Below are 72,089 nucleotides of genomic sequence, written 5' to 3'. Positions count from 1 at the left end.
CAACCTGCTCTGCAGGGAACTGCTCCTGAGGCTAAGTCCTCATGCCGTGCTACTGGGCATGCCCGCAACTTGACCTCTCACTGGAGAGCAGGGGTCACATGCTCAGGTCCTACGTCGGATCTGATTGGTCCTTCCCAAGCTAATGGAAGGTCCCGGAAGCGCATCGCTATAAAAAGCCCGCATGGCGGCTCGGCGATGCGCTAGTGTGGCATATTATTCTTTGTGTGTATGGTGACGGATGTGTGGACTGGTGACTGACGCATTATGAAACCCCTTCCCTCGGATATTACGAATGGTGACAGAGAGTTGAATAGTCAGTCTCAGCTTGTGGCAAGTTACACGCCACGTGATCCGCGCCTACACAAGCGTCCGTCGGCGCCAGTGTCTCAGCGCCGACGTCTGCGGCTTTACCTGCCGCTGCGCTGCACTAACCGCAGCTACTCTTGGTCGCTGTTGCGATGCCACACGCAGGTCTCTGTGACACTAACAGAGTCGCGTCTCGGCATCACATTGCCTCTTGCGGCTCTGTGCCAGAACAGAGCCGTCCTTAGCGTTCGGGTGACATTAACCCGAGCGCAGTACCTCATTGATTAGGTGCATCTGCCATTGTTCAGCAGCGGTCTTGTCACCAACCGCACGGTGGACTCCGGGCGGCGAACGCACCTCCTGTTATTTTATATTTGGTGCATTCCGCCGTCCTAACATTACACTAGCGCCAGGGTCTGGCTGACAATGGCAGACGTGCAGCAGCTGCAGCGCTACATTCGGCAGCTGGAGAGCAGGTTGGCGGCTATCGAGAGCACCAACTCAGCTGCGAATGCTGCGCTAGCTGCCGCCCAGACGGTCGCTGAAGCCGTCTCACGTGTGCCCACACTTTTGCCCTTGACAACAATCTCTTCCCTCCCGCTCCCCGATAAGTTTTCGGGTGAGAGCACCACCTGTAGGGGATTCGTCAGTCAGTGCTCCATTCACCTGGAGTTGCTGGCTGCATGGTTTCCTACAGAGCGGGCCAAGGTGGGCTTTATTGTCTCCTTGTTAGCTGGCTGGGCATTGCAGTGGGCCACACCGTTGTGGGAACGTGATGATCCCGTGGTTCAGGGGCCTGCTCAGTTCCTCGCGGCGCTGAAGCAGGTCTTGGGACCACGGGTCACACACGATACGGCTCTCCAACTGTTAGCATTAACACAAGGGTCACTCTCGGTTAGCCATTATGCTGTCCGGTTTCGGACATTGGCTTCCGAACTGGAGTGGCCGGACAAAGTTTTAGTCCCAGTGTTCTGGAGAAGCCTAGCTGAGCACGTCAAGGATGCTCTAGCCACCCGAGATATTCCCACAACTCTGGAGGAATTGATCTCCGTCTCCACCCGTATTGATCTCCGATTCACGGAGCGCGGGCTGGAGAGGACTCAATCCAGACGTAAGATTAACCTGGCTCCCACCTTTACCGAACCGCTGAGCCATTCCGCTCAGGAGCCTCCCTCCATCGAGCCCATGGAGGTATCTCGCACCGGTACTAAGCCACGTCAGGTGCGGGGCACTGTGCGCTGTTATCACTGCCGACACTTTGGCCACTCGGCTGGCACATGTCCTCAGCGGCCAAAGGGACGACCCCTTTCCATGGTTGTAGGTGGTGGCCAGTCCCAGATGGAGCCCTTTTCGCCTAAGCCGGTATTCCGGGGTACTCTGGATAATGGTTCCTCCACCTGGGAGGCAGAGGTTACTCTGGATTCCGGGGCCGAGGGGAACTTTATGTCCTCGAGTTTTGCCCAGAGTCACTCTATTCCCCTGGTATTACTCCCACAACCTCTGACCATCAGGGTGGTGGATGGGGCACCATTGCCGTCTCAAGTGACCCATCAGACGGTCCCACTCAGTCTCGCCATGTCCCCCTCACATCGGGAGACCCTGTCCTTGCTTATTATGCCTCATGGCATCGATCAGGTACTTCTCGGGGTTCCCTGGCTTCGTTGTCACTCCCCTCACATTGATTGGGCGTCGGGGAGAATACTGGGCTGGAGCAAGGACTGCGAGGAAAGGTGTCTAAGGGACAGTCTTCAGGTAGCATCTACAGAGCTGCCTACAGATCTCTCCACGCTTCCTGAACCTTACCATCAGTATGCGGACTTCTTCTCTAAGAAGTCTGCGGAGACACTCCCGCCGCACCGTCCCAATGATTGCCCGATTGACCTCCTGCCGGGCACAGAACCTCCTCGAGGTTGTGTCTACCCATTGTCTCTTCCGGAGACAGAGGCAATGTCCCAATATATCCGGGAGAACTTGGCGCAGGGCTTTATCAGGAAGTCGGTGTCACCGGCTGGGGCAGGCTTCTTCTTCGTTCAGAAGAAGAGCGGAGAGTTACGCCCCTGTATTGACTACCGGGGTCTCAATGCCATCACGGTAAAGAATAAGTACCCTCTCCCGTTGATCTCCGAGTTGTTCGACAGGTTGCGTGGGGCGCGGCTATTCACAAAGCTAGACCTACGAGGGGCATACAACCTGATCCGCATTCGCGAGGGAGACGAATGGAAGACAGCTTTTAATACCCGGGATGGCCATTATGAATATCTGGTCATGCCCTTCGGCCTTTGTAATGCGCCCGCTGTCTTCCAGGACTTCGTCAACGACGTCTTCCGTGACATGCTTTCTACCTCGTCTATCTGGACGACATCCCCATCTTTTCGCCAGATTTGCCCACCCACCGGAAAGATGTCTGCAGGGTATTCGACCGCCTGCGGGCGAATTCCCTGTTCGCCAAGCTGGAGAAGTGTCAGTTTGAGCAGGAGTCCTTGCCATTTCTGGGCTACGTCATCTCGGCCCAGGGGTTGGCTATGGACCCGGCCAAACTGCAAGCGGTTATGGACTGGCAGGAACCCCATTCTCTTAAAGCGGTGCAGAGCTTTTTGGGGTTCGATAATTATTACCGCCAGTTTATACCCCACTTCTCCACTCTGGTAGCTCCTTTGGTTGCTCTCACGAAAAAAGGAGCTAATCCTAAGGCGTGGACCGTACAGGTTTCTAAGGCTTTTTCCTCCATAAAGTCCCACTTTGCAGGCGCTCCCATTTTACACCATCCCGATGTGGATAAGCCGTTTATCCTTGAGGTAGACGCTTCTTCCGTCGGTGCAGGAGCAGTCCTTTACCAAAAGGATGCTCAAGGTCGGAAGCATCCCTGCTTCTTCTATTCTAAGATCTTTTCACCGGCGGAGAAAAATTACTCCATCGGCGACAGGGAGCTGCTGGCCATGAAATTGGCTTTCTCTGAGTGGAGACATCTCCTGGAGGGAGCCCGGTTCCCCTTTCATGTGTTCACGGACCACAAAAACCTGGTCTATCTTCAGACGGCCCAACGCCTGAATTCCCGTCAGGCCAGGTGGTCGCTCTTCTTCTCTCGCTTCCGCTTCACCCTGCACTATCTCTCCGGGGAGAAGAACATCCGAGCAGATGCCCTCTCGCGCTCGGTGGTCTCAGCGGAAGAAGGAGAAGCTGAGCCCCGGTTAATTCTCCCTCCGGAGAGTTTTTTACGACCGTGGCTCCTATCGCTCTTGAGTCGGTACCGCCAGGCAAGACCTTGGTGCCCCCTCGGCTACGGCCGGAGGTTCTTGCCTGGGCACATGCCTCCAGGCTAGGTGGCCATTTTGGTAATAAACGGACCACCGAACTCCTGGCAAGGTCATATTGGTGGCCACATATGGCTCGAGACGTCAAGGCATACGTGAAAGCATGCGTCTCGTGTGCCCGGAACAGGCCCTCTAGACAGAGGCCGGTGGGGCTCTTGTTTCCCCTGCCAGTAGCGGATAGACCATGGGAAATGGTGGGCATGGACTTTATAGTTGGCCTGCCCAAGTCAAGTGGCAGTACGGTCATCTGGGTGGTTACCAACCATTTCTGCAAAATGGTACATCTGGTGCCACTCGCACGCCTACCTTCCGCCCGAGGTCTGGCCGTCCTGTTCATTAAGCATGTATTTCGTTTACATGATATGCCGGACAAAATTGTAAGTGACGAGGTCCCCAGTTTGCGTCTCGTTTTTGGAGGGAGCTCTGCAGCTTACTCAGCATCGAGTTAAATCTGTCCTCCGCCTACCATCCCGAGACGAATGGCTTGGTCGAAAGGGCCAATCAGACCTTGGTCACCTATCTACGACATTTTGTCTCTGCCAGGCAGGATGACTGGGCATCCTTGCTGCCTTGGGCTGAATTTGCCCTAAACAATGCGGTGGCCGATTCCACTGGTCAGACGCCTTTTCTCCTAAATTATGGTCAACACCCACGCGTCCCTGTCCCAATGACGGTGTCCTCCACTGACTCCAGGGTGGCAGACTGGGCAGTGGAGGCCCGGGACATTTGGGATCACACTCAGGATGCCATCCGGGCATCTAAAGAAATGATGAGGGCGTCCGCCGACACGCACCGGCGACCCGCGCCAAGCTTCTCCCATGGCGACATGGTGTGGCTCTCCACCCGGAACATTAAATTGCGGGTCGAGTCTCCCAAGTTCGCACCACGATACATTGGCCCGTTCAAGGTCCTCGAGCGACTTAGCTCAGTGGTCTACCGCCTGGCTCTTCCTCCACATTTGGCCATATCGGACGTGTTTCATGTGTCCCTCCTCAAACCAGTTCACATGGTCCGGTTTTCTGAGCCATCCACCGGGTCATGACTTATCGTCTGACGAGTATGAGGTTAACGCCATCGTGGGGCGCAGGTTTGTCCGTGGCAAAAAGTTCTATTTGGTGGACTGGAAGGGTCATGGTCCCGAGGCTCAGACCTGGGAGCCGGTGGAGAATATTCATGCACCGCTCCTGGTCACAGCTTTTGAGCACAGTGAGGCTCGGAGGGGAGGGGACCCTAGGGGGGGGGGGGGGGTAATGTTAGGCATCGGACTCCTGGCACTGCACAGCGGGAATCCAGAGCCAGACATCCTGCGGTCTCCCATTCTTCCTCGACAGCTCCAGGTGTTGCTCAGCAAACACAGCGAGCCAGGCTTGCTGCTCAGACTCGCTCTGACAGCCTGGATGTTGCTGCCACCTCTGGTGCAGCAATAGCAGCGAAACCTGCTCTGCAGGGAACTGCTCCTGAGGCTAAGTCCTCATGCCGTGCTACTGGGCATGCCCGCAACTTGACCGCTCACTGGAGAGCAGGGGTCACATGCTCAGGTCCTACGTCGGATCTGATTGGTCCTTCCCAAGCTAATGGAAGGTCCCGGAAGCGCATCGCTATAAAAAGCCCGCATGGCGGCTTGGCGATGCGCAAGTGTAGCATATTATGCTGTGTGTGTATGGTGACGGATGTGTGGACTGGTGACTGACGCATTATGAAACCCCTTCCCTCGGATATTACGAATGGTGACAGAGAATAGGATAGTCAGTCTCAGCTTGTGGCAAGTTACACGCCACGTGATCCGCGCCTACACTAGCGTCCGTCGGCGCCTGTGTCTCAGCGCCGACGTCTGCGGCTTTACCTGCCGCTGCGCTGCACTAACCGCAGCTACTCTTGGTCGCTGTTGCGACGCCACACGCAGGTCTCTGTGAGACTAACAGAGCCGCGTCTCGGCATCACATTGCCTCTTGCGGCTCTGTACCAGAACAGAGCCGTCCTTAGCGTTCGGGTGACGTTAACCCGAGCGCAGTACCTCATTGATTAGGTGCATCTGCCATTGTTCAGCAGCGGTCTTGTCACCTACCGCACGGTGGACTCCGGGCGGCGAACGCACCTCCTGTTATTTTATATTTGGTGCGTTCCGCCGTCCTAACACCCCGTGTCTGTTATCCCGCATGACTCCTGGAGCGGTGTGCACGTGCAATGAATTCTCATGCCCATTATGTCTCGTGCTGCAAGATGCCTGGAGCAGTGTGCATGCGCGCCTTACCTCATGGCTGCACGCCGTTGCTAGGTAACCATCCGTCTTTGCTCTGACTCTGCAATCCTCTATGTATTCCTGGAGCCCCTGATCATGTGACCTTTCCTATGTTCCAGCACTGTCTGATTCTGCAATACTCTATGTATTCCTGGAGCCCCTGATCATGTGACCTTCTCTATGGTTCAGCCCAGTCTGATCTAGCAACGCTCTCTATGATCCTGGAGGATCTGAACCGGAAGTCCTTCCCTGATCCTGACCCGGAACTGCAGGTGCTATGGTGCTATATCAGACCGCCCCTTCCTATGGTCGGGGCCTGAGTATTGTGTTGCTTCCCTGCATGGCTGCTTGGTCTGCTCGGTCGCTCTCTGTATTCTGTGCCGCTGCACTCTGCTCTGTAGTGCGTCTTTGCACACGCTGTGTGCTTGTACTCTGTCTCTTGTCTCGTGCCATATCTTGTGTTGTCTCTCGTGCCATGTTTCTCCCTGCCTTGCTCTGTCTTGTAGTACTTCCACTGTTCTCTGCCCGAGCCTGTTTCGCTATGTCTTGCATAAGCTCTTCCTTGCCTTGTTGTTCGTCCTATGTTCCGTGTCTAGACTCAAGGCTCTGCCTTGACCAGGCTCTGGGCTTCGGCATACGCTCCGCTGCTAGACTCTGTCCTATCGTGCTCTCTTGCACATTTCTACGCTAGTCTCAAGGTTCTCCCTTGACCCAGCTCTGGGCTTCGCCCTACGCTCCGCTACTAGCTCTGTTCTCGCTCCGACCTGACTCTGTGTTTCTGCCTACGTTCCGCTCATTGTTCCGTACCCTGCCTATCTTTGCCTTGTTTCTTGCTTTGCCTTGCCTTGTTTATTCGTGTGCCCTTTGCATGCGACTGGCCTTCCTAGCCTCCTGCTTGTGCCTCAGCCGTGCCCGCCCTAGCCGTGCCCGCCTGCTTGTGCCTCAGCCGTGCTCGTGAGTCAGTGACAGCTGTGTCACCTGCTATGCCCCAGTCGGGTTCGCTGGAGTCTTGCCCGCCTGTTTGTGTTGCTGCCCGTCCAGCTAGCCAGTGCCCCAGCCGTGCTCTCTGTGCTTCCTTGCACTCACGCTGTCTCTGCACTGTGCTTTGCTTGCTTCTATTAGCACATGCAGGCCCTCGCCTGCCCTGTGGCATACCTCCTCGTGCTTCTGTAAAAGTACGCGCAGGTCTAGCCATGTACCCTGTCGTGCCCTCTAGCACGTACAGGTCCTAGTCTGTACCCTGACCCTGGCGTGCCTCTCTGCACGCGCAGGACTTTGCCTTGAACCCTGACCCTGGCGTGCCCGCTGCATGCGCAGGACTCTGCCTCTGACCCTGGCGTGCCTCTCTGCACGCGCAGGACTCTGCCTTGAACTCTGACCCTGGCGTGCCCTCTCCATGCGCAGGACTCTGCCTCTGACCCTGGTGTGCCCTCTCCATGCGCAGGACTCTGCCTCTGACCCTGGTGTGCCCTCTGCACGCGCAGGACTCTGCCTTGAACCTTGACCCTGGCGTGTCCCTCTGCACGCGCAGGACTCCGCCTTGAACCTTGACCCTGGCGTGTCCCTCTGCACGCGCAGGACTCTGCCTTGAACCTGGCGTGCCCCTCTGCACGCGCAGGACTCTGCCTTGTACCCTGACTCTGGTGTGCTCCTCTGCACGCGCAGGACTCTGCCTTGAACCTGACCCTGGCGTGTCCCTCTACATGCGCAGGACTCTGCCTTGAGCCTGACCCTGGCGTGCCCCTTGGCACGCGCAGGACTCTGCCTTGTACCTTGTGCCTTGGCGTGTCTCTATACACGCACCGTCTTGTATGTTGAACTTTGAACCCTGGGATGTCCCCTACACACGCACCTTGCTTTGAACCCTGGTGTGTCCCCTACACACGCACCTTGCCTTGCACCTTGCTCTGGACCCTGGTGTGCCCCTAGCACGCACCCTGCCTGGAATCTTGCCTTGGACCTCGGCGTGTTCCCTAACACGCACCATGTCTAGAGATCCGTCGAGCCTCCTTGCCTGAACCCTGGTTTGCCTGCCGGATGCCCAGAACCTGCCGATTGCTGACAGAGATTGTAAGCCTGATGACTGCGGCCTGATGTCCGGAGCTGATGTCCGCAGCCGGATGCCCTGTTCCTGTCGATCGTTGCCAGTTGTCCGGAGTCCGATGCCATTGAGCCCTTGCCTGTACCCAGGCGTGCCACCTGGCACGTACCATGCTATGGACCTTGGCGTGCCCTCGCACGCACCTTGCTTGTTTTGCTTATCATGTTTTTGCACTGAATGTTATCCTGAAATTGCCTTAATGAAAATACCTTGAACTTACGTCTTGTCTTGTCCTGTTTCCTGCACTCATACCTAGTGCCTGGTGCCAGCAGTCGTGGTGGCTCACCCCCTTGGTCTTGCCCCTGACACTCCCTGTATAGGGGGTGGTTCCTCACAAGGTCAGCTCGCCGTAGGTGGGTGGGTGCCACGACCCAGAGGGTCCACTCTAAAGAAAAAGTCGACTCAGCGTAAGCTGACCTCGTCATACTGTGTGCTCAGATCCAGCCAAATGCAGCCAAACTGATTGGTCGTCGTTTCATACTACAGATGGAAAATGACCCAAAACATAAAGCCAAAGCAACCCCGGAGTTTATTAAAGCAAAGAAGTGGAAAATTCTTGAATGGCCAAGTCAGTCACCTGATATCAACCCAATTGAGCATGCATTTCACTTGTTAAAGACTAAACTTCAGCCAGAAAGACCCACAAACAAACAGCAACTGAAAACCACCGCAGTGAAGGCCTGGCAGAGCATCAAAAAGGAAGAAACACAGCGTCTGGTGATGTCCATGAGTTCAAGACTTCAGGCAGTCATTGCCAACAAAGGGTTTTCAACCAAGTACTAGAAATGAACATTTTATTTACAATTATTTAATCTGTCCAATTACATTTGGTCCCTTTAAAAACAGGGTGGCACATGTTAAGGAGCTGAAACCAGAACTGTGCTGGCTTTTTTAGATTTTTTTTTAGCAAAGTCCAGTCTAGCCTTTTTATTCTTGATGCGTATGAGTGGCTTGCACCGTGCAGTGAACCCTCTGTATTTACTTTCATGCAGTCTTCTCTTTATGGTAGATTTGGATATTGATACGCCTACCTCCTGGAGGGTGTTGTTCCCTTGGTTGGCTGTTGTGAAGGGGTTTCTCTTCACCATGGAGATTATTCTGCGATCATCCACCACTGTTGTCTTCTGTGGGCGCCCAGGTCTTTTTGCATTGATGAGTTCACCAGTGCTTTCTTTCTCAGGATGTACCAAACTGTAGATTTTGCCACTCCTAATGTAGCAATTTCTCAGATGGGTTTTTTTTCTGTTTTTGCAGCTTAAGGATGGCTTGTTTCAACTGCATGGAGAGCTCCTTTGACCGCATGTTTCCTTCACAGCAAAACCTTCCAAATGCAAGCACCACACCTCAAATCAACTCCAGGCCTTTTATCTGCTTAACTGAGAATGACATAACGAAGGGATTGCCCACACCTGTCCATGAAATAGCCTTGGAGTCAATTGTCCAATTACTTTTGGTCCCTTTAAAAACAGGGTGGCACATGTTAAGGAGCTGAAACTCCTAAACCCTTCATCCAATTTTAATGTGGATCCCCTCAAATGAAAGCTGAAAGTCTGAACTTCAACTGCATCTGAATTGTTTTGTTTAAAATTCATTGTGGTAATGTCTAGAACCAAAATTAGAAAAATGTTGTCTCAGTCCAAATATATATGGACCTAACTGTATATATGGTACAGCACGCAGAGCCGCATATCTAATTCCGTGATATATGGTACAGCCCGCAGAGCCGGGTATCTATTCCCATTATATATGGTACCGCCGGCAGTGCCGGGTATCTAATCCCATTGTATATGGTACCACCCGCAGAGCCACGTATCTAATCCCATTATATATGGTACAGCCCGCAGAGCCGGGTATCTAATTCCATTATATATGGTACAGCCCGCAGAGCCGGATATCTAATCCCATTATATATGGTACCGCCCGCAGAGCTGTGTATCTAATCCCATTATATATGGTACAGTCCGCAGATCCGGGTATCTAATCCCATTATATATGGTACCGCCCGCAGAGCTGTGTATCTAATCCCATTATATATGGTAAAGTTCGCAGAGCCGCGTATCTAATCCCATTGTATATGGTAGCGCCCGCAGAGCCACGTATCTAATCCCATTATATATGGTACCGCCCGCAGAGCTGTGTATCTAATCCCATTATATATGGTAAAGTCCGCAGAGCCGCGTATCTAATCCCATTGTATATGGTAGCGCCCGCAGAGCCACGTATCTAATCCCATTATATATGGTACCGCCCGCAGAGCTGTGTATCTAATCCCATTATATATGGTAAAGTCCGCAGAGCCGCGTATCTAATCCCATTGTATATGGTAGCGCCCGCAGAGCCACGTATCTAATCCCATTATATATGGTACAGTCCGCAGAGCCGGGTATCTAATCCCATGATATATGGTATAGCCCGCAGAGCCGGGTATCTAATCCCATTATATATGGTACCGCCGCAGAGCTGTGTATCTAATCCCATTATATATGGTACAGTCCGCAGATCCGGGTATCTAATCCCATTATATATGGTACAGCCTGCAGAGCCGGGTATCTAATCCCATTATATATGGTACAGCCTGCAGAGCCGGGTATCTAATCCCATTATATATGGTACAGTCCACAGAGCCGGGTATCTAATCCCATTATATATGGTACAGCCCGCAGAGCGGCGTATCTAATCCCATTATACAGTATATGGTACAGCCTGCAGAGCCAGGTATCTAATCCCATTATATGGTACAGCCTGCAGAGCCGGGTATCTAATCCCATTATATATGGTACAGCCTGCAGAGCGGCGTATCTAATCCCATTATATATGGTACAGCCCGCAGAGCGGCATATCTAATCCCATTATATATGGTACAGCCTGTAGAGCGGCGTATCTAATCCCATTATATATGGTACAGCCCGCAGAGCAGCGTATTTTAATCCCGTTATATATGGTACAGTCCGCAGAGCCGGGTATCTAATCCCATTATATATGGTACCGCCCGCAGAGCCGCATATCTAATCCCATTATATATGGTACTGCCCGCAGAGCTGTGTATCTAATTCCATTATATATGATACAGTCCGCAGAGCCGGTTATCTAATCCCATTATATATGGTACAGTCCGCAGAGCCGGGTATCTAATCCCATGATATATGGTACAGCCCATAGAGCGGTGTATCTAATTCCGTTATATATGGTACAGCCTGCAGAGTGGCATATCTAATCCCATTATATATGGTACAGTCCGCAGAGCCGGGTATCTAATCCCATTATATATGGTACAGTCCACAGAGCCGTGTATCTAATCCCATTATATATGGTACAGCCCGCAGAGCGGCGTATCTAATCCCATTATATATGGTACAGCCTGCAGAGCCAGGTATCTAATCCCATTATATATGGTACAGCCTGCAGAGCCGGGTATCTAATCCCATTATATATGGTACAGCCTGCAGAGCGGCGTATCTAATCCCATTATATATGGTACAGCCCGCAGAGCGGCATATCTAATCCCATTATATATGGTACAGCCCGTAGAGCGGCGTATCTAATCCCATTATATATGGTACAGTCCGCAGAGCGGCGTATCTAATCCCGTTATATATGGTACCTCCCGCAGAGCCAGGTATCTAATCCCGTTATATATAATACCGCCCGCAGAGCGGCGTACCTAATCCCATTATATATGGTACAGCCCGCAGAGCGGCGTATCTAATCCCGTTATATATGGTACAGTCCGCAGAGCTGTGTATCTAATCCCGTTATATATGATACTGCCCCCAGAGCCGCGTACCTAATCCCATTATATATGGTACAGTCTGCAGAGCGGCGTATCTAATCCCATTATATATGGTACAGCCTGCAGAGTGGCGTATCTAATCCCATTATATATGGTTCAGCCTGCAGAGCCGGGTATCTAATCCCATTATATATGGTACCACCCGCAGAGCCACGTATCTAATCACATTATATATGGTTCAGCCTGCAGAGCCGGGTATCTAATCCCATTATATATGGTACAGCCTGCAGAGCCGGGTATCTAATCCCATTATATTTGGTACAGCCTGCAGAACCGGGTATCTAATCCCATTATATATGGTATATCCTGCAGAGCCGGGTATCTAATCCCATTATATATGGTACAGTCTGCAGAGCGGCGTATCTAATCCCATTATATATGGTACAGCCTGCAGAGCGGCGTATCTAATCCCATTATATATGGTTCAGCCTGCAGAGCCGGGTATCTAATCCCATTATATATGGTACCACCCGCAGAGCCACGTATCTAATCACATTATATATGGTTCAGCCTGCAGAGCCGGGTATCTAATCCCATTATATATGGTACAGCCTGCAGAGCCGGGTATCTAATCCCATTATATATGGTACAGCCTGCAGAGCCGGGTATCTAATCCCATTATATATGGTACAGCCTGCAGAGCCGGGTATCTAATCCCATTATATTTGGTACAGCCTGCAGAGCCGGGTATCTAATCCCATTATATATGGTACAGTCTGCAGAGCGGCGTATCTAATCCCATTATATATGGTACAGCCTGCAGAGCGGCGTATCTAATCCCATTATATATGGTTCAGCCTGCAGAGCCGGGTATCTAATCCCATTATATATGGTACAGCCTGCAGAGCCGGGTATCTAATCCCATTATATATGGTTCAGCCTGCAGAGCCGGGTATCTAATCCCATTATATATGGTACAGCCTGCAGAGCCGGGTATCTAATCCCATTATATATGGTACAGCCTGCAGAGCCGGGTATCTAATCCCATTATATTTGGTACAGCCTGCAGAGCCGGGTATCTAATCCCATTATATATGGTAGTCTGCAGAGCGGCGTATCTAATCCCATTATATATGGTACAGCCTGCAGAGCGGCGTATCTAATCCCATTATATATGGTTCAGCCTGCAGAGCCGGGTATCTAATCCCATTATATATGGTACCACCCGCAGAGCCACGTATCTAATCCCATTATATATGGTACAGCCTGCAGAGCCGGGTATCTAATCACATTATATATGGTACAGCCTGCAGAGCCGGGTATCTAATCCCATTATATATGGTACAGCCTGCAGAGCCGGGTATCTAATCCCATTATATATGGTACAGCCTGCAGAGCCGGGTATCTAATCCCATTATATATGGTACAGCCTGCAGAGCCGGGTATCTAATCCCATTATATATGGTACAGCCTGCAGAGCCGGGTATCTAATCACATTATATATGGTACAGCCTGCAGAGCGCCGTATCTAATCCAAGGATGCGATACGCCTCACGTATCCAACCCCAGCGTGATACAGTAAGCAGCCCCAACCAACACCATCAGCGATGGCAGCCGGTCTCGTGACACTGTCCAAGTCCCCACTTTGCAGTCACAGACAAGATGGCTGCGCACTTCATCCTCATCTTTTTGCAACTACCTTACCACCTAGAAGGGGAGGAGAGGAGTGACTACCACAAGAGCAGACCCCGCCCACATTTACTGCAGTCGTAATCTGAGCTAGTTGTACATTAGGTTTCATGGCAACTTTCAGCAGCTGCGCCCCCTAATGTTTAAAAGTGGAAAATATCATAACGATATTTTATACCAATGAAAAAGTATATTTTTAAAATATTAAAACATACAGTAATGTTTATTTTTTGTGCCACATTCCCTTTAAAAGTCTGTATCCCACAGCTGCGGTGTAGTACTGGCACACTGCCCTCACTAATCATGGCGGACCGCACGCTTCTGAGCGTTACGTGATTGCATCAGACAGGGCAGTACCTACCCGGCGCTAGTCGCTGACTCGCTGCAGTCGGAGGCCAGGATGGCTGCTCGTTGTGTTCCGTGGCTGCTACTGGTGAGCGGCGTCTTGGCTGCTGTACTGAACGCGGCCTCGGCGGACGGGAACGGTCTCCCGAGCAAGAAGCTGAGGATGCAGTACACGGCGGGGCCGCTGCTCAAGTTCCAGATCTGGTGAGTAGACATGGCGGCTGTGCACATAGCGCCCGCTCCCAGCACCGTCCAGCTGGGTCACCTTGTCCCCGGGAGTAAGCAGCGGCCCGGCCTGACCCAGCACGGGAGCGGCGGGAAGAGCTGTGCCCCTGAGTAATGGCTGCACCGAGAGGCGGGAGGCCCGGCCTGTGCTGCAGTGTGCGAGGGAGGGCGCTGTGACTACAGCAGGCTGCGCAGCGGCCCGGGCTCCAGGGTCAGCACAGCAGCGGCCACCGTTGTCCTTACCCAGACTGACGTCTGCTATGGGCTCCTCAGCAAGCTCTATGGCAGCCTGGAAGGGCATAAAGGGCCCGCCAGTGTGGAAGAGGGGCGCGAAGAGAGATGGAGCCCCCCCCACAAGTGTGGAAGAGGGGCGCGAAGAGAGATGGAGCCCCCCCCACAAGTGTGGAAGAGGGGAGCGAAGAGAGATGGAGCCCCCCCCACAAGTGTGGAAGAGGGGCGCGTGGGGAGATGGGGGCCCCCCTAGTGTGGAAGAGGGGCGCGAAGAGAGATGGGGGCCCCCCCACAAGTGCGGAAGAGGGGCGCGTGGGGTGGAGGGGCTCGAGGAGAGACGGTCCCCTCAGTGCGATGGAGGGGCACAAGGAGAGACGGGGGGCCCCACAATGCAATGGAGGGGCGTGAGGAGAGACGGGCCCCCCAGTGCGGAAGAAGGGCGCGAGGAGAGATGGGGGCCCCCTAGTGTGGAAGAGGGGGGTGCGAGGAGAGACGGGGGGGCCCCACAATGCAATGGAGGGGCGTGAGGAGAGACGGGCCCCCCAGTGCGGAAGAAGGGCGCGAGGTGAGATGGGCCCCCCACAGTGTGGAAGAGGGGGGGTGCGAGGAGAGACGGACCCCCACAGTGTGGAAGAGGGGGGTGCGAGGAGAGACGGACCCCCACAGTGTGGAAGAGGGGGGTGCGAGGAGAGACGGACCCCCCTAGTGTGGAAGAGGGGGGTGCGAGGAGAGACGGCCCCCCCTAGTGTGGAAGAGGGGGGTGCGAGGAGAGACGGGCCCCCACAGTGCGGAAGAGGGGCGTGTGGGGTGCGAGGAGAGACAGGGGGCCCCACAGTGCAGTGGAGGGGCATGAGGAGAGGGGGGCCCCACAGTGTAGAAGAGGGGCGCGAGGAGAGACGGGCCCCCCAGTGCGGAAGAGGGGCGTGTCGCGAGCTGCAGCTCCCCTCCTCTGAGGTGGTAGAGCTGCTGTCAGACCCTGCACAACCATATGGCTGGCATGATGTGAGTTCATGGCTACCATGCAGGAGAAATGAATGACAAGATGTGACCTTCCCTGGCAATAACAGGAAGTTGGGCAGTTGGACCCCCTGTGATCTGCCGATCATTGGGCCATATTCTTGTGAAATGCCCCCCCCCCCTTCCAGCCTGATTTCTGTACTTGCTATGTTGGCTCAGAAGCTGAGCCTGCGTCATCTGGAGGCTTTCTGCTGCGATGGTCTGGATCGGAGGAAACTCTGTTCTTGGCCTTTGATGGGACATCACACCGCAGAACTTACCGCAACCTCTCAGAAATGTATGCTGTAGGTGGGAGGTCACGGCGTTCATCCAAGAGGTGGGCGTTGCAGTCTCTTTATTGCCTTCAGCATAAAGTGCCAAAATAGTGATAAAATTAAACTTGTCCCTTAAAAAAACAAGTTGAAAGGTCAAAATTGTAGTGATAAAGGGTTAACTGTTCAGGGGTCTTGGGAAGAGTGCTGATCACCCTATTAGAGCTGTACTGGCCCCATTCTCTGCTCTCCCAGAAGTGGAGGTTACAAAGAAATGGCAAAGTGGATTTTCTTCTTTCTTGTGATTGGTGTGATGACTGTTAGTAATGTTTGGGGGTGGCCGACTGATACAGGAACAGGTGTATAACATTAGGTTCCCTTCCCAGATGATTGCCGCTCGGTGTAAACATGCCAGTGATGTGCTGCCGGCAATCAGATGAGAGGGCATAAAGGATGGCACCAGCCTCATCCCCCATCATTGCTAGGTGACGATGGTCACTACCAAATTTCTTACATTGTAAACCAGTGCTCATCTCATTACAGGCAGCTTATCCCCACCAACAAAGGTGATCTTCAGTCACTGCGTGGTGGCCGGCAGCCCCTGCGATTCTCACCAGTCATTAGGAAGTAGGAGCCCTGGCACTTCAAGATTTACGTGGCACGATACTGCTCATCCATCAGCTGCCTGGTTTTCACTCGGTCTAATCTTAGCAATTTGCCAGCACGATGGATGGATGTGATAGAAATATTAGCATTGGAGATGTGTTGTACCTCTCTATGGCCCCGCCAGCCATACATATCAGAAAAGGGTGGCATGTTTCATCAGATGCCATGTGAGCAAGGCTGGCAGCGCACAGCCTGACAGAACTGTTCAAATCCAAACCAAAGTGGTTGACTGCATCTATACGGGCAAAATCGAAGGGGTAGTTCCATCGTGGGCGTTTATAAGAAAGGAATCGCACGTACCTGGATGGATGCTGAGGCATTTTCCTTTCCATGTACAGAGCATGCCTCCTAGGGGAGAATAGCGCTGTGCACCGGCGCCACCTACTGAAGTTCATGACAGTATTGACATTGGTGAATTAATGCTATAGATTCAACTCCGGCCCTCAAGAGCCACCAACAGGTCATGTTTTAGGATTTTCTTAGGATTTTCTTAGTATTGCCCAGGTGACGATTGCATCCCCTGGGCAATACTAAGGAAATCCTGAAAACACGACCTGTTGGTGGCTCTTGAGGGCCGGAGTTGGGGAACACTGCTATAGAAGATGGTCTGCTTTTGTGTGTTTTTGGGGAAACAAGCCCATTCTGTAGGGTGTAAACAGCAGAGCTGGGGTCATGTTTCTATGTACATAACACCTGCATACCTCGGCTAGCCAGCGAACACCAGCTTTTAGTGTATTTATAGAGGACGTTCCACAGAATATGCCATAAATATTTGCCAGGTGAAAATCCCACCTCTGATATCCCTGCCTGTCTCCACACTAGGGGTCCTCCAGCTACCACATCCAGAGAATATATGGAGAAGTGAGGGCACCTTTCTGTAATGTGCTCCATTTGCTTCAGTGCAAATCACAGAAACCTTCACACATCACCTGCCTGTGATCGGGAAACCGCACAGGTCACCTCGCCATTCATTCCTACAAAGCCCCCCCTTCTGCAGATAGGTGGGATCTGCATGATCAGACAGATCTCGGATCAGAGAAGTCCTAGTACTCTATCCATAGGGTTATTGAGGCTGACTGTTACATCTGAGGGAGAGGTCCTAGTACTCTCTCAATAGGGTTGTTGAGGCTGACTGTTACATCTGAGGGAGAGGTCCTAGTACTCTCTCAATAGGGTTGTTGAGGCTGACTGTTACATCTGAGGGAGAGGTCCTAGTACTCTCTCAATAGGGTTGTTGAGGCTGACTGTTACATCTGAGTGCGTGGGGAGAGGAGAGATGTCTAAGTACTCTCTCCATAGGGTTATTGAGGCTGACTGTTACATCTGAGGGAGAGGTCCATGTACTCTCTCCATTGGGTTATTGAGGCTGATTGTTATATCTATGACCTGTGTACTGGGATTACACATACCGGTACTCATGTGTGCACACTTTTGTTTCTTGTTCCTCCGCAGCATCTCCTGAGGTTACCGGCGGGTGTTTGAGGAGTACATGCGGGTTATCAGCCAGCGGTACCCAGACATCCGCATAGAGGGAGAGAATTATCTTCCCCACCCCTTGTATAGGTAAGAATGGGATATTCACTGTCTGTATGATGACCTGTGTACTCATGGGGCGAGAAAAATTGTATCCATTTCCTGTAGAAGCTGATGGTGTCTGTGCTGTGACTTTCCAAAATCATGTAAGAAATGAGGGTAGGAATCTAAGTGCAGCTCCTCCATCCCCGTGTGATCACGTTTTCTTACACTAAAGGACAACGTCATTACAGATTTGCAGATTTGAACCCTTCCTATTGCTTTCTATGCGTCCCCCTCCCCCATCTTCCCTTTTTTTTTTTTTTTTTTTTTTTTTGGTGGGGGGGGATTGTTGCATGTAGATATGCAGTAAATACTAATATACATGTATACCTAGTAGCCTTATTACAGTGGTGAGTGCTGGCTGTCTTTGGTATTGTAGCCCATACTCGTGAGTAATGTTTAGCTGCAGTGCTTGGCACTGCCTTTGATCAAGAGTGGAATATGTTCCTTGTCCACCGATTTGTACTTTAAAATATCCTGTAATTTTTTTGTTTTTCCTTCACTCTGTCTTAGACACATTGCATCGTTCCTGTCAGTCTTCAAGCTAGTATTAATAGGCCTAATAATTGTTGGAAAGGATCCTTTTGCACTTTTCGGCATGCAACCTCCAGGTCTTTGGCAGTGGGGACAAGAAAATAAGGTTGGTGACCTCGTACCAGTGATTGCTCATAGATTACTCAGATCTGGATGCTAGGTGCAGGCTCTTGGTACAAGAGCTGATTGCCATCTTTCTGGGAAGGAAATCCAGCGTTCTTCACATTGCTGTGCACACGTTGCCTGTTATACAATATGTATTGCTGCCAGTTTCATCATCTCGTTCCTGGCACCCAAGGAACAAGTGTTTGCTCTGAGACTCAGCGCTGCAGGAGGATTGGAGGTGGAGACGCTCAGGAAGAGCCTGACTGTTAATACAAGGAAGTTCAGATGTCAAAAGCAACTTTTTATTTTTTAATACATTTGAATACAGCAAAGCTGACTCTTGTCTAAGATCCCTACACAATGTCTGAGTTCGCATTATTTTTTCCTAAAATGTTGAATATCGTAAGATTTTCTTTTAATGCTTGCTGCTCTTCTGATAGTGACACTTCTGCTCATGGTTTCTTGCTAGGTCTACGCCTGCATGATGGTCTTCTTCCTGAGCAACATGATTGAGAACCAGTGTATGTCTACCGGAGCCTTCGAGATCACTTTGAATGGTAAATGTTCTACTTTGCAGTTCTGTGACTTGTGAGCAATTTTCATGTAGACAGTTTGCATATGGCACAGTGTAGCCATGAGCGCTGTGGCGTCGCCATCTGTGGGTCCTGTAGCATGCACTGCACAGCACAGCATCCTGTGACACCCCACCACTAAATGTTTGTGTGGCTGCTACTGTAGTTGTACACTGTTGCCAGTGCTGGTTAACCTTTGCACGCAGACTATCACTGCTTCTATATAAGCTATGAATAATTAACTATTTAACCCTTTGACATCATATCCACAATGTTATTGTAAACCTTGATATGCTGCTGTGGACTCAAGCCATAACAAACTGGGAATTGGTAAGTTTTCCACTAAAGCATGGTTTCTCATGTCCAACCCTCAGTCCATATGTGGAGCATAACGTTTGGACCAGGTGTGTCTTCTACTGAGCTCATAAGCAACTTTCATGCCTATGAGACTGTTGTGTTCAGGTCAGGAGACCGGTGGCTGGTCAGTACACGGATCATGATAGTTGGATGTATGAAACTAAGCTAATGCCGTGTGTGTGTGTATATATCAAACTATATAGCACATTTTCAACCTGCTTTCTCGATTGCATCTCTGGTGGACTCGGGAAACCATGGATGCATGCTGGTGCCACTAAGAGGCTTTCACTATGCACAAAAAAATTAGCTCCTCTCCAGCAGGTCCACCCCACCGATTGGCACCAAGTTAATCAGTTTAGCTTGGTGTCAGTAGGAGGCGGACATGGGTCTTTCACGATACTCATAGCTACCTTGGAGTTCGGCGTCTTTAAGAAACCTTTTCCCCTTTATTTTCAGAGAGTTCCCTCTTCTATCCTTTGGAGGGAAACAGTGTGAACAGTCACTGTTAGCCCATGTAGAGACAGTACAGCGTGGTCTGACACCCCATATCCTCATTTGTCTATCCGGTAGGACCCCAGCTCCTAACACACAGGTTGTGTTCATGTGATCCGAAGAATGGTCCTAGCCCCCCATTCCTGCCCGCTTGCCCGCCAGAGCCAGACAGTGTCAGGAGTTAGACATCCCACAATCTGGTGAGGTTTAGAAGTCTGTTCTTACATCTGAGACACCTTCAGGGACGAAGCGGTACCCCCCCTTTTTTTTTTTTTTTCCACAGGTTTTTTCCACCTCTGAGATTGGTCATCAGTAAGACCCTATGGCTGAAGCTCCAGCCGTATAGAGTGGAGTGTCTGGGCAGATCCCAGGAGCATAAGAAGATTTATCGGAGGTGATAACAGGGTCTACAAGATCTAATATACTCATAGGACCCACTAGATTGGGGCTCTTTATTAGCTATCAATGTATATGTGTGGGGCTCTTTATTAGGGATTATTTATGTGGTTTGTTTTTTTTTTCTACCGTCCATTAGGCCCTCTTCACCTGTTTTCTTTGTCCTCCGTGCCCCACCCCCTTCCGGCGCCAGTTTCTCTTCTTACTCTAGGCCCCGGCTTCTGTGCGGCTTAGCCGTGGCACTTAGCTACGCCCCCTCACTCCTTCCTTATCGTGTGAGATGTTTGCCCGCCACAGACACACCCCCTTCTGTGACGCAGGAAACTGCACGCCCTTTTCTCTCGAGGCCCCCTTTTCCTCCCCATGGTTGCCATTTTCCATCATCCAGACTCAGCATCACAGGAGCCTTTCCATCATGCCCTCCTGATCCCCTCATCACTACAGAACCCTAGGATCAACTTGCAAGACCTCAGCTCTCATGTGGGTAAGCTCTGCTCTGTAGAGTAACACTCTCCTCGGCATCAGCTCCTTTTCTGTCCCCTAACCTCTGGCATTTGTTAGTGGGCCTGCCTCTCTTGTATTATGCCTAATTCTAAAGCAGAGCGTTCTAGTCCTCTGGCCTCTACTACTCTTGTCAAACACTTTTAGTTCTTCCTGTAAATGAAGACTCCCTTCTGGTCAGCCTTCTCCTGTCAGGATTGCGTCATTAGCAATTCCTCCGTCCTTACTGCCCAGGAGTCATCCAACATTCTATGTGCTCACCTGTCTCAATTTGTTGCGTGTCTAACCAAGGTGTCCCAGACCCTTGACAGATTGCCTATTCCTCCCTCCGCAAAAGACGGCGGCTCCCATAATCCTACCTTACATTCTTCAACAGATAACAGCAATGGCCGTAAGAGGGCTAGGCAGTAGAGTCACTCTAGTTCATCTTCCAATTCCCCTGTCCCCTCTGGATGAGTGGCTTCCTAGTAGTCTTCCCCAGATGAACCAGCGGAGTCTGACTCTGGTTCAGAAACTGAGCCAGACCTGGACTCTGTCCAGGCCTCCATGAGAGATATGGTGGATTATCTTATTGTAGAGGACAACCAGACCCTTAATGTTAAGGATGCCCCTTCGGAGCCCTCCGATCAGGGAGTGTCCTTCAGGCGTTGAAGACTTGACTCCTAGAGTTTTTGAAGCCGACTCTCTCCTGGCGCCCTCGTAATGCGCAAGGCAGATCCTCCAGCAGCAGGCCTAGAAGATTCTCCTCTGCATGTCACTCCTCTTCCGTCCAGGGAGTCCCTCAGAATGGACAGTCTTCTGTTCTTCAGGGGCGCCTAGGTCAGAGACGTGGTATTGTCAGGTTACAAAATAGAGTTCATTTCACGGCCCTGAAACTGTTTTTTCAAATTCCTCCCCGCCAAGGGATCTCTCTTTGATTCCAGGTTTCTTTGCAGCCATTTCCTCTTTCTTCCGAACAGGCGTCATTATTCCTGTCTCACCTCAGGAACATTTTACAGGTTTGTATTGAAACCTCTTTGTAGTTCCAAAGATGGACAGGATGGTTCCGACCCATCCTCTTTCTCAAGGTACTGAACAAAGGGTCAATCTTTGTCATTTCAAAATGGAATTCCTTCACTCAGTCATAGCTTCCATGGAATTTCAAGAATTCCTGTGGTGTTGGGTGGACATCCAAGTCGCCTATCTCCATGTCCCAATTTTTCCGAGTCATCTGAGATTCCTGCACTTTGGGGTATGGCAAGGCCTCTTTTAGTTTGTCGCCCTACCATTCGCCCTGGCAATCGCACCCAGTGTCTTTACAAAGATAATGGCTTCAGTGATGGCCATTTTAGGGATCAGGGGTCTAGTGGTTTTGCATTACCTCGACGATATCCTCGTCAAGGCCCCATCCTTCTATCTAGCTCAGGAAAGTCTGTCCAGCACTCTCAACACCCTGTTTCATCTCCGGCTACTTTCACACTAGCACTTTTTTGCGCTGCTCCTTGTGTGCAATCCAAGCGCATGCAAAAAGCGCATCAATTGTTTTGCATGCGTTTGCTTCTTTTAGGCGCATGCGTTTTAACCAGTTACTAGCCATGTTAACTATTAAAACGCATGCGTGCGCATGTCCTAGCGCACGCCTGCAATCCCATAGACTGTAATGTGTTGTTTTTTTGGCATTCCGTGCGCTAGCGTGCACATGCATTTTTTCTTTATCGCCTTATTGGGGGACACAGAATACCATGGGTGTATGCTGCTGCTGCTAGGAGGCTGACACTATGCAAAAACAAGAAAATTAGCTCCTCCCCGGCAGTATACACCCACCGACAGGCACCAAGCACCTCAGTTTGTGCTTAGTGTCTGTAGGAGGCGGACCGGGATCTCCCCAGATCCGCAGTTTTAATCCAATTTTCCTTTCAGGTTTAGTTTGAACTTTTTAATTTTCTCCCTCTTTTGTCTTTTAGGTTTTTTCCATTGGGAAACAGGGTATAAGTTATCACCCTGATTTCCTATATCATGCGGCTGAGCGAGCAGTGTGGTGTCACCCACATCGCAACTCTCAGTACCGCAGGCAGGACTTTTCCCTATCACCTTCTGGTGATAAGGGTTGCGGACAGGTGGCTGGTCCTTGCCGAATCCCCCTCCTCACCCCTTTCTCGGGACAGAGCTGAGAGGAAGACGGCGATCGTAGGTGTTCCAAGAAAGCCGTCTTCTGCAGGATGCGGGTACAGAGGACTCCTTCCCCTCCCAGCGGCCGGCCGTTTCCCCGTTGGCCCCTGTGTTCATCCTCTTCAGGGACGTCAGGTAAGTGCCTGTACGTTCCCTCCGGCCCCGCATAAGCTTCAGTGACATGGGAGAAGAAGGGACCTTGTTGGTTTCAGGTCCACAGATTTGAATCTCCCGCCCTTTTCTGCCTGCCGCGCGCTCAGCCGCTTGCGTTCCTACACTTTCCCTGCTCTAGTCAGGGAGTCTATGGGGATGATCTCACTCACCGCAGCGTCACAAGCAGCAGGACCTGGTCAGATTGCATCCTTAGCCCGGTATGTCGGGCATGGGGCTGCGGCGCCGTCAGGGTGGGGGGCACTTTAACTTTCCCCTCAGCGCGGGGAATTCCTCTGCTCTCCCTCCTCCCTTCCTGATTGCGCTCTTTTCAGCGCGCCCTTTCTAGCCCATCACAGGGCTTCTTTCTCTCTTGGATGCCAGCCCCCCTCTTCTGCCATGCCCTCTCCGTCGCTATTAACCAGTCACGGCGCGGCCGCTAAGCTCTGCCCCCATCTCCCAGCACAAGGATTTCCTGATGCCTGAATCACTCCTTCCTGCGCTGCTTGGGGGACACTTCGGCGTTTCTTCTGCTGCTCGCACAGAATCTCGGTAGGCTCGGCTCTGAGGCAAGGATTAGCTCTCCTCGGCAGTTATTCCCTAATTTCTGCGGCCATTCAGTGCAGTTTACTTATGCCCAACCCTTCAGGGGATCTCTGCTTCAGGCCCACCGCTACCTATTACGCCTGTCCGCGCTGTAAAAAGAAGTGGGCATCGGGTCAGTCGTCCCCATTCTGCCCCCCCTGCAGTCCTTCAAATATGTCAGCATCTCAGGAACGCACAGAGTCCCGGGCGGAGGGCGCTCTTCCCTCCTCTCTCCCCCCGGAGTGGGCCGTTACAATGTCACAGTCTGTTTCTGACTTGACAAAAGTATCACAGTCGCTGGTCCAGGTCTTAGAACGATTACCTCAGCTATCCTCAGCCACCTCTGCCCCGACCGCCTCTCGGGGTGAGTCGTCCGCACCTGACCGCGACCTTCAGAGAGACAGACAGGGAAGGACTTCTAGGAAGCGGGCTCTGTCCACTTCGTCTTCGAGCTCGCAGGGCCCTTCCGCTCCCAGGCCTCCTTCTCCTTCCTCGGATGACAACCTTCAGTCAGGCGATGATTCTCATTCGGAAGCTAGCTCAGAGGGGAACAGCGTTTCTAAAACGCGGGACATGGTCGATAGTCTTATTGCAGCTATCTTCCAAACACTAAAACTTAAACAGGATGAGGCTCCACCTCAGGAAAGCTCGGTTCTCCTTAAACGAGCCAGACCTCCGTCTCGAACCTTTCCCAATCACAACGATTTCGATACTACCTTATCCAAACACTGGGAGCGCCCTGAGCAACGTTTCTCAGGCCGCAAGTACTTGGACGTTCTGTACCCCTTTGACGCAGAACTGCTCTCAAAGTGGTCCAAGGCTCCCGAGGTAGATCCTCCAGTTTCCCGGATAGCCTCAAAAACGGTGCTCTCTCTGCCAGACGGGGCATCGCTCAAAGATCCTACTGACAGGCAGATAGACTTAGCCAGAGATTCAATCTTTGAGGCATCTGGCGCCTCTCTCTGCCCTATTTTCGCATCCGCCTGGGTGGCGAAGGTCATTTCCGCTTGGGCAAAAATTCTTTGCAGAGGCATCTTAGCGTCAGCTCCTCAAGACGAGTTGGCAGATCTTGCAGATCAGATTAACCAGGCGGGAAAATACCTTTTGGACGCGGCCGGCTGCGTAGCAAGGGCTAACAGCAACATAGTAGCTGTACGCCGAGTCCTTTGGCTAAAGTCATGGAATGCGGACACTACTTCGAAAAAGTCGCTTACCAATCTGCCATTCCATGGCTCTAGGCTCTTTGGCGCAAAGCTGGATCAGATAATTTCCGATGCCACTGGAGGTAAAAGTACTTCGCTTCCCCAATCTCGACCAAAACGTCCTTTCAACAGAAGGGGTTTTCGACCATTCAGGCCTTTTCGTCCCTTCTCTGCCACGGAGAGAGCCACTCAACAGGATCGGCCGCCCGCTACCAGGGAGCGGGATCAGAGGAAACCTTCCTACAAACCCGCTCCTCGCTGGAGATCTAGAGGACAATATTCCAGATCTGCAGGAGCCAATTCCGGCAGATTTTCGTCTAAGTGACGCGTCACCCCCACCTGGAATTTCTTCCAGGGTGGGAGGCAGACTTTCCTTTTTCGCGGATGCTTGGCTGTCCGTTGTCGACGACGCTTGGGTCAGAGAACTCGTCGCATCCGGATACAAGATCGAATTTGCTTCACTCCCGAACAGACGGTTTTTCCGGTCTCGGCCTCCGCGACAGCGGGCCCAGATTCCGGGTTTTCTGCAGGCCATTTCCTCCCTTCTTTCCGCCGGAGTCATTGTTCCCGTTCCCTCAGACGAACGGTTTTCCGGGTTCTACTCCAATCTCTTTGTAGTCCCGAAGAAAGACTGCTCTCTTCGTCCTATTCTGGACCTCAAATTGCTCAATCGCCACGTGAAGATTCTTCATTTCAGGATGGAGTCTCTTCGGTCGGTGATTGCTTCCATGGAGCCCGGGGAATTTCTCTGCTCGGTGGACATTCGGGATGCCTATCTGCACATTCCAATTTGTGTGCAACATCAGAAGTATCTTCGATTTGCGTTTCAGGGAGACCACTTTCAGTTCACAGCTCTTCCTTTCGGCCTAGCTTCAGCGCCCCGTGTTTTCACGAAGGTGATGGCGACCGTCATGGCCATCCTTCGCTCCAGAGGGATCCTCATCATCCCTTATCTGGACGATCTTTTGATCAAGGGTTCGTCTCGCCAGGACTGTCTCCGGAGCCTTCAGATAACCCTGGACACTCTCAGCCTCCTAGGTTGGCTGGTCAACAAGGAGAAGTCCATCCTGATCCCCACCCAGCGTCTGACCTTTCTGGGTATGGAATTCGACACGAAGCTAGCCCGTGTTTTTCTTCCAATGGAAAAAATTACAACTCTGTCCAAGGGCATCAGAACTCTCAAGAGGCCTGCTCCCATTCCCATTCGGTTCTGCATGAAGGTCCTGGGGAAGATGGTGGCCTCCATGGAAGCAGTACCCTTTGCGCAGTTTCATCTTCGCCCCCTCCAGCTGTCTCTGCTTTCAGCCTGGGACAAGACCACGATGTCCTTGGACCGTCCTATTCGGCTTCCTCTCAGAGTGAGGCAGTCTCTCACTTGGTGGCTACGGCCAGCGTCAGTTCTCCAAGGGAGGTCCTTCCTTCCGCCTCAGTGGCAAGTCATCACCACCGATGCGAGCCTTCTTGGATGGGGAGCCGTGTTCCATCAGAAAGCGGCCCAAGGCCGCTGGAAGCCACAGGAGTCTATCCTCCCAATCAATCTTTTGGAGATCAGAGCAATTTTCCTGGCCCTTCTTCATTGGCAGCCCCTCCTCTCCGGCAAGCCGGTCCGTATTCAGTCGGACAATGCCACGGCCGTGGCGTACATAAACCATCAGGGGGGCACGCGCAGCAAACAAGTAATGTCAGAAGTGGCCAAGATATTACGCTGGGCAGAACGTTACGTTCCGACAATCTCCGCCGTCCATATTCCAGGGGTGGAAAATTGGGCAGCCGACTTTGAGTCGCCAGGGCCTAGCGTCCGGCGAATGGTCCCTGCACCCCGCGGTTTTCTCTCAGATATGCGACCGTTGGGGCACCCCGGATGTCGATCTCATGGCATCTCGGATGAACCACAAGGTGCCGCAGTTCGTAGCCAGGTCCAGGGACCCTCTAGCCGTCGCATGCGACGCACTGGTGACTCCGTGGTCCCAGTTTCAACTTCCGTATCTGTTCCCGCCTCTGGCATTGATCCCTCGAGTGGTCAAAAAGATAAAATCGGAAGGCGTACCAGTGATTCTAGTTGCTCCAGATTGGCTTAGACGGCCTTGGTACGCGGAACTGGTCAACATGCTCGCGGACGTTCCCTGGAGGCTTCCAGACCGTCCAGACCTTCTCTCGCAAGGCCCCCTTTACCACGAGAATTCTCAGTCTCTGAGTTTGACGGCATGGCCGTTGAGACCGCAATTCTGAAGGAATCAGGTCTGTCCAGTCAGGTTATTCAAACTATGATCAGAGCCAGGAAACCAGCCTCTTCCCTCATTTACTATAGGTACTGGAAGGCTTTTTTTCCGTTGGTGCGATAAGAGTCTTCCCAATGTCTTTTTCTATCCCATCTATCCTGGGGTTTCTTCAGTCTGGGTTAGACGCGGGTCTGTCCCTCAGTACGCTCAAGGGCCAGGTTTCCGCTCTCTCTATCCTCTTCCAAAGAGAGCTAGCTTCTCTACCACAGGTCAAAAGCTTTCTGCAAGGGGTTTCCCACGTGGCTCCTCCTCATCATTCGCCAATAGACCCGTGGGATCTCAACCTCGTCCTTAGCGCTCTCCAGAAGGCGCCGTTCGAGCCTCTCCAGGACATTCCTTTGTCCCTTCTCTCTTGGAAGGTCACCTTTTTGATCGCCATTTCATCCATCAGAAGAGTTTCTGAATTGGCGGCCTTGTCATGTCGTTCCCCTTACCTCAATCTCCATCAGGACAAAGCCGTCCTCAGGCCCGTTCCTTCTTTTCTTCCAAAGGTGGTTTCCGCTTTCCATATCAATGAGGATATCGTCCTTCCTTCTTTTTGTCCGGCTCCATCTCATCCTCTTGAGAAGTCTCTCCACAAACTGGACGTAGTTAGACACACAGGGCTCTATCTCGCCAGGACTTCTTCTTTTCGTCTGTCCGATTCCTTGCTGATCATCTCTGAAGGTCGCCAGAAGGGCCTTCCGGCTTCCAAATCCACGATCGCTCGCTGGATTCGTTCTACCATTCTGGAAGCGTATCATCTTCAGGAAAAGCGGCCCCCTCCGGGAGTAAGTGCTCATTCCACCCGGGCTGTGGCGGCTTTGTGGGCTGCTCGTCACCAGGCCTCGGCCATGCAAATTTGCAAGGCTGCAACCTGGTCATCTTTGCACACCTTCACGAGGTTCTACAGGGTTCATACCCAGGCCTCGTCTGATGCTGTGGTTGGTAGGAAGGTTCTGCAGGCGGCGGTGGCTCACCGGCCGACCTAAGCCTTTCGGTTACTTTCGTTCCTTATTGCTGTTCCCACCCTTGGGACTGCTTTGGGACGTCCCATGGTATTCTGTGTCCCCCAATAAGGCGATAAAGAAAGATGGATTTTTGGTTCTTACCGTAAAATCTCTTTCTTGGAGCCTTCATTGGGGGACACAGCACCCTCCCTGTTTAAGTTGTACCGTGTTGGGTCTTAGAGTCCCTTGTTGGGTTGGTACATATGGTTCGAGTTTATCTCGTTGCTTCTCCTACTGCTTTTTCACCAACTGAGGTGCTTGGTGCCTGTCGGTGGGTGTATACTGCCGGGGAGGAGCTAATTTTCTTGTTTTTGCATAGTGTCAGCCTCCTAGCAGCAGCAGCATACACCCATGGTATTCTGTGTCCCCCAATGAAGGCTCCAAGAAAGAGATTTTACGGTAAGAACCAAAAATCCATCTTTTGCAGCAGTTGGGCACACACAAAAATGCAACAGGTTGCATCTGGCTCGCCTGGGCGCACCTGACAAAAAATGCATGCGCACAAAAACGCGTGCATACGCTAGACCATGCGCCCACAATGTTAAACATTGGCGGCACATGCGCGTGCACGATGCGCTGCGCAAAAAAACGCAAATGTGAAACTAGCATTAGCTGGATAGTCAACAGGTTAAAATCTTGTCTAGTCCCTACCCAGCGTCTGATTTTCTTGGGCATGCTGTTCAACACCCTTCAGGTGAGGGGGTTTTTTTTTTTCCAGAGGAAAAGAGCAGCTCTCTGGCGGAGGGTTCCCTTTCTTCAGGCCCCTCGGTTTCCGTCTCTTCGCTCGGCCTTGGCGGATTTGGGCAGGATGGTGGCAGTTGCAGAGGTGATCCCTTTCTCTTTCGCACCAGGCCCCTTCAACAGACCATCATGTCCCAATGCAAGAGGTCTGTTCACTTCCTGGATCGCGCAGTCGGGATCTAGTCCTTAAACTGGTGGCTGTCGTCATTCGTAGGGGTCGGTCCTTCCTCACTATCCACTGGCAGGTGATTACAACGGATGAGTCTCCTCGGCTGGGGAGCTGTCTTCCTCAATCTCACTGTGGTTGTTGGTCAGTGGAGGAGTTTTCACTGCCAATCAACATTCTCAAGATCAGAGCCATTCTTCTAGCTGAACAAAAAGGTTCCACAGTTTGTCTCCTGGTACCGTGATCCTCTTTCAATGCTCTGGCGATACCCTGGTCACTGTTCACTTTCTTACCTGTTCCCTCCGCTTCCCATGCTTTTGAAGAAAATCAAAGCAGAGGGGGTACCGGTCATCCTGGTGGCATTGGGATAGTAGGAAGTAGTGTTATGCAGAGGTTGTCAATCTGCTCACAGACGCCCCTTGGAGACTCCCAGACTGACAAGATCTTCTTTATCAGGGTCCCTTCTGCCATCAGAACTCTCTCTCTCGATTTGACGGCATGTCTGTTGATATTGCAGTTCTAAGAATGTCCGGGTTCTCAGGCCGATGATTCAGATGATGATCCAAGCTCTGAAGCCATCATCGTCTCTGTAGTCTACTATCATACTTTGAAAGCCTTCTTCACACCGTGCGTATGGTTTTCTCTCTTCCATCTGTTGTGGCCTTTCTTCAAGCAGGACTTGATGCAGGTCTAGCTCTCAGCTCATTGAAGGGCCAAATCTCAGCGTTATCTATTCTTTTCCAAAATAACTTGGCTTCACACTCTCAGGTCAGAACCTTTTTTTTTTTTCAGGGAGTGACTCCTCTGTATCGTCCATCAGTGGAGCCCTGGGACCTTAACCTGGTTCTGAAAGTTGCCAGGAGTTCCCCCTTTGAACCGCAAAGTATTCCTGTGTTTTTTTTTTTTTTTTATTTTGGAAAGTGGCCTTTCTCGTGGCCGTTATTTCCTTCAGGCAGGCTTCAGAGCTGGCAACGCTTTCTTTTCACTCCCCCTTCCTTATTCTTCATCAGGATAAGGTGGTTTTGTGGCCTGTTCCTTTTTTTCTTTTTCTTTCAAGGTAGTTTCCAGCCTTTCATCTCTATGAGGACATCGTCCTCCCATTCTTCTGTCCATGTTTGGTTCATCCCCTGGAGCATTCTGTGAATAGATTGGACCTGGTCAGGGCGATTTGAGTTTACCTTTCCAAAAATGCTCCCTTCCGGAGGACAGATTCTTGTAGAGGCCTTCTGGCATCAAAGGCTGCAATTTCCCTTCTGGTTCTGGGCGGCTATCTTGGAAGCATACCTAGTTAAGATCAGAACGCCTCGTCCTGGGATTAAGGCCCACTATCCGATTAGTCGGTGCCTCCTGGGCCATTCATCATCCGCCTTACAGCTTTGCAAATTGCGACATTGTCTTCAATTCACACATTTGCCAAGTTCTAAAAGTTCATAGCTACGCCTCGTCAGATGCCAGCCTAGGTGTGAGAATCTTGAAAAAGGCAGTGGCTAGTTCTCTGTCCTGAATGGAGTTTGTGCTTTTCTCTCTCTAGGGACTGCTTTGGGACGTTCCATGGTTTCCTGTGTTCTCCAAAGAAGCGATAGAGAACAGGATTTTTGGTTACTCGCTGTAAAATCTGTTTCTCAGCCTTCATTGGGGGACACAGCACCCTCCCATGTTTGGCAACTGTTGATTCCTTCAATTGTCACAGTTTGGTTTTGTGGTATAGCTTTCCTTTACACGTTGCATCTCCTACTGCTTTCTGTCTAACTGATTAACTTGGTGCCAGTCGGTGGGGTGTACACTGTGATGCACATAGTATGTAAGGTAATGGGAATTCCCTAACTTAGATTATTAGTCAGAATTCTTTTTTAGTAGTTTCTACTCAAATAATAGAGTAGGTAAATGAAGACCGTGCAGACTTTCAGTGTAGTTAGATATTCTTGGTCTCAGTGGCATCCCTCCCCCCACATATTAAGGAACTGTTGTATTCTTGTGGGCTGTCTAAATAATTATGGGGAAGCTGCTCAACTGAAGGAGGAAGGAAATATCAGTCCCACAATATCTGTGCACTGATCACACCCTCCCCTCATTCTAAGCTCTCTTCCCTATATCTCCAGCCTCTGTCTAGAGAAGTTCCGTTATTACATATGGCCTAGTGTGCTCCTGTGTATTGCAGCTGTCACTCAACACTTCATGAACCCCTTCTGGACCAAGCAACTTTGGTTGTTTGCACTTTTTTGTTTTTAATTTTTCCTCCTGCTCTTCCAAGAGGGACTTTTTTTTTCCCATCAACATAGTCATATATAAGGGCTTGTTGATTGTGGGGATGAGTTGTAGCTTTGAATGACAGCATTATTTTACAATAAAATGTACTGAAAAAAAAAAAACAGAATAAGAATGCCAAGCTTGAAATAGTGGGGGGAAAAATGCAATTCCACCATTGTTCTTACAGTATGCATTGTGAGGTAAAAATCATTTGTCAACATTATTCTCTGGCTCAGTACAATATTTGGAAGTGATTTAAGGCTTGTCAGATTTTTCTGAGACGCTAAGGCCACTCGCACACCTTGAGTATTTGCTCGGTATTTTTAAGCCAAAACCGGAAGTGGAACAATCAAGAAAAGTATAATAGAAACACGTCACCACTTCTGTATTTATCACCCACTCCTGGTTTTTGGCTTAAACATACTGATGAGAAATACTTAACGTTTGCACTTGACCCTAACATTTTTATTAGGGGACTTGAACCTGCCATCGTCCGATCACTTGCACTATATACACTTTATATATATATATTGCTGTATATAGTGTAAATCAATGTCTGTAAGCACAACCTCACAGCTGATCTTCACACGACCGCCAAGATGACATTGACAAGGGCCTTCTATAGACCCCTGGCTGCATAGTAACCCATTGGTACCCCGCGATTGCATCATGAGGGCTGATGGAAGCTGGTGCACGCGGTCAATTATGTAATTTAAATGTTGCTGTCAAAGATTGACATCAATAATCTGCGCTCCGACCTCTGCTGTGCGAGAAATGCAGACTAAGTAAGGCTACTTTCACACTTGCGTTAGGAGGCACAGCGCATGGCCGCCATGCAGCTCTGCCCCCTGCCGCACCCCCTCTGGTCAGCTCCTCCTATGGGCGCATGATGCTGCATGTGACCTGCGTACCCTATCATTAGCATTGGGTACGCAGGCCGTGAGCTTGTATGCTTTTGCCGGCGCATGCGCCCTTTTGACGGTGTGCCGACGTGCGCCAAACGCACCGTCTTGCATTTTGGTGCGCTCGGCGCGCCTGTCAAAAGGGCGCATGTGCCGGCAAAAGCATACCAGCGCATGGCCTGCGTACCCAATGCTAACAATAAGGTACGCAGGACGCATGCAGCTTCATGCACCCATTGGAGGAGCTGACCAGAGGGGGTGCAGCAGGGGGCGGAGCTGCACGGCGGCCGCGCACTGCGTCTCCTAACGCAAGTGTGAAAGTAGCCTTATGTAACCGGCATCTACAGCGTGTGGTGTGAAGCCATCCCTCCACACTTGTGAATCCTGGCTCAGGACAAGGTGACACCCATCTGCATGAAGGGGGTTAAAAAGCCAGTGTGACCATCTCAAAAGTTAGCACATTTAAAGTTTGTTTAGCGGGGAACCCCCTTTAACTTCCATTGTTCCCACCGGGTCGTGTGCATAGACTGCTGACTTTAACATTGTCTCTGTAGTTGAACATAAACATACACTTCACTTTTAGATAACTAGCTAAACTAGTTAAGACTACTTTCTATCAATTGATGCCATATTTGGGAATACTAACGACAATGGCACATGCTGACTGCAGGCGATGTTAAGCTGGCAGTTGTACTATGAAAGTTGTTCCTGCCTTGCCACATGTACCTCTGTCTGGAAAACTCTGGATATTTAAATCAGCAGTTTTGATCTCTGACCAATCTACATCATGGAATAGAGGCGGTCCGTGCACCACTCGGTTGCCCGTGCACACTTGGTGCAAGCCTCCTCAAAGTTGTAGCAATACAGAGAAGTCCAGGAACCAGGTCATCAGATCTGCTACTTTTGGTAACTTTTAGTGGAGAAAAATCACGTTTTGGCTGCACAAGGCCTTTTATCAAGCCATAAAGAAATAAATATACTAGTCTTCCAGGGTGGATGGGGTACTATTTATAGACAATGAAGCTCAAAACTCCTATGGAAATAACCAAACTAGTAATCCTTGCAAGAAGATGCATATCTGTATATAACAAATTGCATGCTTAAAAAAGCAATCGTACAATATATAGCATTTAAGTAGGACTATTTTATACAAGGCCGTTCTACGCTAAGGTGATAGAGAACATATAGACAAAAGAGGATATTGAACTATAAAAATCAAATTTTATTAAATCACATTAAAAAAATCACAATAGGTCATTAAAAAAAACCCATAATGTATGACAGTGAGCCAAGAAATTCAGGGGCACCACCAGATGGCAGGCAAGAGCAAAATTAAATATAGAAACTGTATATGATCAGGGACACATGCAGGCAAGCATCACAGTAATGCCCATCAAAACAATTAGCAGAAAAAACCATATTATATTAGATCTAATTCCTTAAGTCTTGAGTGTCTGTATATCAACATAGTAGAGCATACTACCGCCATATAGCCCTATATACATTTTTGACCAGTAGCTGGTGCTTTTTTGTGCTTTTCTTGCCTGTCTTCTATTTTGTTGTATTTTTTTCCAGATGTCCCTGTGTGGTCAAAGCTAGAATCTGGCCATATCCCATCAATGCAGCAACTTGTCCAAATTATTGATAATGAGATGAAGTTAAACGTTCACATGGATGCGATTCCCAACCACCACCGCTCATAACCACATTTTCCAGCACCGGATTGATTTTTGTAAGTGTATGGATGTCTGTAATTTTGATCTTCTGCTGAAATAGTATTAGTGTCGTAAATGAAGTCTCTGGGACGAGGGCGTAAAATATTCCCTGCCAGTAATTAGCAAATAATAGGGCAGAGCATCCGCAATGCACAGAGGCCTGCTATTAATGAGGTCACCCAGCCTGTTTCCTGCACACTATTGGGATGCAATGTCTCCTACATGGCTGTGGTGCTTTATTAACCAGTAAAGAAAAGTACTAATGGGGGTGAGATGGAAGAAAAATCTCCATACATCAGGGTTCCCAAAACTGCATTTTGATATTATTATTTTTTTTTTTTTTTTTTTTTTCTGGACAGCTTAAAATCACAGGTGGCTTGCCTATTTTATGATATTGAACAACTATAGTGAATCATTAAGATTATCAGCGATGTGTCTGTATCTCCCTATATTGATATGAATGCATTTTTTGTGAACTGTAAAATGAGAATTACAAGTAACTCGAACCCCAGAAAAATCACCGTCACAATAATAAATTTTATATATTGTTTAGAGGGGCACAAGAAAAATGCCTGCTTACTCTGTCGCCTAATTGGGGGACACAGAACCTTGGGTGTTATGCTGCTGTCCACTAGGAGGCGACACTATGCATAATCTGAAAAAGATTAACTTTGGCTCCTCCTCTGCAGTATACACCCCTGGACGGCGTCAGCCTTCTCCAGTTTTTGCTTAGTGTCGCAAGGAGGCACACCTTTTTTTTCTTCCGTTTTTTTCCTTTTTTTTCACGGAAATACAGATGAAGAAAAGTGGGTCTCCAGCGAGACTCCCGGCATGGCTCCCTCCTCGGTCCCCTATTAGGGGTACCCGGTTGAGGTGGTTTTTCCCCATGTCGCTCCCTCCCCAGTCCCTCGGGTCCTGGTTCGAGGTCGAGACCCCCCTCCTTCCCCAACCCCTTTAAGGGGTTGAGGTTGAGGCGAGGATGAAGACCCCCTGACGGTGACAGACGCACCCTCCCTAATCCCCCGCAGGGGGTATTAGGTTGAGACGCCTCAGGTAGGGTCGGAGATCAGGCAGCATTTTGCAGCTTCCAGGGACCCCAGGCTGGCTGAGGGATCCTGTTGGGGCCGGGGGAGGGTGCGGACTGGATGGCACAGCAGAGACAGGGCTTTTTCTGCGTCCCTGTCTCTGCAGCAGCAGCGGCTCCATAGCGCTTCAGGGGCCCCCCATAAAAAAACCGCTACCCCTGCTACCCCCACCGCTATCCAGTCGAACAGACCCCCCCCAGTCGAACATTCTGGGGGGGTCTGGTACAAATCCGCCTTTTCCCCGCCCCCCGGATGACCAAAATGACACGCTGGAGTGTCATAGAAGGGGCGGATTGAGGCAGAAAGGGCGCGTTTTTACACAGCCCAGCGCGCCCTTTTTAGCTCTCCGCCCCTCCTCCCTCTCCTCAGAGCCCCGGTGGCCATTTTTTCTGGATGAGATCCAGGAGAGGAGCATCACAGCGGTCTCCGGGGGGGCACAGAACTGGGATCTGTCGGCGCTGGACCTAGGGGCACACCGGTGGGGTAAGCTCACAGCTGGATTCCATTACTCAGCTGTGAATCTATACTTCCTATAAGGCTTTCTGTGGGTTCCCTCTGCGTAGCCACCCCTGTACGATCCCTTATAGCCAGCCTCTGTGCACTATGCCGGGCTCAAGGAAGAGAACCAGGCAGGAATGTTTCTATGCATTCTGCACAGCCTGCAAAGCCACGCTCCCTAGTGGCAGCACGTATCCGCACTGCCGGGACTGTATCCAGAACTCTGGGTCAGAACCCCAGGGAGTCCCTACTGACGCTTCAGTGTCACAGGCCACGCCGGAATGGGCAACTCAGATGTCTCAGTCTATGTCACAGTCCATAGACAACCTAACTGCTACATTACTGCAAGCTCTGCAGAGTCGGGCCCCGGCTATGGACGGTACACAGCAAACGGACAGCTTGTCTCAGGCACATGCTGCTTCCGACTCTCACAGACGTAAGCGGACCCACAGGTCTTGATCACCTGAGTCGCACTATAGCACAAGGTCGTCCCCCTCTAGGGAGAGACGGCGTCATTCCAGGTCTCCTGGGCAGTCCCCTGCCACAGACAGACAGTGCAATTTACCACAGGGATCCCCCACCACAGAAGACCCCCGCCCCAGGTCGCCCTCCAGGGATCACCTTAGCGAGGCACAGGATTCGGAGGGCATCTGTGACTCCGACTCAGATAATGAAACGGTCAGGTCCGTGGTACCTTCTCCCCCTAGCAATACAGCGCTAGTTGAGGACATAATTTCTGCCATTCATCGGGTGCTAAAAATTCGAGTCGCCCCCGGAAGTCCCAAAACATAGGATTTGCTTTGAAAGTGTTCAAAAACCACCTAAGGTCTTCCCTAATCACGATGAGTTTGAGAAAATACTTGCCAAACAGTTTGCGCAGCCTGACAAAAAATTTGCTAATTGCAAATATTTGGAAGCGAAGTACCCCTTCCCACAGAAAGACACCAAACAATGGACAGACCCACCTTAAGTGGACCCTCCGGTTTCTAGGCTAGCAGCGCAGACTTTACTCTCTCTGCCGGATAGCTCAACCCTCAGGGACGCAGCAGACCGGCAAGTAGAACGCATGGCTCGTTCTATTTTCGAAACGATAGGCGCCTCTCTGGGCCCTGCGTTTGCTTCAGTTTGGGCAGCCAAGGCCATCCTGGCTTGGGCCAAAAAAACTACAGGAGGGTCTTCAGGCTTCAAATCCTGAACACTCGGACCAAGCGGTCCAGATGGCAGTGGTAGCAGACTACATGATTCAGGCAGCCCTGGATTCCGCCAGAGGTGTAGCGGGAATAGCATCAAACGCCATCACGATCCGACGCATCCTCTGGCTGCGAGAATGGAAAGCGGATGCGGCCTCAAAGAAGTCCCTCACGCGACTTCCGTATTTTACTGGAAGACTTTTCGGCGAAAAGTTGGACACCATGATAGCCAATGCCACTGGGGGTAAGAGTACCTCTCTCCCTCAACTAAAACCGAAACGCACGTTTAAACGAAGAAACCAGACGCGATTCCGATCCTTTCGGAATTCCTCGGGCTGGTCCGTTTCGCGCCCAGTGCAAAACCGCAACCGTTCTCCACGCAGAGACAACCCACGGACGCAGCAGCGACCGGACAGGGCTTGGCAGTCGAAAGCAGGCCAAGCGAAACCCAAGGGAGGAAAACCTCAGAACTTCACTTCATCATGACTCGAGACCTCCGGAAGACACCCCACCAGTAGGCGGCCGACTTTTACTCTTTCAGCAAGTCTGGCTGCCTATTACAGAAGACAGGTGGGTCAGGGAAATAGTGTCTTCCGGATACAAGATAGAGTTCACTTCCGTTCCACCGAACCGGTTCTTCCTTTCTGTTCCTCCAACACCACCAGAAAAGGCTCGTGTTTTCCACCAAGCGGTTTCCCCTCTCCTTCAATCAGGAGTTGTGGTGCCGGTTCCCGCGAACGAGAGATTCCGAGGATTCTACTCAAATTTGTTCGTAGTCCCCAAGAAAGGAGGCGGCGTCCGACCCATACTGGACCTAAAACAGCTCAACAATTACGTACGGGTCCGTCATTTCCGCATGGAGTCCCTCCGGTCCATCATTGCATCCATGGAGCAGGGAGAATACCTCGCCTCCATAGACATACAGGATGCGTATCTCCACATACCAATTGCTCCCGCCCACCAAAGGTTCCTCAGGTTCGCGGTCAACCAAAACCACTACCAGTTTGTCGCCCTTCCGTTCGGACTCGCCACGGCTCCAAGAACGTTCACCAAAGTCATGGCGGCCACCATGGACGTCCTGCACTCAAGAGGCATCCTAGTCGTCCCGTACCTGGACGACCTCCTCGTCAAGTCTCCCACTTTCAAAGACTGCGAGGTCAGTGTCTCAATCACTCTAGACACTCTGAGTCGCCTGGGATGGCTAGTCAACCTACAGAAATCGTCGACCATCCCAACTCGGACTCTAACATTCCTGGGAATGGTATTCGACGCCGCCAGGGGCCTGGTGCTCCTTCCCAAGGACAAGACACTGGCCATCCGTCTGGGAGTTCGCACACTCCTTCGCAGTCCTCCTCGATCTCTCCGGTTTGCCATGAGAATCCTCGGCAGGATGGCAGCAGCAATAGAGGCAGTGCCATTCGCCCAGTTTCACCTCAGGGTCCTTCAACTAGCCATACTCAGATCTTGGGACAGGAACCCCTTCTCCCTCGACAGGGAGTTCAGATTGAAGTCATCAACCAGGAGGTCCCTGCATTGGTGGCTCAAACTAAACTCGCTTACACGAGGGAAGCCATTCCTCTCAGGACAATGGAAGATCCTGACTACCGATGCAAGCCTGACAGGCTGGGGAACGGTGCACCTACATCACAGGGCACAGGGCAAGTGGTCACCGAGGGAAGTGACATCGTCTATCAATGTTCTGGAAATCAGGGCCATTCTCTTGGCACTGAGAGCATTTCATCACTTGCTTGCAGCCTCGCACATACGGATACAGTCGGACAATGCCACGGCTGTGGCATACGTGAACCACCAAGGCGGGACCCGCAGCGCCCAGGCGATGAGAGAAGTGGCTCATATCCTCCGCTGGGCGGAAGACACAAGGTCGGTACTTTCTGCGGTACACATTCCGGGTGTAGAAAACTGGGAAGCCGACTTCCTCAGCAGGCAAGGAATGGACTCGGGGGAGTGGTCTCTCCATCCCGAGATTTTTTACCAGATCTGTCAACGCTGGGGAACCCCGGATGTGGACCTAATGGCATCCCATCTCAATACCAAGGTTCCCAATTTCATGGCCAGGACACACGACCCGCGGTCGCTCGGAGCGGATGCCCTGGTCCAGGACTGGTCCCAGTTTCGACTCCTGTACATTTTTCCACCCCTCCCCCTAATCGCCAGGGTCGTGAGGAAGATCAAGCAAGAGGGAGTTCCGACCATCCTCATCGCGCCAGACTGGCCCAGACGTACTTGGTACGCCGACATCGTCCAACTTACGGCAGACGCCCCCTGGCGTCTACCCGACCGTCACGACCTTCTGTCTCAAGGTCCGTTCTTCCACCAGAATTCAGGGGCTCTCAATTTGACGGCATGGCCCTTGAAACCTGGATTCTAACCCAGGCAGGTTTTTCACCGGCAGTCATTGCAACTATGATCAGGGCAAGGAAGCCTGCCTCCGCCAAGCTCTATTATCGTACCTGGAGAGCTTTCTTTTCTTGGTGCGAATCTCACGGACAAGTCCCACTCCCTTATTCCCTCCCGAAGGTACTAGGTTTTCTTCAATCGGGCCTAGATGCCAAGCTATCCTTAAGTTCGCTTAAGAGTCAGGTGTCGGCGCTTTCAGTCCTTTTTCAAAAGCGCATTGCTATTAAACCGCAAGTAAGGACTTTCATCCAGGGAGTTTCCCGATTGGTTCCTCCCTACAAACGTCCGCTGGATACGTGGGACCTCAATCTGGTCCTGACAGCATTGCAGGCTCCACCCTTCGAACCTCTTAGAGGAGTTCCACTCTCCATTCTGTCTCAGAAAGTGGTTTTTCTAGTGGCTATCACTTCGTTACGCAGAGTGTCGGAATTGTCAGCACTTTCCTGCAGACGACCTTTCCTAGCCTTTCACCAGGACAAGGTGGTTCTCCGCACGGTACCATCCTTCCTTCCGAAGGTTGTGTCCAAATTTCACCTTGATGAAGAGATTTCACTGCCTTCCCTTTGCCCGGTTCCGGTCCATAGAGTGGAGAAGGCTCTGCATACGCTTGACCTCGTCAGAGCATTACGGATTTACGTGTCCAGGACTACACCTTTCCGGAAATCTGATTCCCTCTTCATTCTTCCGGAAGGTAGTCGCAAGGGGTTGCCGGCTTCCAAGGCTACCCTTGCCAGGTGGATCAAGTCCACCATACATGAGGCCTACCGACTTAACAGTTCCCCTCTTCCGGCCGGTATCACGGCACACTCTACACGGGCAGTAGGGGCCTCCTGGGCCATTCGGCACCAGGCTTCGGCACAAGTGTGCAAGGCGGCCACTTGGACTAGCCTATACACGTTTACGAAACACTACAGTGTTCATACCCAGTCCTCAGCGGATGCGAGCCTGGGTAGACTGGTTCTGCAGGCGGCAGTACCCCAAGTCTAGGGGACTGTCGGCACCATATTCGTCCACTGCTTCCCACCCAGGGACTGCTTTGGGACGTCCCAAGGTTCTGTGTCCCCCAATTAGGCGACAGAGTAAAGGAGATTTTTGTGTACTCACCGTAAAATCTCTTTCTCTTAGAGTTTAATTGGGGGACACAGCTCCCACCCTGTTGCCCTTACGGGCCGTTGTTTCCTGTTGAGTTCTCATATTGTTCTTTGAGCTCGTACATAGTAGCCTTCTTACAGGCATGGTTATGTTATTTGGTTACGTTCCTCCTTATGCTTTGGCACAAAACTGGAGAAGGCTGACGCCGTCCAGGGGTGTATACTGCAGAGGAGGAGCCAAAGTTAATCTTTTTCAGATTATGCATAGTGTCGCCTCCTAGTGGACAGCAGCATAACACCCAAGGTTCTGTGTCCCCCAATTAAAGGCTAAGAGAAAGAGATTTTACGGTGAGTACACAAAAATCTCCTTTTTCCAGTCTGTCCTTGAATTTCTGGACAGTTGGCAATGCTGTGCAAGAATCATAGCTTTGGTATTAATAAGCTTGTCTGCAGTCCTTGTGTGTCCGCAGACCGCCCAGTCGTGACCGCACGCGTTTCTTCACACTGTCACGATTCTGCGTTTTTCTCGATACGAGTCTGTGGGAGCGTCACCATATGTTCGCAGTTTGCATCCAAATGAGACCTGCCACTTTTCTCAATATTTTATTGGGAGAAGCCGACGGACTCATATGCCAAACATGATCACAAGTACGCCAATGGCAGTGAACATCTGCTCACACTGGGAGTTCATGGGAATCGTGACCTTGTGCACGTCACACACTTTCACGTTTCGTCAGTCTTCAGTAATATAGGTTTTATATTGCTAGACTCCGCTATAGGGGAATTTTCTGATCTAAAAATGTGGTAGGTTAATGGTGGGGCCCAAATGACATTTCCTCCCCCATCAATTACTTGACATTTTTGAAACGCAAGTATAGAAGCTTAGAACACCCTTTCCAGATGTGGCTCCTTGTCCACTACCCTTTTTCTAGAGGCATGTGGTGCTCACACTGGCGCAGCCTGGCAGGAGTCGCCCCCACTGTATTCCATGTGTAGTAACGCCAGGGCCATAGTAACAGCCTTACAGTTTACATTGAGTTTCCTATAAAATCGTGCTGTCAATGTGTAGATTTAATAATGCCGCGCCCTGTCTAACCAACCTCTTTCTCACCCCTCCAGGCATGACGTGGGCTTTTCTGAAGGTGTCAGCGGGGCTGGTGTTTATGAAGGCCTGCTCTCAAGACAGCTCCTGTTGGTTCAGGCTGGATGTCTCTGCCATCTCGTTGTACCTTTTCGAAGTCCCACATGCAAGGTTTTTCTGAGTGCTGCCCTCTTGTGGCGTTTTAGAGCCACAGTGCGACAAAATTCTGTGTAGACCCAACCACGTTTTGTTTTCAAGCCATTGTTTCATATTGTCCCATACGTCACATAATGCTGGCATTAAACCTTGTTTTCTATTCGTCATTTCCAGTGTTGGAATAGGTTATCTCATTTTCATTTTCCAGAGTTTTGTCTTTGATATCTAATTTTTATAAGAATCTGTTCTTTTTATAGTTTAAAGTGACGCTCTAGCAAAAAAAAAAAGACTCCAATAATCGGCTACTGTTAGCGTGTAGTTCTCTGGATGTTCTGTATAATAAGATTATATTGCAGATCGCTAAGTTATTCCAAATTATAAACCATGTATCGCGGCATTGGAGAATTATTGGTGACGATGGAGGACGGAGCTGTCCTGTTGTATTCGAGTTACTGTAGAGTTTTTAAACTGAGCCTTTCTACTAGTCCTCTTTACAGAAGATGCAAATTAAATTAAATAAACCTACCATAAAGGAAAACATCAAAATGTGTGTGTGGACTCCCTTTGTGATATACATGCACTTGAACACCAGCTTCTCCTCTGACTTCATGAAATCTAGGAAAATGGTTTGTATATGGAGGCAAAACAAAATGTTGATGGCAGTGAGGCAACGGGATGAGTAATGGTGTCTTACACTAAATGCATATTTTCTTTGTGCTCTTAGCAGGAGGTCTATGTAAGGCTAGTTTCACACTAGCGTTTCCTGGAGCTGTGTCGGGCTGCGCATGGCCGCCGCCAAGCTCTGCCCACGGCCACGCCTCCTCCTGTCAGCTCCGCCTATGGGCGCATGGCGCTGCATGCGACCTGCGTACCCTATCTTTAGCATTGGGTGCGCAGGCTGTGCGCAGGTATGCGTTTGCCGGAGTATGCGTCCTTTTGACGTTGCGCCGACCTGTGCCAAACACACAGTGTTGCATTTTGGTGCGCTCAGCGCACCGTCAAAAGGATGCAGGCGCCGGCAAATGCTTGCCTGCGTACCCAATGCTAAAGATGGGGTACGCAGGTCGCATGCAGCGTCATGCGCCCATAGGCGGAGCTGACATGAGGAGGCGCGGCCATGGGCGGAGCTTAGCGGCGGCCGTGCGCAGCCTGACGCAGCTCCAGGAAACACTAGTGTGAAACTAGCCTAAGGAAAACCTCCCAGGTTCTACCAGTCAGTAGATGGAGGTCCAAAGTGTGTTGCTTTGGCCTCATCTGGTTGGCATGAGGCTTAATGCCATATATTTACCTCCAGATGGGTACATTTGGTGGACTGATGTCATAACCTCCATCCAGACTATTGCCACTGCCTGACATATAACGCCTGAGCCTATGGTTCCTACAATAGGCAAGGATGCAGTGTGTACCTAGCCTTATACTGTGTCAGTCTGTCTGTACTACATCAAAAAGGAGGAAAAACATGATCAACGCACAGTAACAATGACCAGTTGTGATTATAAAAATTAGATAGTCTTTCTTAAATTTCATTAAAAAAAATGGGCTGCAGAAAAAATGGTGACATGTAGTAGTATAGGAGAAGGCAAGATAAACACATTATATTCGTAATGGAGCGTATACAGGGCCGGTAACGAGGTGAGGGACCACTATTAAATTGGTAGGATGTAAATCCAAGGTCGGACATCTGCCATCATTAAAGAACATAGGAAAGTGTTTTTTACCCATCATGCATATGTCCTATCCTGCTGGAATGGGCGTTTCAGCCTAAGCCTTTGTCTGTCTGCATTATAAGGCAAAACAAATCGCCTAATTTGAACTTGATAAATTAAAAAAAATCAACAGAAAAAACGCTCCACAAATATGCAAGAAAGTAACATCTAGTCAAGTAACATGAAAATAAGGGTATTGAAATAGACTAAGTTGAGGGACAAAGCAACAAACGCAAGAAAAAGGGTGAAAATTGTAGAATGCCCACAACAATAATGGGTATACGGTAACTGGTGCCATGTTGCAATAGCAGAGCTCCTAAGGTCGCAGAAACGCAACCCCCCCCCCCTCCCCCAAGAGTCGCCACGCTTCGGAAACTATAGTAATGTAAGTGTTCGTATAAGGGTTTACTGAGTATTTTAAACCCACATGTGTCTCTCAGAATTTTATAACTTTAGGTTGTGGAAATAAAAAAAAATTAGATATTTAGTACTTAAATATATTAGCTGAAAAATGTTCATTTTTATAATGGTATTGAGTAAAAATGGCAGCACAACTTCCTATACAATTTCTGCTGAATGCTCCAGTACTCATACATAGTAACATAGTTAGTAAGGCTGAAAAAAGACAATAGTCCATCCAGTTCAGCCTATAAAATTCTGTCAGAATAAATCCCCAGATCTACGTCCTTCTAAACAACCTAACAATATCTGTAAGATACAATATTGTTGCGCTCCAGGAAGACATCCAGGCCTCTCTTGAACCCTTCGACTGAGTTCGCCATCACCACCTCCTCAGGCAGGGAATTCCAGATTCTCACTGCCCTAACAGTAAAGAATCCTCTTCTATGTTGGTGGAAAAACCTTTTTTCCATGGTACATGACGGCACCACGAGAGAGGGGATCCGCCCTACGAGGACAGGAAACCTTCAAGATAAAAGGGGCGGCTCCTCTCTCCGCATCAGTTGGTTTCCTGTCCTCGACGGGGAACCCTCAAGATGAAAGCCTCTTGGAAGGATTCCGAGAAGAGGATGCCTGGGTCGAGTGATTAATGGCGGGCATGGGTCTGCTACACCCGACACCGGGTACCGGTAGTCGCCTCGGGGGCCATATATGCCTATGTCCCCCCTGAGCGAAGGCATGGCCACAGCCGGAGGGCAGATGCCCAGGCGAAGCGGCAAGATGTCGGCGAGAGGTCCAGGGAGGCCACTGGTAGTGTTCCCTCCCTGTTGGCATACAGTGGCCATGCAGCCTGGGAGGCACATCGGTGCCCGGGCAGAAAGCTCCTCGGAGGCCACAGAATGTGTACCCTCCCTGTGAGCACCAGACACCGGACCCCGCAGCGGAGATCTGTAGTTCTCATACCTGCACCATAGAAGGGGGGTCCACCATGCAGGTAAGAGGTGTCTGGGGGTCCTGAGATACAAGCGCTCACCCGGCCGGGTTCGTATGGCCGCACCGGGAGGCGCGCGCGCTGGGAGCGCGCATCATGGCCGACGACCCGGAAGTGGTCGCGGCGACCCGGAAGTGGTTGCGGCGCGCACAGCACCGCGGGGCCTAGGAGAGGCAGAAGGTGTGAACGGTCCCGGGGGGGGCGCGCACGTCCATACAGCAGGCGCGGCAGGTGCGAGACCTGTTGGTCTAAAAAAAAAAAAGGGGGGCTATTTAAGATCGCCAGAAAAAGCGAGCAGGCGTCACAGCACCAATTTTGGAGTGGAAGTGACTGCTTGCAGCCGTAAGCAGCATAATGGAGAGCCCTTCGCCAGAGCATGTGCAACCGCGCCAGGAAGAGAGGCGGTCGTGCTCAGAGGAGAAAGCAAAGACACGCCGCAGCAGGAGTGTGAGCCACTCGGGCAGCGCATGGGCGGATTGTCACCGCAGGAAAGAGGGGTCCATAGTCTCGTTGGGAGACAGTGAAAGGACCAGCCAACCTCCAGATCCGGTACCCGTTCTATGAAGCGTCCGAGTGGTGAGTGAACTTCGAGAAAGTCCAGTAATCTAATGTCTGTTCTCTTTCTCCTCTCTTCCCCTCTCCTCCTCCTCTTATATACATTGACGGGGTGGAGTATAGGAGATCCCTAAGAAATGTAGAGGGAAGTCAAAGAATAAAGAATGTGCTTTATGTAAAAGTCCCACAGAAGCAGCCTGGAATAAAAAGTTGTGCCAGGAGTGCATTAACAAAACCATAGCGGAGGAGACACCCTCATTTTCGGATAGTCTGAGGGCCATAATTCAGACAGAAGTTTCCAAATCGGTAAGAGCATTACAAACTGTAGATACAGAGAAGAAAACTAGGAGGGCAAGCCCCTCAGGGGTCTCTCAACAAGACTCTACAGAGTCAGAGGACGACTCAAATAAGTCTCAGTATTCAGGATGTAGCTCGGACGGGGAAGATACGTTTCCAGTAGAAACTACGGATGAACTCATTAAGGCAGTTAGATCTACCATGGGGCTAGTAGAAGAGCAGACAAAAAAGACAGCCCAAGATCTCATGTTCAGCGGACTGCAAAAGAAAAAACGTAAGACCTTCCCTGTTAACGAGCAACTAAAAGCACTAATAAAGCGCGAATGGGAAAAGCCAGAAAGGAAGTCCCAGATAACGAATTCCCTAAAGAGGAGATACCCCTTTGAGGAAGAGGCATCCTCTTCCTGGGATAGGGCCCCTAAAATTGATGTGGCGATATCAAAGGTCGCCAGAAAATCTTCCCTACCCTTTGAGGACCTGGGGTTCCTAAAAGAGCTGCTGGACCGAAAGGCAGACAATTGCCTTAAAGCAGCCTGGGAAACCTCGGCTGGCGCACTAAGACCCGCCATCGCAGCCACTTGTGTGGCTAGGTCCCTAAAGATATGGACAGACAACTTGGAGGATCAATTAGAACAAGGAGTTCCCAGAGACACGATTCTGGAATCATTACCGGCTATTAGAGCAGCGGCGGGCTTTCTCGCAGAGGCGTCAGCAGATTCGGCCAGACTAGCGTCAAAGTCAGCAGCCTTAACAAATGTAGGACGGCGTGCGGTATGGCTCAAATGCTGGCCGGGGGACACACAGGCAAAACTGAAACTTTGCTCTCTACCATGTGAGGGAAATTTCTTATTCGGTCCAGCACTGGATGAAGTATTGGAAAAAGCGAGTGACACAAAAAAGAATTTTCCGAAACAACCATTTCAGGCCTTTCGGCGCTCCTTTCAGAGGGGCCGAAAATTTAGAAGGCAACAATTCAAAGACCGTGACAGAAATAATTCTGACAGACGATACAGAGGAGGGAGAGGCTTCTATTTTAGTAAGCTCCCTAGAGAAGCCAAAAAACCCGCCCAGTGACGGTCCCTCTCAGGTGGGGGGAAGGCTCTCTCACTTCCTCCCAGCCTGGGAAAGGATCTCATCCAGTACCTGGATCCGACAGATAGTAGGGTCAGGTCTGGAGTTAAAGTTCCACCACTGGCCACCACAAAAATTCATTCAAACTCCGGTACAATCATCCCAAGAAAGACAAGAGTTTGGAGGGGGAGGTGTTATCGCTTATACAAAAGCTCGTACTGGAAGAAGTTCCAGAAGGGGAAAAGAAGGAAGGCTTTTACTCCCCCCTATTTCTGATAAAGAAACCAGACGATTCCTGGAGGACGATTGTAAATCTGAAAGGCCTCAACAAGTATCTAGTAGTCCCATCGTTCAAGATGGAGACGATAAGATCTACAGTGAAACTCCTCTTCCCTCGGTGTTACATGTCGGTCCTGGATCTCAAGGACACTTACTATCATGTCCCGATCCGGCAGCAAGACCGCAAATATCTCAGAGTGGCAGTCCAGATAAACTCTCAGTGGCATCATTTTCCATACAAGGCTCTGCCCTTTGGGGTAGCAACAGCCCCCCGGGTCTTTACGAAGTTAATTGCGGAGGTCACGGCACATCTCAGAGAAAAAGATGCTCTAGTAATACCATATCTGGACGACTTCTTGATAGTGGGGAAAGATTTCGCTCACTGTCAGGAACAAGTCAAGACAGTGATAGAGACTCTTCAGACTCTGGGTTGGCAACTGAACTTCAAAAAATCCAGGTTGGAGCCAACGATGGTCCAGAATTTTTTGGGCCTAACAATAGACTCGGTAATACAGGAGTGTCGCCTCCCAGAGGGAAAAGAAGAGAAAATCAAAAACCTAATCAGAACAACATTAAGAAAGCCAACAATGACTCTGAGGAAAGCCATGTCAGTGCTGGGGTTCCTAACCTCCTGCATACCAGCGGTAAAATGGGCACAATTTCACACAAGGGAACTTCAGTGGTGTGTGTTACAAAGCGATCTGACGCTTCAGGGGCAGTTAGAACAGAAGCTCACCATCCCGGTTCCTGTACTCCAGTCGCTAAAATGGTGGTTACAGATAGAGTCCGCTCCGAGGGGAGTACCCTGGACATATGCAGCCTCCAGAGTAGTCACGACAGATGCCAGTCCCTGGGGCTGGGGAGCCCATCTAGACACCCTGTGGCTCCAAGACCCTTGGGCGCAGGGGGAAAAAGATCTATCCTCAAACGAGTGGGAAATACTAGCCATCGAAAGAGCGCTGGAAGGATTACTGACACACCTAAGGGGACATCATGTGAAAGTCCTATCAGACAATCGTACAGCGGTTGCATACGTGAACCATCAAGGAGGCACTCGTTCTCGGTCATTGATGGAAATAGCAAAAAGAATCCTGACTCTGGCGGAACATCAGTTCCTTTCATTATCGGCCCTGCATATCCGAGGCGCGGACAACCTGAAGGCGGACTTTCTGAGCAGGAACCACTTAAAACAAGGAGAATGGTGCCTAAAAGCGTCCATTTTTCAGCAAATTGTGCAGAGGTGGGGAAAACCCATAATAGATCTCTTTGCCTCAAAAACCAACAGAAAAGTTCAAAAATTCTGCTCCCTAAGACCAGCAGACATGCCACTGGCGGTAGACGCCTTCAGAATAAAGTGGACATCAGGTCTCCTGTACGCATTCCCTCCGATATGCCTCATTCCATTAGTCCTGAAAAAGATCAGGGAGGACCAAGCCAGAGTAATTATGATAGCTCCCTTTTGGCCGAAAAGGCCGTGGTTCTATTGGCTGAGGGTGATGTCAGTGACAGACCCATGGGTGCTCCCAGAGGATCACGACCTCCTAACACAGGGTCCCTTCAATCATCCTCCGAATTCCAGGCTGCATTTGACAGCCTGGAATTTGAAAGGTCACTGTTAGAGAAGAAAGGGTTTTCAGCAAGATTGATTTCCACCTTAATCAGTAGCAGAAAGCCAGTGACCACCAAAATATATGGGAGGATATGGAGGAAATTTTTGTCCACCTCAGGCCCAATACAGGAGGGGGAAGTGCCTGTGAGGGCAGTACTAGAATTCCTACAAAAGGGTTTGGACCTGGGCTTAGCGGTCAGCACCCTGAAAGTACACGTTTCAGCCCTGGCAGCATTATTCAACTATGACCTGGCAAGCGATAGATGGGTCGCCAGATTTATCCGGGCCTGTGCTAGAGCTGACTCTGTCCCATCTCCTAAACCTCCTCCCTGGGATCTAAATTTAGTCCTATCATCTCTAACGGAAAGTCCGTTCGAACCAATAAACGCAACATCAGATAAAGTGTTAACTTTAAAAACAGCCTTGTTAGTGGAGCTCACATCGGCACGTAGGGTTGGGGACTTACACGCACTATCAGCAGATCCACCATACACTCAGGTTATGGACGATAGTCGTGTTAAGATTAGATCCAGCATACCTCCCTAAGGTAGTGTCGAAATTCCACAGAGCTCAGGAAATAATCTTGCCCTCCTTTTGTCCTAACCCCGGTAACAAAAAAGAGAGATTACATTGCTTAGACGTTAGGAGATGTATCCTACAGCAGTGGTCCCCAACCTTTTTTGCACCAGGGACCGGTTTCAAGCAAGACCATTCTTCCATGGCCCGGCAGGGCGGGGATGGAGGTGTGGCAGGGGCGGGGCTTTGGTCATAAGGGGGCGGGGCTAACGACGCGGTTGTAGTGTAGCAGTGCATACTTATAATTAAATAACATTTATAATGTGACTCGACTCACCATAGGTTTTGAATAAGTGCTCCATCACCCCCTTCTCCCCATCATTGCCTTCACCCCATCACTCCCTTCTCCCCATCATTGCCTTCACCCCATCACTGCTGTCTCCCCATCATTGCCTTCACCCCATCACTGCCATCTCTCCATCATTGCCTTCACCCCATCACTGCCATCTCTTCATCATTGCCTTCACCCCATCACTCCCCTCTCCCCATCATTGCCTTCACCCCATCACTGCTGTCTCCCCATCATTGCCTTCACCCCATCACTCCCCTCTCCCCATCATCGCCTTCACCCCATCACTCCCTTCTCCCCATCATTGCCTTCACCCCATCACTCCCCTCTCCCCATCATTGCCTTCACCCCATCACTCCCTTCTCCCCATCATTGCCTTCACCCCATCACTGCCATCTCTCCCCATCATTGCCTTCACCCCATCACTGCCATCTCTCCCCATCATTGCCTTCACCCCATCACTCCCCTCTCCCCATCATTGCCTTCACCCCATCACTCCCTTCTCCCCATCATTGCCTTCACCCCATCACTCCCTTCTCCCCATCATTGCCTTCACCCCATCACTGCCATCTCTCCCCATCATTGCCTTCACCCCATCACTCCCCTCTCCCCATCATTGCCTTCACCCCATCACCGCCGTCTCTCCATCACTCCCCCCATGGCCTTCTCCTCATGTCCCCATCTCCTCCAGGGCCAGGCTACACAAACACAGACCAACACACACACATACATGTACACAGACAGACAGACATACATACACACACACATTATACACACATACACACACCACCTCTCTCCTCTCACCTGCCCGCCGCCCGCGCTTCCTCGCTCTGACACAGCAGCGGCGCGCTCCTCTCTGTGTCAGTCAGAGACAGGAAGCGCGGGCGGCGGCCAGGAAGCTGGACGCAGTGGACGGGTCCTTGCAGCTCCGCTCTGCTATTCCCTCTTGCAGGCAGCGGAGCTGCTTGGATCGCTCCCTGGCCGCCGCTAAGAACTGCTGCGCGCCGCCCCAGCCCCCGCTACGCCACTGACCTCCCCTGGCTCCCCTTGTGTCCGCGGACCGGCAAGGGCACTGCAGCGGCCCGGTGCTGGGCCGCGGACCGGCGGTTGGGGACCCCTGTCCTACAGTATTTAGAGGTGACAAAACCATGGAGGAAACAGAGGGCCTTATTTGTCTCATATCAGGGGGCAAGGAAAGGCCTTAAAGCCTCTAAGCAAACTATAGCTAGATGGGTGAGAGAGGCCTTCATACTAGCATATAGTAGTGCAGGTAGGGCTGTTCCAGAGGGCCTAAAAGCCCACTCCACGAGGGCCATGGCAACGTCCTGGGCGGAGAAAGCGGACGCCTCCATCGACCAAATTTGTAAGGCGGCCACTTGGTCCTCTCCATCTACCTTTTTCAGACATTACAGATTAGACCTTTCTGCCACCTCTGATCTCACATTTGGGAGAAGAGTGTTACAGGCAGTGATCCCCCCCCCCCCTAAAAGAATACAAATCTCTGTAACTCTCTCGTGGTGCCGTCATGTACCATGGAAAAACACGGGTATTACATACCTGGTAATGTGTTTTTGCATGAGACATGACGGCACCCTTATATTCCCGCCCTATTTGATCACGTCATTAGTTGGGTGTTTGGTTAGTATTATACACTCCCTTGGTGTTGGAAATTTAGCAGTGTAAAATAGGTATTATTTATGTGTGCACTAACCGGCGGAGTTCCTCTCGTGCTCTGTAAAACAACTGATGCGGAGAGAGGAGCCGCCCCTTTTATCTTGAAGGTTTCCTTTCCTCGTAGGGCGGATCCCCTCTCTCGTGGTGCCGTCATGTCTCATGAAAAAACACATTACCAGGTATGTAATACCCGTGTTTCTCCTCCAGACGCAGAGAATGCCCCCTTGTGACCGTCACCTTCCTTGGTATAAACAGATCCTCGGAGAGATATTTGTATTGTCCCATTATATACTTATACATGGTTATTAGATCGCCCCTCAGTCGTCTTTTTTCTAGACTAATCCTAATTTTTATAGTCTCTGGGTATTGTAGTTCCCTCATCCCCTTTATTAATTTTGTTGCCCTCCTTTGTACCCACTCTAGTTCCATTATATCCTTCCTGAGCACCGGTGCCCAAAACTGTACACAGTACTCCATGTGCGGTCTAACCAGAGATTTGTACAGAGGCAGTATAATGCTCTCATCATGTGTATCCAGACCTCTTTTAATGCACCCCATGATCTTGTTTGCCTTGGCAGCCGCTGCCTGGCACTGGCTACTCCAGGTAAGATTATCATTAACTTAGGATCCCCAAGTCCTTCTCCATGTCAGATTTACCCAGTGGTTTACCGTTCTGTGTGTAATGGTGATATTGATTCCTTCTTCCCATGTGAATAACCTTACATTTATCATTGTTAAACTGCATCTGCCACCTTTCGGCCCAAGTTCCCAACTTATCCAGATCCATCTGTAGCAGAATACTATCTTCTCTTGTATTGACTGCTTGACATAGTTTTGTTTTGTACTCAATTTGTAGTTGGAAACTACGGTTTGGCCACACAGCAGGGCTTGGAACGTCTCACTTTTGGAGCACAGATTTTTCTGGAATAGATTGTGGGTGCCATTTGTAAAGCTGTGAACGTACCAGAACTACAGAAAACGCACCAAATGCACCACTTAACATTGTAAATTACACCTTGCAATGAAACAGTTCATGGTTGCAACAACTATTTTGGTCCCTGGGATGCTTTTAAGCAAAAAAAAAAAAGCAGATTGAGTGTTGCAGATCAGAGGCGTACATAGAAATCGTGGGCCCCCTAGCAGAAGTTCTAATTGCCCCTCCCCTCTACAAATTAAAATTCGGCGGGGTGACAGACCAGCATATCTAACAACTTTGCAGTCCTTACATAGTAATGTTCCTCCTACTGAAACCCTAGATTCCCTTTACATTGCACCAATAAAGTATGATGCCAAAAAAGTGCCCCGTACTGCATGATTCTCCCACAGTGATTTCCTCCAAAGTACCCTCCACATGCACATTATGATGACTATACTGACCCTTGCAGGTCAGGAGAGCAGACGGTTAGTCCGAGGATTGCAGTGTGATTGTCCAAGTTATACAACCTTCTGACTGCACCCTTACACTCAAACTTGGCCTGTTTGTCCCGGCATGGCTCAACAGGTCACCATACATTTATTCATATATAGTTAAAAAGCATATTGTTACAACACAATAACGCTTAATAATGAAATACAGAGTACATAAAGGGAGGTAAATACCTAACCCTAGTTCTCAAATCATAGCTGTGAACACCAGATAATTGTAAAAGGTCACAACAGCCAGACCATGCAGCAACAATGAATCATTAAACTTTAGCTCTCACTATGCACCATATTAGAGGGATGAATATCCCATATATTATAAACTAATAAATCTCAGTTATTATGATTCTCCATGTCCTCATAACCATAACCTAATATATAGACAATGGAGAAGAATAATGCACATGTACAGCTAGTAACTATTGTCAACGCAAATAAAAAGAATCACCATGAATGTCACCTCCTGATGAAACTGCAGAGGCGGTGAAACGCGCGTCGGGGTGCGTCACAGGTTCACACATCCAGACAGCAGCATGACTGCAGGTAAATATGCTCCTTCTTTGTTTCCCTTTTGGTGTTATGATCTGATTTTGAATGGATCAGTATTTATTGTGATGAGGTTTATAATTGTTTGGATTGGTGTTAGGTCACCATAGGTTGCAAACGTCAAGGCCATTGCATGGCCTCGGGTTGCCATGGTAACCATCAAAATCCTGCGATCACAGGATACCGATGGGGTTAACAAACTAGATGCTACTGCCACTATTACTGACAGCAGCATCTAGGAGGCTTAAAGGTCAAGATCGGTTTTAACACCTTCTTGCAGTAGATGACAGCCAACTTCGATCTTCTCTGTGACATCGACCTCGGAATGTCTCCGGTATAGGAGAAATCAGTCCTAATTAAACTGTCACCATGCAAAATTGTACAATGCCTGTTTACATTAATCAGGTACATGTACAGTGGAATGCCAAAGGTACTGTATCCCCCGACCTACATCTACATGATTTTGCATTAAGGGGTTAAAGACAGAGTTTTCATCAAACAGACTGACCCTGACAAAATATCTAATCATCAAATAAAGCATTAAAGGGATGGTCCTGGTTTGGCATGGTAATCTGCAGACACTCTGACTGAAGACTTGTGAATCCTCACATCGCACACTGCAAGTGCTGTTAGGATTCTATGGCTCTATGGAGCGAGACCGTGTGGTAATGTGACTGTAAGTACAGAAGTGCGTGGCCTCGTTCAATTCACTTCCAAGCATATCGCTTACTTGCAGTCACAGGACTGTCCACTCCCAGTGCCGACACTAGAGAATCCAGACTGCGCGTTGTGTGCGATGTGAGGATACACAAGTCTGTAGTCACAAAGATTGCCAACTTTCATGCTATACTAGAACAACATCTTTAAGGATTAAAGCACACAGTACGTATTCGGTAAGGATTTTTGATGGAAAATCTGCCGTATAAAATAAAAGTAGAAAAATCTAACAATCTAATCTACAAGTTGCAGAAATTTTCCATGCAAAAATTGACCAATGATACAGAATTTGATATCTGCTGCATCTGGGATTTGCCGCAGCAGGTCTGGAGCAAATCTGTTACATGTGCCTTTATCCTTGGGGTTCCATCAGCACAGCATTTTTCATGAACCCCATAACACTATGGCCTTACATCCCACGACGAGCTTTTGGTATTTTTTTAAATTTTTTTTTTTTATTGAAGAATGTCTGTATATCTATTTCTGCTTGTTATTTAAGGTAGGTTTCTTGCGTTTTTGTGGGGTTTTTTTTATTATTCAAGTACATTTTTATTAATTTTATAACAGTTACACATACACAAATAACATTCTAAACCAAAGGTGTTTAACCCCATACCCTGAACACCTACCCCCTAACATTTGTTATTCAGAATACCATATCATAGATATATACACATGTGGACAAAATTGTTGGTACCTCTCATTTAATGACAGAAAAACCCGCAATGGTGACAAATAACTTGAATCTGACAAAAGTAATACTCAAATCTATGAAAATGAACAAATGAAAGTCAGACATTGCTTTTCAACCATGTTTCCACAGAATTTTAAAAAAAATAAAACTCATGAAATAGGCCTGGACAAAAATGATGGTACCTTTAACTTAATATTTTGTTGCACAAACTTTTGAGGCAATCACTGCAAACAATTCCTGTAACTGTCAATGAGACTTCTGCACCTCTCCACAGGTATTTTGGCCCACTCCTCAAGAGCAAACTGCTCAAGTTGTCTTGTGTTTAAATGTTGCCTTTTCCAGATGGCATGTTTATCTCTTTCCATAGATGCTCAATAGGATTTAGATCAGGGCTCATAGAAGGCCACTTCAACATAGTCTAATGTTTTCCACTTAGCCATTCTTGGGTGTATTAGCTGTGTGTTTTGGGTCATTATCCTGTTGCAAGACCCATGACCTGCGACTGAGACCAAGCTTTCTGACACTGGGAAGCACATTTCTCTAGAATCTCTTGATAGTCTTGAGATTTCATTGTACCCTGCACAGATTCTAGATACCCTGTGCCAGATGCAGTAAAGCAGCCCCAGAACATAAGAGAGCCTCATCCATGTTTCACAGTAGGGACAGTGTTCTTTTCTTGATATGCTTCAGTTTTCTGTCTGTGAACATGGAGCTGATATGCCTCGCCAAAAAGCTCAGTTTTTGTCTCATCTGGCCATAGGACATTCTCACAGAAGCTTTTTGTCTTGTCAACATGTAGTTTGGCAAATTCCACTCATTCTTTTATATGATTTTTTTCAACCGGTGTTCTCATTGGTCGTCTCCCATGAAGTCCACTTTGGCTCATACAACGGCGGAAGGTGCAATCTGACACTAATGTTCTTTGAGCTTGAAGTTCACCTTTAAACTGTTTAGAAGTTTTTCTGGGCTCTTTTTATACCATTCATATTATGTCTCTTTGATTTGTCATCAATTTTCCTCCTGCGGCCACATCAAGGGAGGTTGGCTACAGTCCCATGGAGCTTAAAACTCTGAATAATATGTGCAACTGTAGTCACAGGAACATCAAGCTGCTTGGAGATGGTCTTATAACTTTTACCGGTAACATGATTGTCTATAATTTTCTTTCTAATCTCCTGAGACAACACTTTTCTTCGCTTCCTCTGGTCCATGTTGAGTGTGATACACACCATGTCACCAAACAGCACAGTGAGTAGCTGTAGCCCTCTATACAGGTTCACTCCCTTATTCCAAGATTGTAGACACATGTGATGCTAATTAGTGGACACACCTTGCTTTAACATGTCTTTTGTCACATTATTTTCAGGGGTACCATCATTTCTGTCCAGACCTATTTCATGAGTTTTATTATTTATTTATTTTTTTTAAATGTTGTGGAAGCATGGTTGAAAAGCAATATCTGACTTTCATTTGTTCATTCTCATAGATTTTTTATTTTTTATTACTTTTGTCAGATTCAAGTTAGTTCTGTCACCATTGTGGGTTTTTCTGTCATTAAACGAGGGGTGCCAACAATTTTGACCCCGTGTGTACGACCATACAAAACAGAATAAGTCAGGCCGGTCAAGAACAGCCAAGTCAAAAGGCACATGGCTGATTGGCATTTGTAAACGCAATGCGTAGTGATTCCATAGCAACTGATACACATCTAACAAGATCCTATTGAGGCTGATCGCTGGTTACCTCCAAGCCAGGGACCCCATAATTTATCAAAATATTTACTTCTATCACTTTTGAGGTATACCCCTTTTTCCAATGATATGAGACACTCAACTTGATTAAAAAACTCTGTCAGGGGAGTTGCAGAAATAGTTGTTAGCAATCAGTTTTCTAGCCATGTATAGTAATTGAGCTATGGTAAGTTTCCTAGTCTCAACAGTACATAGTTCATCTACATATCCTAGTATGCAGGTGAGAGGATTACTAATCACACACCCATAGGCGGATTCTATATGGCCCAACACTTCCCGCAATATGAGTGCGGGCGCGGGCAAGACCATAACGTGCAATATTCCGGCTTCCTGTTGGGCGCACCTTGGGCATCTAGAGTAATTTCTAAGACCTATTTTAAATATCACTTCAGGTGATCTGTATACTCTGTGAATGACAGAGTTGCGTGAGTCGTCTGGGTTCACTAAGCGAAAGATTGGGTATGTATTCCAGCACCAAAGCCCACTCATGATCTGTGATAACACCAATCTCCGTCTCCCATTTCTGTTTAACCAACAGAGGGAATTTCTTAAGGAAGACAAATAGAAGGTCACCATAGACACTGGATATTGCCCCTTTCTCCAGTCACCTTGAAGGTTGTCTCCCCGCCTTAATGGGGGACAGGAAACACAAAGAGGTTAAATAACCCTTCCCTGCTACCTCCAGTGTTTTTCCTGTCCCCCAGTGGGACATGAAGAGGTTACAGAGGGGCTGCCGTGGCCAGCGAGCGGAGCTCCTACATACAGCTGGGCAGCTGACATCAGGGGGTTCGCCTCTCCTCCATTTCGCTGCTCCTGTCTCCACCTCACGGTGTGACTCGGGACTTGTCCACCCTCCCACGCCCCCAGGAGCAAAGCGGGGCAGTATAGTGCTGGCCGGGGTCCTCCTTCCCACGCTGCTGTACAGGGCCGCGTGTCGGAGGGGGTGGAGCTTCAGACCGGAAGTGACGGCGCGCACTTCCGGTTCGCGTCCTCCAGCGTCTCCCGGGATGGGGACCCGCGCCGGCACCCGGGGAACTCAATGGCTGCAGGGGTCGGGCGGCAGTTCCTCCCCACGGACCAGGAGGAGGGGGGGCACAAAACGACCAATGCTGCAAACGCCCATATAAGGGTGCCACAGACTCCAGGTAAGCGCAGTGTGTCTGTATGAGTGCTGACATGGACGGTGACAAGCCCTCAACTGCTGCTTCTGTGGAGCCCAGCGGTCCCCCTCCTACCATGAGTAGCAGGGCCGGTCCCTTAACTGTCAAACTTTGGTGGCACGGGTCTGAGCAAGTCTTCTCTTCTTGCAGGAGGACAAGGCCTCTGCCCCAAGAAACCCCCACAAATGTGGTATCTGTGGTGCCAGGTTCCCTTCTGATTATAAAAAGAAGCTATGCCAGCCCTGTACGCAAAACATTCTGCGCACCGAACAGTCCTCCCTGTTTGACAGCATAAAAACTCTCATTAGACAGGAGGTTCAGCCATCCATGGCGGCCCAGACCCCGGTGACCCAGGGCCCTCCCCCAAAATAGAGGAAAAGGGCACCTACGGAAACCGATTCGGATTCAGGAGAAGTCCGCTCCTCAGGGTCAGAGGATATCTGGGAGAATGAGGGCTCCACATCCACCTCCAAACACGATGCAAAGAAATACTATTTCTCCTCTGATGATATGGAGGAGTTGGTCTCCATGGTGAGAAATACCATGGGGGTTGAGGATGAGGCGGTGAAGCTCTCAGTCCAAGATGAGATGTTTGGGGGGGCTGAAACCCAGAGGTAGAAAAGGCTTTCCGGTTCACGAAAACATACAAAATCTAATAGCTCAGGAGTGGTCCTCCCCGAGAAGGCACTTCGTGTACCATCAGAACTAAAAAAAACTGCTTTCCCCTCGAGGGTGACAGCTCTATTTGGGAGATTCCTAAAATAGATGTTCAGGTCTCTAAAGTGACTAGAAAGACGTCCCTTCCTTTCGAGGACTCTTCCCAGTTGAAGGATCCGATGGATCGCAAAATAGAAAGTCACCTTAAAAAATCCTGGGAAGCTTCTACGAACTTGCTCAAGGCAAACATAGCCTCCACTTGCGTCGCCAGATCATTGTTCTTCTGGCTTCGTACACTAGAGGAACACCTCTCGGGGGGTACTCCCTGAGAAGAAATCTTAAATTCCCTTTCCCTCCTCCCTAAAGCAACAGGCTTTTTAGCCGAAGCCGATGCTTCGGGAGAAGCGGTGCGGGTAGCAGCAAGGTCCCTAGTCCTAACAAATTCGGCTAGAAGAGCCCTTTGGCTGAAGTCATGGGGAGGTGACATCATCTCTAAGACGAAACTCTGTGCCATCCCCTTCCAGGGGCACCACATGTTCGGACCAGTCTTGGATGACATCCTCGAAAAGGCTTCCGACAAAAAGAAATCGCTACCCGAGCAGAGTCGCCGAGACGATTTTTTCGTCCCCCACGAGAGCAGTCCTCCCAGAAAGAGTTCAGAGGGAAAGGCAAGATGGGACGATGGAGCTACCCGAAGGGAGGTAGAGGGAAGAACATCCTTGTCCCTCAGCAACAACAACCCCCAGACAAACAGTGACTCCCCGGTGGGGGGTTGACTCACTCAGTTTTTCGCCCAATGGCAGGCCATGACATCGAACCAGTGGATCCTGCATACTATACAATTTGGGCTGAAACTGGAGTTCGAACACCCCCCCCCCCCCACTGTTTAAGAGTCACCCCTGCACAGTCCCCAAGTCTCCAAAAAGTTCTACTTCTTCAGATAGAAGATCTATTATGGGAAGGAGTAATCTCGTACTTGCCTCAACAGGAAATAGGCAGAGGACATTACTCCCGCCTATTCCTGGTGACGAAGCCCTCCAGAAAGCACAGGCTTATCATAAACCTAAAACCCCTGAATTGCTTCACCAGATACCGGAGGTTCAAGATGGAGTCAGTAAAATCGGCAATCCCTCTTATTGGGCAAGGCTGGCTGATGGCTACGATAGACCTAAGGGACGCTTAATACCATGTCCCAATTCATCCGGATCACCGGAAGTTACTGAAGTTCGCGGTCTCCTACAACCAGGGGATCAGCCATCTCTAGTTCAACGCCCTCCCATTTGGCGTATCCCCGGCACCAAGGGTATTTACGAAAATTATGAGGGAAGCGGTCATTTCTACCCGTCCATCGTTCCATATTTAGACAATCTACTCATTGTCGCTCTATCGGTATCCCGGCTGAACCTGTATGTATCAAAGACCCTGCAGATGCTCGAATCCCTGGGTTGGATCCCGAATCTCCAGAAGTCGGACCTTCATCCTTCCCCAAGAAAAAAATTCCTGGGGATCCTCTTAGATTCGGAAAGGAGGACGTCCTTTCTTCCCGAGGATCGTCAATCAGACCTTTGTCGGAGGATAATCCGGTTCAGAGAACAAAGGGCACCGACTCTAAGGGACGCCATGTCTATCCTGGGTTCCCTGACATCGTGTATTCAGGCGGTATCCTGGGCACAGGCACATACGCGAATCCTCCAGTCATACGTCCTGGTAAACGCAAGGAAGTATCAGAACAATCTGTCAAAAAGGATTCCACTTCCAGGACACGTAAAATTGGCCCTCTTGTGGTGGGTGAGTTACCGGAACTTGAGGAATAAACTGGGACCAGCTTTCTCTGAAAATACTCTGTACCGATGCCAGTCTGAGAGGTTGGGGAGCCGTGGTGGAGGAGTCTTACTTCCAGGGACAATGGTCCCAGAACATAAGAACCAGATCCTCAAATCTAAGGGAATTAAAGGCAGTGGAAGAAGCACTAAAAGCCGCTTCATCCCTTATCCAGAACCATCACGTCCGGATATACTCCGACAACGTAACCACGGTAGCATATCTCAGACACCAGGGGGGCACGAAGTATGCCAGTCTGTAGACAGTGGCAAAAAGAATCTTCCTATGGGCAGAAAAGCACCTATTATCCATCTCCGCGGTACACCTGAAGGGGTCGGAAAACATCCAGGCGGACTTCCTAAGCAGGAAGGACGCGCATCCAGGAGAGTGGTGTCTGAATCAGGAGGTCTTCCAGTCTCTGACCTCAAGATGGGGAGACCCAGAAGTCGACCTATTTGCGAATGCTCAAAACGCAAAAACAACAACCTATTTCTCCCTCGGTCCCACGTACGGAGCCCGGGGGACAGATGCGTTCGCTCATCCATGGGTCTTCAGACTGGCCTACACCTTTCCACCAATCCCTATGTTGGCAAGGACACTGCAGAAGATCAGATCAGACAGGGTCACGACAATCCTGGTGGCTCCAATATGGCCAGGACGGAGTTGGTACAGCGCCCTGTTGGACATGGCCCTGGAAGGTCCCTTGCTTCTACCCCAAAAGACCGACCTCCTTTTCCAGGGTCCCTTACTGCACCCAAACCCCAGAAGAGTCTAGCAGCTTGGTTGTTGAGGCCAACATTCTGAGGGCCAAAGGGCTATCGGATGAAGTAATCCGGACCCTTCAAAAAAGTAGAAAGCCGGTAACAAATGTCATATACGGCAAAATATGGAAGAAATTTTCTTCCTGGTGTCTTCCTAAGGTCCCTGACCCCTTCCATCCCAATATTGCCTAGGTCCTAGATTTCCTGCAAAAAGGGTTAGAGATAGGACTTACTCCAAGCACACTAAGGGTTCAAGTATTTGCCCTTAGTTCTTTTTTTGACCAAGACCTGGCCAGACACCGTTGGGTTAATCGATTCATGACCGCTGCAAGCAGAATACGGCCTACGCTCCCTAGTCGGGTTCCCCCTGGGATCTTAATATAGTACTGAATTGCCTAACACAGGCCCCGTTTGAGCCCCTGTCAGAAATTTCATTGAGGATCCTCACGCTCAAAACAGTCTTTCTCGTAGCAATCACCACTGCTAGGCGGGTGGGGGAACTACAGGCCCTATCGGTACAAGAACCATACCTCCTGCTCAACTCGGACAGTATAGTACTGCGCCTAGACCCCTCCTTTATGCCCAAAGTGGTGTCAGACTTCCATCGAGGTCAGGATATTGTGTTGCCCTCATTCTGCCCAAATCCTTCTAATATGAAGGAAGAAAGGTTCCACACCCTGGATGTTCGCAGGGTGGTCCTCCATTACCTTGAACTAACCAGGGATTGGAGAATCAACCAGGACCTGTTTATTCAGTATTCAGGACGGAATAAGGGAAAGAAGGCGTCAAAAACACGATAGCAAGTTGGATCAAGCAGTCCATCTCCCTGGCATATTCATCAAGAGATCTCTCTCCTCCCGAGATGCTAAAGGCCCACTCCACTCGATCAGTCGCTACATCATGGGCAGCAAGAGAGAACGCGTGTTCGGAGCAGATATGCAGAGTTGCCACCTGGTCCTCTGTACACACCTTTACCAGACACTACAGACTGAATTTTAATAGGGATCTAACATTTGGCAGACGCGTTCTGCAAGCCGTGGTCCCTCCCTAAAAATTAGTGTTGGTATAACTCCAAGGTGACTGTCGTGGAAGGTGACTGGAGAAAATAGAATTAGACTTACCGGTAATTCAGTTTCTAGGAACCTTCCACGACAGCACTAATTTCCCTCCCTATCTAATATCTTACCGGACGATTCCTGCTCTACTGGCGGTAACTATTCATGCTGGTATCTCCAGAAAAAAAACACTGGAGGTAGCAGGAAGGGGAGGGTTATTTAACCTCTTTGTGTTTCCTGTCCCCCATTAGGGCGAGGAGACAACCTCCATGGTGACTGTCGTGGAAGGTTCCTAGAAACCGAATTACCGGTAAGTCTAATTCTATTTTCGTGGCTCCCTCTGAGCAAATAGTGTCCAATACCATATCTCTCTGAGTTTTAACATCTTTCACTTTACATTGGGCAATATATAGGAGTTATTGAGTTGAAAGTATTGAAAGAAACTCTTGGATGGAACTCTTTTTAAAGACAATCAAAGGATTTAAGCCCCTCCTTGCCGACCACCTTGTGAACGTACTGTATACCCATACTCTTCCAGTTCCCGAACTCAGTTTGACAAATTCTGAGAGTAAGTCATTACTCCAAATAGGTGTGTACATTGAAAAATGTCTGACCTCTCTTATTTGTTTGATTTTAAGCCAAAACTTGGAAATTAAGTCCGATGTAGGGTATACTGAGAGACCCCCAAACCTGCCTGCTTCTAAACTTTCCACATGGGGCCTGTGGTGTAATGACTACTGTGTCCGCTAGGGGGCGCTGTGTGGATGTCCCAAGAGAGAGGATGAGTGGCAGAATACTGAGTGGCCGTTGTGTATCTCAAAGTGGGTGGCTTTGAGATGAAGGCTTGGTTATGTGCTGATTAGCAGAGCTGATCTTTCGTGCCTACAAACCCACCCAGGGGTGTGTCTGAAAATGCCTGTATTAAAAGGCTATGTGAGTGTGTGATGAGGTCATAGTCATGTGACCCGGTGGGCGTGGCTATAGACCATATAATGTGGCTAGGGTAGGTCACATGAGGTGAATGCTGGGACCTGATTGGTCCAGTTTGGAAGGTCCTGTGAGGAGAAGGAACTCCTGGCTAACAGCCTGTGGAGCGGCTGTGTGTGTAATGGTGGCCAGTGTCTTAGAGTCTCTGAGGAGTGAGTGGATGTCTGCAGCCTGGAGAAACAGCCATGTGGGAACCCTGATGTGGGTGAGATAAGGATGAGGCTGAATAGCTTGTATAATGGACGCTATCCTGTAATGCTGTTTATATTGATGTGGTTTATGCTGCATAATAAACCTCATGGACTGTTATGGCTTATGAAAACCCGAGCTGGATCTGATTGTGTGGCTGCCAAGCGAGTGTCCCCCAACCTTGAATGACAGCGCTACCTCACAATTGGTGGAGAAGCTATGGGCAGAGCAACGCTGAGCCAGGAGGGCTGATGGTTGTGGAAGCCGTGTGATGTGCTGCTGACCGGCCACGTGTGAGCAGAGTCTGTGACGGCCTGCAAGTGGGGAAGCCACTGTCCGGCTGTGGTTCTGGAAACCGTGGGGCGGCCTAGTGAGTAAGGCACCGTCCGGATCGGTGAGCCCAGTGCGGCTGCTTCCCCAGGAGAAAGAGACTGCTAATTGCTAGTGTGCCTCTGCGGAGAAGAGGTACCCGAGGACCTGTGTGGGCAACACAGGAGAAACGGACTGGTGTTCGTGCGGTACTGACCTGGTTCAATGAGTAAAACGGTGACCCCTGTGGCCAACACAGGTATCGGACAGGTGTTCGTGTGGTACTGACCTGGGTCAGTGAGGAAGACAGTGTTCCTGGAGGGTTCAGTGAGGAAAGGTCCTGGAGGGTCAGCCCTGGGACAAGAGTCGGATCCCAGGAGCACGTGGTGTGATCTTGGACCTGGTGAGGCGCGAGTATTGGGCAGTCTCAGGCGGAGACAGATGTCCTGAAGAGCACCCGCCGAGCCCCTGGACCTGGTGAGGCCGGTGTGTGGGGAGACCCTGGGGAGTCCTTAATAGCACACAGTCAGGACACGTGAGTTTTTTGTGGTGTGTATTTTTTTCTTCTTTTTTCTCGACTCAGCCTGCGGTGGCTCAGTGGGAGTCAAGAAGGTGACAAGCGGCTTGAATGTGGCTCAGTGGGGTCACGAAGGTGACAAGCGGCTTGATGTGGCTCAGTGGGGTCACGAAGGTGACAAGCGGCTTCCCGTGGATCGGCGGGTCCACGAAGACGGCGCAGCAAGAGCTGCAGTGACTCCAGCCGCTGTGTGTGTGAACAGCAGCCGGTGGTGCTGGTGATCGGTGACAGCAGGTGCTGTGGTGGTGCCAACAAAGACTTGTGTGGTATCGTAAGAGACAAACTGTGTGGTGTGAACTGTGGTCTGAGAAGACCGGCATAACAGACATGGGGAGATCCCAAAAGGGGGCGATGACCCAAATCGGGGTGGTAGCCCAAAAGGGGGTGGAGTCCCAAATTGGGGTGGTAACCAAAAAAGAAGTGGAGTCCCAAATCGGGATGGTAGCCCAAAAGGGAGTGTAGTCCCAGAGGGGGGCAGTGACCCAAATTGGGGTGGTGGTCCAGAAAGGGGCCGAGTGTGAGGAAATGGCAGCACGGGTTGGCTCAGTGGGTATGTCTGGGAAACTGCAGTGTTCATGTATGTCATTTCCAGAGTGTGAGATATTCTTTCCGAGTGATGACTGGCCGCAGGTGTGTACTGTGATGCTGCACCGGGAAGGAATCTCGGGACGGTTGGACTCAGAGTCAGGTGACGCTGGTAGGAACTCCTCTCACTTTCTGTCTGACCGAGAAAATGGTCCAGGTTCGCTGTGCACATGGGGTCACAGTGAACTATGCGGTAGACAGAATAATGTTTGAGGCGCTCGAAGGCAGTGAGTGCCAAGGGGGCAGTATACCATCAGACTTAGTATATGCCTTGGAGTGGGGCCGGGACTTTGTCAGGATGGATGATATATGCCACGAGGGTGGAGACGTTCCTACTGTTGGACTAACCAATACGAAGACGCTGACGCCTCCTAACGTGGACAGGCCAGTCGTAGGGGCGACCAGAGAAAGAATTGCGTTAGATGAGTTTACTGACCTGACGTCACCTGAAGGGTACCACAGTGTGAATGAGAATGGTGTGGTAAACAAAAAGAGCGGAGCTGACACAGAGTGTCTTGGGGGTTCACCGTACGATGTGGTGTGACTGTGACGTGTTGTTGCCAGTAGCCACCACTAGGACAGAATCTAGTGCTGTGCTGACTGAAACTCATGACAAAACTGACGCTGACCTGGTGGGTAAGACGGCGGTAGTAGTCACACGGTTAGTGAGTAACTGGAGGGATGACTTAATCTCTGGGGGTGACTGTGGCTCTGAGAAAGAAAGGGAGCACAGAATAGAAGGGCTAGAGAAAGAAGTCTCTGAGCTCAAAGGCCACATGGTAACGTGGCAAGGACTGAATAAGGCCGTCAGAGAGGAGGTGGATGAATGTGTCAAACGAGAAAGAGTCCTGAGACAAACGGCCGAGCACAGGGTCGAGGAGCTCAAGAAAGATCTTGGAGCTCAGAGGTCACCTGTCCACCTGGCAAAGTGTGAACAAGAACCTCAAGGAAGAGATGGAGGAACTCAGAAGAGTAGTTAACAGTCTTCGGCGAGAGAAGTTGGACGAAGACTTACCGCGGGTGAGCGCGAGTGATAATAAGACAGAACTGCCAGTAGCCATCGTGCCAAAGGGTCATGAAGTGATCCTATTGTGTGAAGTTGGTGAGTTAAGAACTAAAGAAGACAGTCACCCGGTCGGGGCAACTGTAGTGGGGGAAGTGTCCGTGGTAAAGCCAGAGCCTTCGGTCCAGGAAGAAAGCAAGACCACGACCTTCCAGTGTGTGATTGATGTACCAGAGGACATGCAAGACGCCTGTGTTGAGGAAGGTGTGCATGAGGCTTTCAAAGAGGCGGTCAAAGCCTGTAAGGTGCACTGGGCACCTGAGACTCGGCAGTTGGTGATAATATCAGCCAGAGAAGATACATCAAACCGAGTAGCTGTCCTGAAAGAGATGCATTTGCAGTGTCTAAGTGTCAAACAATTAGTTAGGCAGAGTAATGTGAAGGCTGCTCGACGCCTAGAGATAGCAAGAGAGGCTATGGATCGGTTGGGTTTGCGGAAAGATGTGGTTCCGGTACCCAAAGCTCTGATTGGGAGAATTATTGGAAGATCCGGGAAGGTGATGCAAGACCTCGTGAATATCTCCGGGGTGGTGAGGGTGAGGATCCCTCCTGATAATGAAGACCCGGTATCCAGGGAAGTGGGTAGAATTCCCATCATCGTGGTTGGCTCCATGGAGAGCCTGAGAGACTTTCGGATGCTCGTGGAGTATCGGGTGGGGTACCTGCAAGAAATTGAGCAGTTGAGGCTGGACCGTCAGCGATTTAATAAAGAAGTACGGAATACCAGGTGGCAGCCGCCTCCAACCCAAGATGTAAGGACCCGAAGGGTTCCTCCAAGTAGTGACATGGCAGGTGACCGAAGAGTGTCAGCAAGTGGTAGTTCGACTGGCAGGATGACGTTGAGAGACCGTAGTTCCTGTGAGACCCTGAATGAGTCAGACTCAGGTCAGACAGTAGGCCTGATTAGGACTGATGACCGTACCAACCGGGGGAGCTGGTCGGGGAACAGAACAGACAGGAAGAGGAATATGGTGCCTAGACAGTGTCTGATGACGCAGACAGACTGCAACTGGAGGGTCAAAGACAATGACCAATATTCTGACCGCTGGGGGCGGGGGAGGCCTAACGCAGAGTTAAGGCTGTATGACAGATGGAGACGGTTCTCTCGATCTGGGGGGCAAGGTGTAATGAGTGCCCGGTCTCGAGATCCTGGTGTAAGATTGTGTGTTCAACCCCACAAGTTTGAACAGAGGGGCAGGGTATGTGGTGTAATGACTACTGTGTCCGCTAGGGGGCGCTGTGTGGATGTCCCAAGAGAGAGGATGAGTGGCAGAATACTGAGTGGCCGTTGTGTATCTCAAAGTGGGTGGCTTTGAGATGAAGGCTTGGTTATGTGCTGATTAGCAGAGCTGATCTTTCGTGCCTACAAACCCACCCAGGGGTGTGTCTGGAAACGCCTGTATTAAAAGGTTATGTGAGTGTGTGATGAGGTCATAGTCATGTGACCCGGTGGGCGTGGCTATAGACCATATAATGTGGCTAGGGTAGGTCACATGAGGTGAATGCTGGGACCTGATTGGTCCAGTTTGGAAGGTCCTATGAGGAGAAGGAACTCCTGGCTAACAGCCTGTGGAGCGGCTGTGTGTGTAATGGCGGCCAGTGTCTGAGAGTCCCTGAGGAGTGAGTGGATGTCTGCAGCCTGGAGAAACAGCCATGTGGGAACCCTGACGTGGGTGAGATAAGGATGAGGCTGAATAGCCTGTATAATGGACGCTATCCTGTAATGCTGTTTATATTGATGTGGTTTATGCTGCATAATAAACCTCATGGACTGTTATGGCTTATGAAAACCCGAGCTGGATCTGATTGTGTGGCTGCCAAGCGAGTGTCCCCCAACCTTGAATGACAGCGCTACCTCACAGGCCCCTATCCCACAGTATTTTGAAAAATTTTACAGACCGAACTGTCAGTATCACTTTCTTTCCATCCCTTCATATGTTGGCATTGAGCCGCCAGAAAATATAACCATGCATTGGGCAGTGCCAGGCCACCGTGTCTTTTGGTCTCTGCAAAGTTTCTAGTCTTATTCTGGACTGCCGTTTACGCCAGATCAAATCTCTGAAAAGCGTGTTTTATATTATTGAATCTAGATAGCGGGAGCCAAATGGGAGCATTATGTAGAATATATAAAATCTAAGGCAACAACACCATTTTAATAAGATTTAACCTGCCCACCACAGAGAATTGGAGTTTACACCATGCAGTTATTTTGCACTTAATTTTGTCTAAAAGAGGCAGTAGATTCTGTTTTTCATAATCTCTAAGAGGGGACAATATTATCAACCCCAAGTATTTGAACTGGGAAACCACCTCTATTTGGGTATGCGGATTGTCTGAACAGTCTACTGGGCCATCTAAGGGGAACAGTAGAGATTTATCCCAATTAATAGTCAGACCTGACAACCTCCCAAACTGTTTAAGTATATCCATTACACTATTCAGGGATCTACCATAGTCTCCCAGAAATAGCCGAAGGTCATCCGCATATAATGCGATCTTCTCGTCTATATTCCCATATTGAAATCCTCTAACTTCAAAAAATTCCTCACTACTGCCGCTAAGGGTTCTATTGCAATGGCAAACAATAATGGGGACAGAGGACACCGCTCTCCTATGCATCTATATAATCTGAATCTTGTGTTTTTTTATTGCTTTTGTGTGTTTTTTTTTTTTTTTTTTTTTTTTACAGGCGATTTGATTGCGTTTTTGTCGCTGTGGTTTTTGTCTCTTTTGTGTGCCATGCTTTAGATAAAGCTGCTTTGCTTTTGGTACTTAATGGTATTTGGCGTTGAAAACACTTTTGACATACTTAGGTGCAGATTACATGCATTTTTGATGCGTTCCCGCTGCGGAAACGCACTTAAAACGCACGTGCGCTTTTTACTTGCGGAATTTCTACACCTAATGCAATTCTACACATGCAGCTCTGGCAAAAATTAAGAGACCATCACATCAAAACCCTGTCATGGGCAGCCCATTCTCCAGACCTGAACCCCATTGAAAACCTCTGGAATGTAATAGGATGCTGGATAGTCACAACTCACAAGCCATCAAACAAAGAAGAACTGCTTGCATTTTAGTACCAGAAGCAGTGTGAAAGACTGGTGGAAAGCATGCCAAGACGCATGAAAGCTGTGATTAAAAATCATGGTTATTCCACAAAATATTGATTTCTGAACTCTTCCTGAGTTAAAACATTAGTATTGTTGTTTCTAAATGATTATGAACTTGTTTTCTTTGCATTATTTGAGGTCTGAAAGCACTGTTTTTTTTTAATTTTGACCATTTCTCCTTTTCAGAAAAAAACAAAATTTATTGCTTGGAATTTCGGAGACATGTCAGAAGTTTATAGACTAAAAGAACAATTTACATTTTACTCAAAAATATACCTATAAAAAGAAAAATCAGATAAACTGAACATTTGAAAGTAGTCTCTTAAAGGGGTTGTCCCCTACTTTAAATTAACCCCCCCAATATATCCCCCCGGGGCCACTAATGAATTTTGTAAATACCTCATGTTGTCTATACTGCCTGTGAGCGGCGCTATCGTTGGCCGCTCACAGGCAGCATGTGACCCCCGGCTGCAACCGGCTCTTGCTTCCGCTGACATCCTGTCAAGTGCTGGCAGCAGCTGGGGGTCCCTCTTCCTCCTTCCACGTTGGCTGCCAGGTTGTAGGCGGGGTTGTCCCCCTGCGACACACCCGGCATCCACCGCCCGCTCATACATTGAGAAAGCACGCGATGAATGCTGGGTGTGACTTGGGGGTAACCCCGCCCACAACCCAGCAGCCATCGTGGGGATCCAGCACTGAGTCACGCTTCACTTGTTGTGACATCAGTGCTGGGTCACGTGCTGCCTGTGGGCGGCCACGGATAGCGCCACTCACAGGCAGTATAGGCAACATAAGGTATTTACAAAATTCATTAGGGGCCCCGGGGGGGGATACATTGGGGGGTTAATTTAAAGTAGTGGACAACTCCTTAAATTTTTGCCAGAGCTGTAAATATCAGCGTACGCGGAAGAGAAATTGACATGCTGCCGTTTTGAAACATGCACCGCTGGTCAGTTTTCGGGTAGTAAAAAAGAAACATGAGATTTTCAGGAGATTTCTATAAATCCCATCCACTTTGTGGGAACTGTAAGATGCTGCTAACGTAGTCTAATGGTCCACGTGTAAAAAAAAAAAAATCACAGCATGCTCTAGTCATGCCATGTTAACAAACAAGGTTAGTGCAGGCAATATCAGGTAATCAGACAGCTCCTGCATCCTTCCTTGAAGTATTTTCTTTCGCCTTGAAGCCAGAAAATAAATATATCTCTGTCACAGGCAAGAATAAATTTGGGACATGTTTTGTGCCATTTTCCATGTACGTGGATTTCTTCAAGCCCCATTGAGATGAATTGTCAGTCAGAAACTTCTGCAAAACAATCTGTCAAGTGTGAATATATAGCCTTAAGCGCAACTGTTTCAAAGAACCAAGAAAAGTCTAAAATCATAGTGCAAACGTTGAGTGTATCACACCTCGCATCTTATCTATTTTATACATTAAACATTAGTTTTAATATCACATGTAGTGACGATTTTGACTCCATGGGTGTTTTCCAAAAGCAAGCTGTAATGGATGCTGCTGAGTGAAAATTGCAAACTGCCGTTGTAGTGCCCAGTATGTTGTAGTGCCCGGTACGGTATGCCCAGCTCATGCTTCTGGAGACACGCACCTGTTAATTAGGAGTTTGTATGTTCCCCGTGTTTGTGTGGGTTTCCTCCCACATTCCAACATACTGATATGGGAATTTACATTGTGCGCCCAAAGGGGGACAGCGATGAAGATGTATATAGAGTACTGTGGAATTTAATAGCATTACAGTTAGGTCCATATATATTTGGACAGAGACAACATTTTTCTAATTTTTGTTCTAGACATTACCACAATGAATTTTAAACAAAACAATAAAAACAGGGTGGCACATGTTAAGGAGCTGAAACTCCTAAACCCTTCATCCAATTTTAATGTGGATACCCTCAAATGAAAGCTGAAAGTCTGAACTTCCACTGCATCTGAATTGTTTTGTTTAAAATTCATTGTGGTAATGTCTAGAACCAAAATTAGAAAAATGTTGTCTCTGTCCAAATATATATGGCCCTAACTGTATATAAGTAAAATTACAAACTATTTCTTCCTATATATCTTTCTATATATCGCCAGCAGAGGGCACAAACTACTGAAGCTTTAGTCCTGCAGCACTGAATTATTATTTTAGGATTCTGTTATTCTTCTTCTTGATGTTGCCGAGTGCTGAATGTTTACAGATAACAATGTCGAACTGGGATAACAAAGTAACATTGATTCTGGGGGCCCAGTGTTACGCTACATACAAATATATTGCCCTTATTCAGAAATTTACCTCTGCTTCTATAGAAAGAGGCTTGAACTCTAGCGCAATCTGTTGGAAGTACTGATACTTATTGTCAATATCAACCCTTTAACGAGCCTTGCCATATGTCAGGATAAAATCCAAACGAGACGCTTTCTTTGTAGACCCATGTTTGGAGGGGTGTGTCCCTCATTAATTCAAAGAAAGAGGTCTGATTTGGCTGGCTGAGGGGCCATCTACTCCTCTTTGGTCAGACCTCATCTGGAATATTGTGTCCAGTTTTGGGCGCAACATTTTAAAAAAAACATCAACAAACTGGAGCAAGATCAGAAAAGAGCGACCAGAATGGTGACCGGTCTGCAAACCCTGTCTTATGAGGAAAGGTTGCAGGATTTGGGAATGTTTAGCTTGCAGAAGAGAAGACTGACTTAATAGCTGTCTGCAAATATCTCAAGGGCTGTCACATTGTAGAAGGATCATCTTTATTCTCATTTGCACAAGGAAAGACTAGAAGCAATGGGATGAAACTGTATGGGAGGAGACACAGATTAGATATTAGAAAAAACTTTTTGACAGAGTGATCAATGAGTGGAAGAGGCTGCCATGGGAGGTGGTGAGTTCTCCTTCAATAGAAGTCTTCAAACAGAGGCTGGACAGACATCTGTCTGGGATGATTTAGCGAATCCTGCTTTGAGCAAGGGGTTGGACCAGATGGCCCAGGAGGTCCCTTCCAACTCTACGATTCTAGGAGTCTATGATTCTATGATGGGGATCTCAATGAGAGTTACCCGCCTGTCAATATTGAGTTTTAGGATTGCTTCTTCCAATAGGTGGCACTAGAGTGCTAGTCCTGTTCTTCTCAGATTTTGTTTTTACATGTCCTATGTGACTTTTCACACCGGCATGTCCCTCTCCACAAGGGAAGACGTTCCCCTCAGATCTATATTATAAACTAAATAGTTTGTTAAATGAATGATGAGATGCTGCCTGTGCGTATACTGCAGAGATCTGAACTCACTCGGCTGTGGCACGGCACGGGAAGCGGTATTGTTGAAATGTCCAAGCAAGTTTATTAAAACTGCACACCCTGTGCTGGGGTGTGCTGAGCTGTCGGTGCTTTGATTGACAGCTCGGATGAAGTATCTGACTGGAAGGTGCAAAGACTTCAACAGGTGATCCATACTCTTGATTACTGCCCTGTTATTGCCCTGTTATTTGTGGACGTCGTGCACTCAGACCATCCTCATGGAGTCGGTTTCTAACCGTTTGTGCATACACATGCACATTTGTGGCCTGCTGGAGGTCATTTTGCAGGGCTCTGGCAGTGCTACTCCTGTTCCTACTTGCACAAAGGAAGAGGTAGCGGTCCTGCAGCTGGGTTGTTGCCCTCCTATGGCCCCCTCCTTGTCTCCTGGTGTACTGGCCTGTTTCCTGGTAGTGCCTCCAGCCTCTGGACACTACTCTGACAGACACAGCAAACCTTGCCACAGCTCGCATTGATGTGCCATCCTGGATGAGCTGCACCACCTGAGCCACTTGTGTGGGTTGTAGAGTCTGCCTCATGGTACCACGAGTGTGAAAGCACAATCAACATTCAAAAGTGACTAAAACATCAGCCAGAAAGCATTGGTACTGAGATGTGGTCTGTGGTCACCACCTGCAGAACCACTCCTTTATTGAGGGTGT

General features: G+C 49.5%; 1 protein-coding gene across 1 annotated transcript; it reads left to right on the top strand.

Annotated features, from left to right (window-relative positions):
* The first annotated feature begins 13,668 nt into the window (after window positions 1-13,668).
* SELENOT (selenoprotein T) lies at window positions 13,669-41,832 on the top strand. The gene is made up of 6 exons (XM_073579072.1): window positions 13,669-13,925; window positions 17,564-17,674; window positions 18,200-18,326; window positions 18,795-18,882; window positions 33,628-33,784; window positions 41,169-41,832. Exons 1-5 carry the CDS (start codon window positions 13,777-13,779, stop codon window positions 33,753-33,755), a joined length of 603 nt encoding a protein of 200 aa, XP_073435173.1. The 5' UTR covers window positions 13,669-13,776; the 3' UTR covers window positions 33,756-33,784; window positions 41,169-41,832.
* The last annotated feature ends 30,257 nt before the right edge of the window (window positions 41,833-72,089 follow it).

The sequence above is a fragment of the Dendrobates tinctorius genome, unplaced genomic scaffold (assembly GCF_039654945.1).
Source record: "Dendrobates tinctorius isolate UK_male_01 unplaced genomic scaffold, ASM3965494v1 ptg000060l, whole genome shotgun sequence".
In the NCBI taxonomy this organism is placed as follows: Eukaryota; Metazoa; Chordata; class Amphibia; order Anura; family Dendrobatidae; genus Dendrobates; species Dendrobates tinctorius.
This window is presented reverse-complemented; position numbering and strand designations above follow the sequence as displayed.